Source organism: Dipodomys merriami, unplaced genomic scaffold, assembly GCF_024711535.1.
Source record: "Dipodomys merriami isolate MVZ:Mamm:240054 unplaced genomic scaffold, mDipMer1.0.p SCAF_19, whole genome shotgun sequence".
Lineage (NCBI taxonomy): Eukaryota > Metazoa > Chordata > Mammalia > Rodentia > Heteromyidae > Dipodomys > Dipodomys merriami.
Window position 1 is genome coordinate 30,765,647 of NW_027203270.1, and position 64,086 is coordinate 30,829,732.

Consider the following 64,086-nt stretch of genomic DNA (forward strand, 5'->3'; position numbering starts at 1 on the left):
GCTAGATCTCCAGTCTTACCCCTGGGCAAGTTGAGGATCGCTTCCTTTAGGGCAGTAGATCAGGCTCTCCCCACTCCCTCTGAACTTTTCTTCTCACTAGTCAATGCTGGAAAATGCACCGTTCAGTGCATAGCTCCTCCCGCCGAACGCGCTACCCGTGCGGCTGCGGCTGCGGCTGCGGAGCCCGAGTCCTCCCGCTTTCCGGCCCCGCCTCCGCCCCCGCCCCCGCCCCCGCCCCCGCCCCGGAGGACCGGGTGGACGCTCTGGCACGGCGCCTCTCGCTGGTCCTGGCGGGGTGGGCGGAGCTAGCGCCGCCCGGGCAGGGGAAGCGGAGGGTAGGGACACTCTGGCCCGGCTCTCTGTGGTGCGGGAGTAGCGGCCGCTCTGGTCGGCGGACGTGCTGCCGAGCGGCCCCGGAAGCGAAGCAGCGATGGCGGAGAGTCCGACTGAGGAGGCAGCGACGGCGGGTGCCGGGGCGACAGGCCCCGGAGCGAGCGGCGTCGCTGGTGTGGTCGGCGTTAGCGGCAGCGGCGGCGGGTTCGGGCCCCCTTTCCTGCCGGATGTCTGGGCGGCGGCGGCGGCGGCGGCGGGCGGGGCCGGGGGGCCGGGGAGCGGCCTGGCTCCGCTGCCGGGGCTCCCGCCCTCGGCCGCTGCCCACGGGGCCGCGCTGCTTAGCCACTGGGATCCCACGCTCAGCTCCGACTGGGACGGCGAGAGAACCGCGCCGCAGTGTCTGCTCCGGATCAAGCGGTGAGCCGGGGTTTTCCTCCCCCAGCTGCGAGCTCCGGGGCTCGACCTTCCCCGCCTCCTGCCTTTCCGCACCACAGCTCACTCTGGCCGCCCGGCTCCCCAGGCCCAGATCTCCACAGCCCGGGATGTCCAGAGCCTGGTCCCTTTCCCCCCGCCTCCACCCCAGATCCACGGGCTCCTAACCCCCCCCCTCACGTGCCCAGGTCCGACCCCGCCCCTCGGCGACCTCCCCGGAGCCCTGGCTCCGGACACCCTCCCAACACCCCCCTACCTCCTGACTGAAACCCGACCCTCTGCCACTACGGTACCACCTCCTCCCGCCCTCCGCGCCGCCCTTTTTCCTCACCCCAACCTACCTTGATGCTGCCCGCCCGCCCCACCCGTCGCTTCCCCCCCCCCCCAATCTCTTTGCACTTTTTGTGGCCTATTCTGCTTGCTTGGCCCCTGCCCTCAGACTGAACCAGCTTTCGTTTTTACCCTCAGTTTCCTCAACACCTCCCCCCCCCAAACACATGGTCCCCTCCCTAGGTCTGGATAGCTTCCTTCACTTACCAGATCTTTCCCTCGAACCCATTTTTCTAGTAACCCAGAGCAGTACCACTCTCCCATCTGTTCTAGAAACTGAGGCTCCTCTTCCGCTAGCATTCTGGTTGTAATATCCCATTCAGGATGTTCTTTCTTATATTTTCCTCCCAGCTCCTCTGGTTTACTGTTGTGAGGCAAATATACTTAATTCAGACACAGGAACAAAGACCTGAGTCCTTTCTGTACTTATTTCTTGGGTGACTGATCTTAGATCATATCATTTAATAGATATGTTTTGCAAAAGTACTTGGTGTTAGTACCTGTCGCACAAGAGCAATGTAATACTGTTTATCTATTACTCCCAAAACTTGTTTCTGGATGACCAGATTTCTTCCCATGCCTCCATCACAAGCTTTCTCCTTTAGGTAGTATCACCCCAAGTTTCTTTAGATGGCTGCCTATTCACTTTTCAAGTTTGTAATGAAAGTTAAACAGTATGCAGTGTGTGAAGTACCTGGCACAGTGCCTGAAGGAGGATACCGACTTTGAGATTGCCACCTCTTAACTTAAATTCAGCATGCAACTCTACTCTTTTAGCTGTTTCGGTCTTCCAATTTAGTTACACCTTTGAGTTTGCCAGTATTTCTTTGCTGTCTCCTGTTTACACTTTTTTTTTTTAAATGTTCCTATTACCCTAGCATGTTTCCTACACTTTAACACCAGGCCAATGCTTTTCCTAAGCCTGTTGCTCTCAACTGACCCATTCTGGTTGGCGATATATGACCTAGAAATCATCTCATCTGTAGTAGACACAACACATCATCTTACAGATGTGAGATTTACAGATGTGAGATTGTGTGATTTCAAAGCATTCCCTCTCCCCAGCTGAAGATATCTCTATCCTGTTGCTTCCTGGGCAAGAAGTAGTTTTGCTTCCTATTGGCTTGCACTGAATGGTTTATAGAACGATTTTTTGGGGGGGGAATTATGACTTTCTAGTTACTAAGAAGATCTACACTTGATATTCAGTATAATAACTAGGAATCTCTGAGTTGGGAAGTGAGTTTCCATGTGGGAGGAAGTGAGAGTAACAGGGATGTGGCTTTTTCAGGGTGACATCTGATGCTGTTGGGATCTCTAGTTATTTTTTTCCCTCTCCCTACCCTCCCCCTAAGAAAACAATGCTCCTTTGATAATATGCTCTCTGCCTGCCTGACTACTCAGTTAAGATTTCTCAGTCAGCAAGACAGTGCAAACATTTGTGGTACCAAGCACCACTTTCTCGAACCCTGCCCTCACTGACGTGATAACAACTGTCCTATTTAAGGGATTCCCTTTTTCCCTCCTCCCTCACTGTGTCCCCCACCTCCTCTTGGTGTCATGCAGGGATATCATGTCCATTTATAAGGAGCCTCCTCCAGGAATGTTCGTTGTGCCTGATACTGTTGACATGACTAAGGTATGTAACTTGATGGGAGTTGGTGGGGGTTATTGGGAAATTGGGCCCATAAAGTTGTCTGAAAGATTACTCTGCTTACCTCTCTGGCAATATAGGTGAATAAATCAAGGCCCCCCCCTCCACCCCCCCAAGAGAGTAAGTGGCTTGCCAGGGTCGTACAGTAAGGTAGAGCAGAGCCCTACACAAGTGTCCATTACTTAGGTGCATATAGATCCTGGTTGACATTGCAAATAACAGTTTGTGCCTGTTGCCCCAACTTTGTTATTCATAGGCCAGTCTGGATGAAAAATTATATAGTCAGTCACTCTAGCTACTGCACTGCTTAGCTCTTCCCCTCATCTTGCCACTTTTGATCTTAATAGTGGTACTTTAAGTGGGGACAAGTTGGGGAAAGGGCCAGTGTGGCTGAAGGGTTTATCGTTAAATGGCTTTGTTTAGGCTCTTGTCTTTACTAACTGCTTATGAACATCCCTTCTACTCCAAAGACCATTCCTTTCTTGTCCTCTACCAGAGAAAGCTTACTACATAATATCAAATTTCTCTGACATAAGTAAATACCTTCTCTGGCATTGAGTGTTCTACCCTTGGGAAAGAATATGGGTATAAACAGATATTGGGAAGAAATCAGTTTTCCTAAAAATCTAGTATTGTTTTCAGTAAGAACTGAGAGTTTCAGATTTCTTGAAATAAAAATTTAGCTTTAGTTGGGCGCCGGTGGCTCACTCCTATAATCCTAGCTACTCAAGAGGCTGAGATCTGAGGATCACGGTTCAGAGACAGCCAGGGTAGGAAAGTTTGTGAAACTTTTTATCTCCAGTTAACCACCAGAAAACTGGAAGTGGTGCTATGGCTCAAGTGTTAGAGCGCTTGCCTTGAGCTGAAGAGCTGAGGGACAGCGCTCAGGCCCAGAGTTCAAGCTCCATGACGGACAAAAACAACAACAAAAAAGTATCCTTTTGTTTTGAGTAGTCTTCCCTTTAAATTGATTTTTTTTTTCTTTTTGCAAAAGTTGAAAATGTTTTTCCTGAGACATCTTGTCCCAAAATACTAATGCTAAGCCCATGTCCCAGAATTGACGCCATCTTGAGAGTAGTTGGGCTTGATATGTGTAGGTGGCTAGACTAACCTAGGCTGTTAGCAGGTCAAAGCTGGGACTATAGGTGAGGCAATGTTCTTTTTCTTCTTGCTGTTCAAATTCTAAGCAGATTTAGTACTTAAGAGCCTTTGGAGAAGAAACACAACTGAGTCACCTCAGGTTTTTTCCCTTCAGGAAGGGAAGTCCTGTTCAATAATTATGGCTTGTAGAGGAAGACTATTCAGTGTTCTATGAAATTTTGATTTATTTATGTATTTTTTGGTTAGTCATGGGGCTTGAATTCTGGGCCTGGGCACTGTCCCTGAGTTCGTTAGCTCAAGGCTAGCACTCTACTACTTGAGCCATAGCGCCACTTCTGGTTTTCTGGTGGTTAATAGGACATGAGTCTCAAGGACTATTCCTGCCCCACCTGGCTTTGAACCATGATCCTCAAATCTCAGCTTCTTGAGTAGCTAGGATTAGAGGTGTGAGCTACTGGCGCCTGGCTGATTTTTTATTTTTTTAACCGGTAGTGCTAGGGAAAGTTCTGAGTGGCCCTGAGTGGACTCTGAGATTTGATTTCCCCATTATTTTTTGTACCATTGGCACAGCTAGATGCTGCCTGAGCCATATTCATCATCCATGGAGGAAGCAAGCAGACACTAGGTATTCATCATAACCTTCAGTGCTGCACTGTTAACTGACACTGGTGCTGTGGCCTCCGATCCTTTTCCTCTTTTTCATTTTTACCTCCCCTTTGTGGCATGCATCATGCATGTTTAACCTAGGCAAATTCAAACATACATACTCAGTAAAATACATATTGGTTTCTTAATATTAAAAATACAGGTACAGGAAGTGGCGCTGTAGCGCAAGTGGTAGAGCGCTAGCCTTGAGCTGAAAAGCGCAGGGACAGCGGTCAGACCAGAGTTCAAGCCCCACGACCAAAAAATAAAAATAAAAATACAGGTACATAATACATTTTACACAATAATATTCTGTCCATTTTTATCTGTGTAATGCTGATGAGGGAGGTCTACACAAAAACTATGCTTTAAGGGATGAGTGATTTTTGGTAAGACTTGGTATTCACTTTGAGCTTTAACTTTGGAACATAGCCCCTGAGTATGATGCTACTCCATTGTAACAGGATTTCTTAAATTTCTAAATCCACCTATATGAATGAGTACGGACTGTTCATTCTGTATGGCAAGAACATGGAATTTGGACTCCACAGACAGTGGCCCTATTTCTCACAGGGGTCCAAGAGGGGCTGGGTGGGGCATTACCTCACAATTTTGAGATGGGGTTTTATTTTACAGATTCATGCATTGATCACAGGCCCATTTGACACACCTTATGAAGGAGGTTTCTTCCTGTTCGTGTTTCGATGTCCACCTGACTATCCCATCCACCCACCTCGGGTCAAACTGATGACAACGGGCAATAACACAGTGAGGTTTAACCCCAACTTCTACCGCAATGGGAAAGTCTGCTTGAGTATTCTAGGGTAAGACTTCCTAGTAGCCAAGTTGGTTGTTAGCAAGTGATTGATCTAAACCAGTTTTCAACAACCAGGGTTCCCCATTTGAACTGCAAGGTAAAATATGCTTGACTTTTCTCAGTTTTTCTCAGAAGTATATGATACTTGACTGGTACAATTCTAGATGGAAAAGGAGGGAGATCAAATTATTATATACAAGATATATCTTTTTTGGGGGGAGGAGGGTCTTGGGACTTGAACTGTGGGCTTGGATGTCTGGATGTTATCCCTGAGGTCTTCAGCTTCAAGACAAGCACTTTACCACTTGAGCCACAGCACCAATTCTGGTTTTCTGGTGGTTAATTGGAGATAAGAGTCTCAGGGACGTTTCTGTCCATGCTGGCTTTGAACTGTGATCCTCATATCTTAGCCTCCTGAGTAGCTAGGATTTCCGATGTAAGCCACCAGCGCACGGCATACAAGATATATCTTATGAAGTGGTTCTCAGTGCTTGGTCCCTGAGCTAGCATAGCAGCATCTACAGATTTAGGGGCCCACTCGCTCCAGTTGTAGTATATCAGAAACTCTTGGGTGGGGCCAGCAGTCTGTTTTTTTACAGGTCATCCAAGCATACTCCAGTTTAAGAACTACTCTCTGAGGACATGAAGGGGCTTTAAGCTCCAAAACAGATTGAGAAAAGCTGCAGATCTGTGCCATTCAAGGTTATGGGTATCTTACTGAATCTTTTAGTGAATTACTTTGGAGATGGTGGTAGTGATTGTGGGTATAATTGAACAATTGGATGAAAATGTCTGACACTGAAAGTCAGGTAAACTATGAAATGTAAGTTTCAAGTATATTTTCCTTGGTGCTACTGAAATGTTGCTTCATGAAGTTCCCATTTATTTTGCTAAATTGCTTTCATGGGTTAGTTAAAATCCTCTAGCATTTTGGGGTTGGTCTTTTTTTTTTTTATCATAATCTGAATATCAGTGGAGAGGGAACAGATTATCTTTAAAAGGTAATCTGGTTGGTCGTGGGGCTTGAACTCTGGGCCTGGGCGCCGTCCCTCAGCTCTTCAGCTCAAGGCAAGTGTTCCACTTGAGCTACAGCTCCACTTCCAGTTTTCTGGTGGTTTATTGGAGATAAGAGAATCACGGTCTTTCCTGCCCCGGCTGGCTTTGAACCATGATCCTCAGATCTCGGCCTCCTGAATAGCTAGGATTACAGGCGTGAGCCACCAGTGCTCGCCTCCTGTTTTCCAATTTTGAGGGTGGTGGGGAGGCATCTGAAGTATACTTGAGATGGAATTCATTTCTCTAGAATGCTCAAATCCATATTTTGTTGTGATTACAGCAGTAAGGAAATCCTTTGTAGTAGGTTGTTTTTGAAATCTTTCATCTTAGTAAGGTACCATGATTTTTTTTGTCTGGTAGTGGAATATTATGTGTGTGTGCACGTGTGTGTGCTCATGTACGCACATGCATACATGTATTTCCCATTGTGGTAAAGTCCTTCAATGTGAAATTTGTTCACTAAAGTGGTCTCATTAGGCCAATATAAAGCTGTTTGGAGCATAGACCAGCTCATAGGAGAAACAGGATAGGAAGGTTCTGTGGTAAAGTAGTAGGAAAGGAGAAATTACCCTGGATTAGAAATTTTATGATGAATCACCGTGTAGAAAAAAATTCCACTAGGCACCAGTAGCTCACATATGTAATCTTAGCTACTCAGGAGGCTGAGATCTGAAGGATCACGGTTCAAAGCCAACTCATGTAGGAAAGTTTGTGAGACTCTTATCTCAAATCAACCTCCAGAAAACTGGAAGTGGGGGCTGGGAAGGTGGCTCAGTGGTAGAGTGCTTGCCTTGCATGCATGAGACCCTGGGTTCCATTCCTCAGCACCACATAAGCAGAAAAAACCGGAAGTGGTGCTGTGGCCCAAGTAGTAGCACTAAACTTGAGCTGAAGAGCTCAGGGAAAGTGCCCAGGCCCAGAGATCAGTCCCCACAACTGACAAAAAAACAAAAACAGAAGTGGTAGTGGCTCAAGAGGTAGAACACTTGCATTGAGTTGAAGAGCTGAATGAGGGACAGCACCCAGGCCCAGAGTTCAACCAACAAAAAGAAAAAAATTCCTACTACATTTCTTAAGTTAACTCTGATAGCCACATTAGCCTTTGACCTAGTAAAACATTGGGCTAACTTACTGACAAAAGAGATGGAATGAGAGTTGGTTCTGTTAGCTTGAATTCCTAATTATGTAAAGTTAGGAGTAGCAGGAGACGGGGAGCTCTATCTAGGGGAGCAAAACTGGAAGAGAGGAGCTGCAGGCACATAGGAACAACTGCTCATGGCTGATTTGGATTTTCCCTAGTAGGGAAAGGATAGTGGCCAGTTAAGTCAAACAAGCTTAGTCCTGGCTCAGGTTGTATTTGGCTTATAGCTCTGGTGCCACTCTGTCAATTAAATGAGCTAAAAGTAAATGTCATTGATATCTAAGCTGTCCCCTCCCCTTAATACTTAGTGAGGTTTATGAAAAAAGGGAGCAATTTTGAAATTTCTATTCATGTTCAAGTTGTTTTCCATATGGTATTTTCAGATCTTCCACAGTCTGGAAGTACCCATTACTTTCTTCCTATACTTGAATGGATCACACCTATGGTGTGGTCTTCAGAGGATTTGACACTACTTTGGGCTTGTTAGAGAACTAGCTCCCTGATCATTAGCCTTACCACATGGACTCTAACCAGATGGCTTCAGTCACCTGTGGGCCTCTGCTTAACTGCTCTCCCTCACTAATGTACCACCAACCAATCAATAAATAAAGCTCTGAGGTCTACAGAGGTTAATATTTAGACAACCTTTAGAATTATTTTCTTAGGACTTTTTTTGGGGGGGTCCGGTTGTGGGGCCTGAACTCTAGGCCTGGGCGCTGTCCCTCAGCTCTTCAGCTCAGGGCTAGTACTCTACCACTTGAGCCACAGCACCACTTCCGGCTTTTTTTATTTTTTGCTTATGTGGTGCTGAGGAATTGAACCCAGGGCCTCAGGCATGCAAAGCAAGCACTCTTCCACTGAGCCACCTTCCCAGCCTTTCTTAAGACTTCTATTGTGATACAATTATGCTTGCTGGCTACTGCATCTTTTCTAGCCCAGAGAAAATTCCTTCAGTTACCTTACTTGCTTTCCCCTTTTCTGTCCTATTTGATAGGAAGATTAGACAGTTGACTGATTCTGATGTATGAGGGTGGGACAGAGGCTGGGAATAACCAAAACATTAATCATGAAAGAGAAACTCCTGGTGAGTCATTTGGGGTGGTGCTGCTGCTGCTACTGCTATCTGTATCCCCTCCCAGATCCTTTTCTGCTCAACTTTTTCCCTTTGCTCTGCTGTTTGTAGTACATGGACTGGCCCAGCCTGGAGTCCTGCCCAGAGCATCTCTTCCGTGCTCATCTCCATCCAGTCCCTGATGACTGAGAACCCCTACCACAATGAACCTGGTTTTGAACAGGTAAGGCTCTGACCCCTATAATATTGGGGGGGGGGGCTCTAAGAGATCTGAGATACTTGCCTTCCCTCTAGCTCTTCCCAGCCCCATATATTACATTTCTCACTGTAGGAGAAAAAGTCAGCTGAGTGTATTTTCTGGTTGTTTTGTTTTTGAGGGGTTGTGCTTGTACTGGTGCTTGAACTTGGAGTGTGGTACTCTTGCTCACCTTTTTTTGCTCACAGCAGTTGCTCTACCACTTGAGCTATGCTTCTTCTTTAGGCTTCTTGCTGGTTAATTGGCGATAAGAATCTCAGAGCTCTGAATCACAATCCTCAGAACTCAGCCTTCTGAGTTGCTAGGATTATAGATAGGAGCCACTGGCATCTGGCTGAGTATATGTTCTTTATTTGTAAAAATTAAAGTAACACTATTAAAGTATTTGGCTTGGGTTATTCTACAGAGTGGAAGTCAATGCAGTCATATGGAAATTAATTTTGATTTACAGTGTGAGCATTGGCAGCCATAGATTATTCATTATACCTGCATTTTGCAGCATCCCCTTAAGTAAGCCATTCAGCATTAGGAAGTGCTGTAATGCAGCTGGTGGTGTAGCTCAAGCAGGAGAGTACCTGCTTAACAAGCTTGAGGTCCCTGAGTTCAATCCTCAGTAGTGCCTCCACATTTACAAATTAAGTACTGTTATCCATAGAACCAAAGGATCTGATCATTAGCTAAGGCTAGAATATTCTAGTCAGTACTACCATAGAGAATGTATAGTAAACACACTTTCCCAAAGGTATACCGTATGCCCAATAATGATAGATTTTTTTTTTCAAAAGATTGACAGGAAAGTTTATTGGGGTACACTCCCAGGCTAACTTCCTGGTTGGGATCAGAGATGTCACAATGAGTTTGGTTATAGCAGAGCTTTTATAGGCAGGGTAAAAGCAGCACTTGTAGTGAGCGGGGACTTGTAGCACATAACTTGTTTTGCCCATTTGAATGGTTTTAGGCCAGTGCACAGCATCTTGGATTTGGAAATGGGATGACCACAGTCATCTGGCTACTTCCTCCTGAGAAGGGGCATAAAGGGGCTGTATGCGGGTTGAGTAAACCGGTGGAGGAGAAGCAGCTGGTTAACCGTCCCTCTGGTCATTTTTTGGATGCGGCTCTGAATAGACCCAAGCCAAATGTGGTGGATGCTCAGAAGGCCAGGCTGAGGTCCTGGTGCAATGAAGGAGGAAGGGGGGAGAAGGAAGACAGGGAGAGAGGGAAGGGAGAATGGCAGATTTTTATGTATAATTTCTTATTTAGGTCATTTTGACTATATGAGGTAAATACTGATAGTTTGCTCAGATATTCATGTATTTCCATGATAACACAGATGAATTTAATACTGGAGATTTAACAATAAGCATCCAAGACAAGATTTATCATTGTTTTCAAAGTACCTTCGTGTATGTGTGTGTGTACGTGTGTACGAGTGCGTGTGCTATGCTTGAGGCTTGATCACAGGACCTAGGTGTTGTTCCTCAGCTTTTGAAGAGTCTCGTGGACTTTCCTTCTCAGGCTGGCTTGGAACCATGATCATCCAATCAAATGCTCTACCATTGACTAACACTCCAAATTTACAGTGTTTTTTGGATTTTTTTTTTTTTTTTTTTTTTGGTCAGCTGTGGCACTTGAACTCAGGGCCTGGGAGCTGTCCCTTAGCCTCTTTGTGCTCAAAACTAAGAGCTCTACCACTTGAGCCATAGTGCTACTTCCAGTTTTTGAATGATTAATTGGACATAAGAGCTTCATGGAGACTTTTCTGCCTGGTCTGATTTCAAACTGTGATCCTCAGATCTCAGCCTTCTGAGTAGCTAGGTTTATTTATATTTGTAGCCACCATGCCCAGCTACTTTTTTTTTTTTTTTTGATTGTGGGGCTTGAACTCTAGGCTTGGGCGCTATCCCTCAGGTCTTCAGCTCAGGGTGAGAACTCTTCCACTTGAGCTACAGCACCACTTCCCGTTCCAGTTTTCTAGTGGTCTTTTGGAGATAAGAGTCTCAGGGACTTTCCTGGCCAGACTGGCTTTGAACCGTGATCCTCAGATTTCAGCCTCCTGAGTAGCTAGGATTACAGGCGTGAGCCACTGGCACCCGGCTAGCTACATTTTTTTCTTTTGAAAAATCTCAAGCTCTCCTTCTGATAGATTTAGAATGATTTAGGTTTTCAATGATTCTGGAATCCTAGAGGTATATAAAGGAGTTAACATGAAGCATCTTTTTTTTGTTTTGTTTTTTGGTCGGTCGTGGATCTGGGCCCTGTCCCTCAGCTTTTCAGCTTAAGGCTAGTGCTCTACCACTTGAACTACAGCGCCACTTCCGGTTTTCTGATGTTTTATTAGAGATAGGAGTCTCATGGTCTTTCCTGCCGGGCTGGCTTTGAACCATGATCCTCAGATCTCAGACTCCTCAGTAGCTAGGATTACAGGTGTGAGCCACTGGCGCCCAGCAAAGCATCTTTTTTATTTGTTGTTTTTTTGCCAGTTCTGTAGTTTGAACTTAGGGCCTGGGCTCTGTCCCTGAACCTCTTTGTGCTCAAGGCTAGCACTCCAACATTTGAGCCACAGCACCACTTCTGGCTTTTTCTAAGTTTTTTATTGGAAATAAGAGTCTCACAAACTTCTGCCAGAGCTGGTTTCAAATCATGATCCTCACATGTCAGTCTCCTGAGTAGTTAGGATTACAGATGTAAGCTGCCTGAGCCTGACACCGTGAAGCATCTTTTACTAATTGATGGCATTTTTCATCCCCTTACTCCTCCCTACCAAACCCTCCCCCTCCCCCCCCCCCCCCCATGCTGGTACTAGAGCTTAAACTCAGGGCCTGGGCATTTTCCTTAGCTTTTTTACTCAGAGCTGATGCTGTACCACCTGAACCGTAACTCTGCTTCCAGCTTTTTAGTAGTTAATTGGAGTTAAAGAGTCTCAACCTTCTGAAGGGTGGCTTTGAACCACAGTTCTCAGGTCTTACCCTCCTTGTAACTAGGATTATAGACATGAACCGCAATTGTCCAACTAGTAAGCCTGTTCTATTGTATGTATTATTTTCATTTTTGTTTGTTTTAGCAAGAATTTGTATAGCAAGGTTAAATAGAAAGAAATGGAATTTAGCATAGCAAGGTTAACTAGAAACAAATGGGAAAGAGAGAAACATTCCTGCTCCCATTTAGGAAATAGGAGTTAAAGACTATGTAGCCTTCCTGGCTCCCGTGGCTCATGCCTGTAATCCTACTCAGGAGGCTGAGATCTGAGGATCACAGTTCAAAGCCAGCCTGGGCAGGACAATCTGTGAGACTTTTAGCTCCAATCACAGCAAAAGCGAGAAGTTGAGCTGTGGTAGAATGCTAACCTTGAGCAAAAGTTGCTCAGGAACACACCCAGGCCCAGAGTTCAAGTCCAGAGACCAGCAAAAAAAAAAGAAAAGAGAAAACTATGCACATTAGTTTCACTAAATAGCGCTTTGAATGGTGAAAACACAAATAGAATATTGTCATACTTGAACACTTTATTTATTTATTTTTTTTGGTCTGGTCGTGGGGCCTGAACTCTGGGCCTGGGCACTGTCCCTCAGCTCTTCAGCTCAAGGCTAGCACTCTACCACTTGAACAACAGTGCCACTTCCGGCTTTTTTCTTTTTGCTCATGTGGTGCTGAGGAATCGAACCCAGGGCCTCATGCATGCAAGGCAAGCGCTCTACCACTGAGCCACCTTTCCAGCCCCAACTTGAACACTTTAAAAAACACAATTTTAAACGGTATTGGTGGCTCTTGCCTATAATCCTAACTACTTCGGATGCTAAGATCTGAGGATCACAGTTCAAAGACAGCCTGGGCAGGAAAGTCCATGGCACTCTTATCTCCAATAAACTACTCAGAAAAAGCCAGAAGGGCTGGAAAGGTGGTAGAGCGCTTGCTTTGCATGCGTGAGGCCCTGGGCTCGATTCCTCATCACTATGTAAATAGAAAAAAGCTGGAAGTGGCGCTGTGGCTCAAGTGGTAGAGTGCTAGCCTTGAGCTGAAGAGCTGAGGGACAGCACCTAGGTCCAGAGTTCAGGCCTCACAACCAAAAAAAAAGCCAGATATGGTGCTCTGGCTCAAGTGGTAGAGCTCTAGCCTTGAGCACAAAGAGACTCAGGGACAGTGCCCAGGCCTGAGTTCAGGACCAGAGGAAAAAAAATTAAAAACAGTTTTAGGCACCATATATATTATCAAACAGTCTTTTTTTTTTGGGGGGGGGGGGCGGGTCTGGTCGTGGGGCCTGAACTCTGGGCCTGGTAGCTGTCCCTCAGCTCTTCAGCTCAAGGCTAGCGCTCTACCACTTGAGCCACAGCGCCACTTCCGGCTTTTTTCTTTTTGCTTATGTGGTGCTGAGGAATCGAACCCAGGGCTTCATGCATGCAAGGCAAGCGCTCTACCACTGAGCCACCTTCCCAGCCCTATCAAACAGTCATTTTTTTTTTTTTTTGTCAGTCATGGGGCTTGAACTCTGGGCCTGGGCGCTGTCCCTCAGCTCTTCAGCTCAAGGCGAGCACTCTACCACTTGAGCTACAGCGCCACTTCCGGTTTTCTGGTGATTTATTGGAGATAGGAGTCTCACGGTCTCTCCTGCCCGGCCTGGCTTTGAACCGTGATCCTCAGATCTCAGCCTCCTGAGTAGCTAGGATTACAGGCGTGAGCCACCAGCGCCCGGCTTATCAAACAGTCTTAAAGGAAGAAATGAACTGAATGATTTTCAAAAACAAAACTTGAATTTCCACGCATGATACACAGCTTAGTCGGTCCTCTAGTATTGTGAGTTAAGTCATTGTGTGATCTGCTTCTGAGTGTTTACCTATCCTTAACTTTGTAAAGATATACCTCCCCAAAAGCAAGATAAAAGTTTGAAGCAGGAAGTGGCGCTGTAGCTCAAGTGGTAGAGCGTTCGCCTTGATCTGAAGAGCTGAGGGACAGCGCCCAGGCCCAGAGTTCCAGCCCCACGACCGACAAAAAAAAAAAAAAAAAAGTTTGAAGCAAAAAGTGTGTGTGTGGCAAGGCGGGGGGTGGGGGGGTGGGAGTGGTATGCACAAGCACACGTGTGTACATTGATACTGTAGCTTGAATTTGAGTCCTGGGTGCTGTCCCTTAGCTTTTTTTGGGGGGGGAAGGGGGGTCCAGTCGTGGGGTCTGAACTCTGGGCCTGGGCGCTGTCCCTCAGCTCTAGAACTCAAGGCTAGTGCTCTACCACTTGAGCTACAACGCCACTTCCGGCTTTTTTCTTTTTGCTTATGTGGTGCTGAGGAATGGAGCCCAGGGCCTCAGGCATGCAAGGCAAGCGCTCTACCACTGAGCCACCTTCCCAGCCCCTGTCCCTTAGCTTTTTTGCCCTAGACTAGTGTTCTACCATTTGAGTTACATCTTCATTTCTGGCTTTTTAATAGTTAATTGGACATAAGAGACTCACAGACTTTTTCTGTCTAGGCTGGCTTCAAACTATGATCCTCAAAATTCAGCTTCTTGCATAGCTAGGATTACAGGTGTGAGCCATCAGTACCTGGCTTGAGATTTGTTGAAAGGCAGCATGTATTTAGCAGAAGTTGGGCAGCATTATTGGAGAAGTGAATCAAACATCTGCAGTGTATAATAGTGAGCACTATGAATCTTAAGTATTTTTGGTTTTCTCCGTGGAACTATATACCCGTGCATTGCAAGGGTCTACTGTATGTGGTGGTTTTCCTTTTAATCTTTACCTGATAGGTTCAACAATTTTCATTCTAGAAATAGAGCCTTGCTATATAGTTCAGGCTGGCCTAGGCCTTGAAATCTGCCAGCGCAGCCTCTTTAGGGCTGGGATTCAGGTGTCTGCCACCATGCCCAGCTGATGGAAGAAAATTTGATGGATCTAGTACATTGATTATAGGCCAGAAGATCCTTAATAGAATGAGTGTTTGCATATGTGGGGAAGCCAAGGTTCTCAAAAAATAAAGGCTTAGCTGGTCATCAGTGTCTCGTGCATATAATCCTAGCTACTCAGGAGGCTGAGATCTAAGGAACATGTTTCAAAGCCAGCCTGGGCAGGAAAGTTCATGAGACTCCTATCTCCAATAAACCACCAGAAAACTGGAAGTGGCGGTATGGCTCAAGTGGTAGACTGCTAGCCTTGAGCTGAAGAGCTGAAAGACAGTGCCCAGGCCCAGAGTGCAAGCCCCATGACCAACCAAAAAAAAAAAAAAAAAGAAAAGAAAGCTTAGTTCTTCATGCTGTAGGGGAAAATGTCATAGCTTATATCACATTCCTGGTACTACCTTTGAAGCCTCTTCCCATTGGTGCTTCTTTCTGCATAAATTTTGTTTTTGGATTTTATGGCATCTTCCAAATTACAGGAAAGACATCCAGGAGACAGCAAAAACTACAATGAATGTATCCGGCATGAGACCATCAGAGTTGCAGTCTGTGATATGATGGAAGGAAAATGTCCCTGCCCTGAGCCCCTACGGTATGTGTTAAAAGGGCCTGCTATGACTGAGGGCCTTTGGAGTGGAATCCAGTGTTGAGGGAGATAGAAAAGGAAAAATGTAGTTCATACATTTTTTTACCTCCTTGGTAGTTCAGATCAAACCAAGAGCTTGGCATACTTAGTGTCCTGCCATTTGCTTAAGTGCCCCAGCCCTTGTTTTATTTTTAGACAGGGTCTATGTAGTGCAAGGTTGGCTTCAATCTCAATCCTCCTGCCTCTGCCTCCTGAGTGCTGCCATATTACACGAGTACACCACCATATCTGTCCTGGCTCATGCTTTTAAAGAGATGTGGATTACCCAAGAGGAAGTTCAGAGAGTTTCTCAGTTGTTGAAGAGTCCCAGTGGGAAGAGTGGTGGGAGAGACAGTTCATGCCTTTAGGAAGCCTCCAATTTGATGAAGGCTTCATACTAACTGTTGCATAGACAGTGAGGGAGGGAACATTTCATAATAAACCTATTTCTTAGTGTTGTTTATTTCTGAGTGTTAGACCTCAGTAAACAAAGTTGTAATTAAACTTCCTAGGAGATTTTGAGTAGGATTTAGGCTTGGGAAGACCTTTGGAAACTATAGAGCTGAGCACGGCATGAGTTAGGGTTGGGATTCAATTGATGAGTATTACAGACTTTTCGTTTTGTGATTTCTGAGTTATAAGGGAAATGAGCTATCTCAAACATCTGTTTTTCCATTTAAAGATCTGTGTGGGAAACAAAATCTGGCCTTAGGAACTCTGGCTGTGTAATTTGACATTAAGATTCAGAAGTGAAAGGAAGATTTGCCTCAATGTTTCTAACTTCTCTACTTATTTTTCAGAGGGGTGATGGAAAAGTCCTTCCTGGAATATTATGACTTCTATGAGGTAGCTTGCAAAGATCGCCTGCACCTCCAAGGCCAGACTATGCAGGTAATACAGCCTCTGCTGCTAATTCTAGAAGCCTCACAGAAAATCATGTGAAATCCCCACACCCTAAAGTTAATATCCACATCTTGGAGAATAGCACAGCTTAAAGGAACCTGTGTCATTTGAGGAATTGAAACCCAGAGAAGAGACTGACTGGTTTGAAGTCATGTACAATTGGTTCCTAGTTCGTGGCATAAAGTAGGTACTCAGAGTAATTTGAATCATCCTCTTCTCCAGGAAGTATTCTTTTTTGCTCAATAATCTTCAACCACTCTGAATCTCAGGGATGATGACAGTTACTCCTGAAATTTTTTCCCTATCCCTAAGGGATCACAGAAAGGTAGTTCGAACAAATCATGGATGTTCAGTTCTCTTCTAGAAGTGATAGCCAATTAACAGTTCATTTTGTCTTTACTTGGGAGATGTGATCTTGCTTCCAGTAAGAATGCAGTTGTGGGGAGAGTGTGATGGCACATGCCTGTAAATCTGGTACCTAGGAGGCTGAGTCAAAATTCAGGGTAAGTTCCGGGCTAATTTGGATTAGTTACTCAAAATATAGACAGGTTGGGGCTTCTTTTAATAAAGAGGTTCTTGGGGCTGGGAAGGTGGCTCAGTTGTAGAATGCTTGCCTCACATGCATGAGGCCCTGGGTTTGATTCCTCAGCACCACAGATAAAGCCGGAAGTGATGCTGTGGCTCAAGTGGTAGTGATAGAGCTGAATTGTTCAGGGACAGCATGCAGAGTTCAAGCCTCATGACCACCAAAAAATAAAGAGGTTCTTGTTTTAGAAGTGGTGGCTTGTGCCTATAATCCTATCTACTTGGGAGGCTAAGATCTGAAAGGTCACACAGTTTGAAGTCAGCCTAAGCAGAAAAGCCTGGGAGAATCCTGCAAAATAACCAGCAAGAAGCTGGGCTGGAGGTATGGTTCAAATGGTGGAGTACCATCCCAGCCAGCAGGTTAAGCACATGTGAGGCCCTGAGTTCAAATCCTAGTATAGGAAGAGAAAAAAGTTGTTGTTTTTGTTGTTTGTGGTACTAGGAAGTAGAACCCAGAACCTCAGACATGTCAGACAAATACTCTATCCCTTGAGCCACTCCCAGTTCCCTTTTTTTAATTTTTTGAGCCAGGGTCTTACATTTTTCATGAGCTGGCCTTAAACTTGAAGTACTCCTGCTTCCACTTCCCATATAAATGCCATCACCCATATAAATGCGCCACCACACCTACCTAATTAAGAAGTTCCTTTCTATTATATGGTTGGGAGGTGGACGCAGTACCAGAGTTTAAACATGGCCTCACATTTTCTCTGCTTGCTTGCTTGCTCAGATGACACTCATTACTTGAATCACACTTTCAGCCTGCATTGCATTTGTGTTTGTGTGTTGGTTTGTTTATGTGCTTATGGTGGGGTTTGAACTCTGAGCCTCATGTTCTCAGTGTTGATTGGAATTTTTTGGTTGTTGTTCCTGTCTGGTACTTTACCACTTGATCCAGGCCTCTAGTTTCTGGCTTTTTTGTTGGTTAGCTGGAGAAAAAAGTAGAAGATTTGTCTGCCACCATAGATTCCAAACCCAGATCCTCAGATCTCAGTCTCCTAAGTAGCTAGTTTTATAGGAGTGAGCCAATACAGCCCTGTTTTTTTGCAGGTATTTTTGGAGACAAGAGTCTCACTGATTTGTGCCTGGGCTTGAACCTTAGTTCTCCAGATCTCAGTCACTTGAGAACAAGGATTACAGTCATGTGCCACTGGCACACAGGGAGGGAAGAGATTCTTACTGACCAAATTTCAGATCAGTTCTTCTGTCCAGAGTCACTTCTATGTCTCTGGCTGGGTCCCTCATTGGTGTCTTAGCTAGAAAAGAGATGGTTTGACTTTTATCTCCAATTAACTACCAAAAAAGTCAGAAGTAAGGCTGTGGCACAAGTAGTAAAGCATCTCAGGGATAGTACCCAGGCTCTGAGTTCAAGCCCCAGAACCAGTACAGAAATGCACAAAGCTCTAGGTTCTGTCCTTAGAACTAAAAAAAGAAAAAGTGGAATGCATTTTTTTGTGTGAGCTGCAAAGAGGACAGACTATTGAAAATTGTGTAGCTTTTTGTGACTGTCATGCAAAGAGGTTTTACCTTGAACCCTGCAGTGTGCTGCTGAAGTTCTTATATTGTACTTAAAACTTTTTTTTTTTTTTTTTGGTATTGTGGCTTGAACTCAAGACTGAGTTCTCACTTGGCTTTCTTGCTTAGGGCTGGCACTCTGCCCCCATCTAGTTTTGAGGCTGGGTCTCTTGAGTAGATAGAATTATATAGGCATTAAGCACTGCAGTCCCCAACCCATGGTTCTTTTTTTGGTATGTTTCATTTGTTTTATTTGGTTGTTTGGTTTTTGTTTTGTGCAGTTCCTGGGGCTTGAACTTTGGTCCTAGGGATTATTCCTGAGCTTTTATGCTCAAGGTTAGCACTCTAGAACTTGAGTCACAGCTATACTTCCAGCTTTAGAATCTTTAGAATCATGGACTTTATTGCCTGAACTGTGGATCTTCAGATCTCAGCCTCCTGAGTAGGTAGGATTACATGTGTGAGTCACCAGCATCCAGCTCCCCATATTTTATTGTTTGAGGACAGTTAAACTTTTCCATACTGTTTGATCTCAAATCACAGAGACTAAGAAAGATCAAAGCCAGGTAGCCCTGGAGCAGTGTCCAGAAACCTAGATGAGATTGCCAAGATGTCATGTCATGTCATGACATGAACTCTGGGGAAGAGTTCAGGTGCTTATCTGGAAGTTAGAACTTTTGCTTCTATACCTGCATATAGCAAATAAAGGATGATTATTCCCTTTGGTTTTAGAGATTAGTTGGAAACAGGCATACTTAAATGATTATAGAGTAGGTATTGAACTTTTCTAGCTGTCTCATTGATTTCCAGAAGCCCATGTGAAATCCCCCCACAAATAATGATAGCCCACCTCTCATAGAATGTCTCCGTCTTTCTGTATTATTGGCATTTGGTGTGGGGGGGGGGGAGGCCGCTGGAAGGGTTGTTGGGGGGCGGGGTTCTAGAACTTGAACTCTGCCGGGGTGCTGTCCCCGAGCTTTTGTGCTCAAGGCTAGTGCTCTACCATGTGAGTTATTGCTCCACTTCCAACTTTCTGAAAGTTTATTGGAGATAAGTCTCATGGACTTCCTTGCCCAGGCTGGCTTTAAACTTCATCCTCAGAACTCAGCCTCCTGAGTAAAGTAGCTAGGATTACAGGCATGAGCCACTAGTACCCGGCTGAATGCAAACATTTCAATGTCAGCCCAAGCTGAGGCTGGGGCAGCAAGTGTGCCGCAGCATTTGTAACTGCTCAAGGTTTTTTTTTTTTTTGGTTGGTCATGGGCCTGAACTCTGGGCCTGGGCACTGTCCCTCAGCTCTTCAGCTCAAGGCTAGCACGCTACCACTTGAGCCACAGCGCCACTTCCGGCTTTTTCTGCTTATGTGCTGCTGAGGAATGGAACCCAGGGCCTCATGCATGCAAGGCAAGCACTCCACCACTGAGCCACCTTCCCAGCCCCTGCTCAGGTTTTTTCTTCTCATGGTTTAGAAAGTGAGTTTGTATTTCACTTGGGTCCAAAGCTGTTCTCTCTAGGCTGAGCCACCCATGCTTAAACATTCAATTCCCTTGTCTGCTTTTATTTGCAGGACCCTTTTGGAGAGAAGCGAGGCCACTTTGACTACCAGTCCCTCCTGATGCGGCTGGGACTGATTCGTCAGAAAGTGCTGGAGAGGCTCCACAATGAGAACGCTGAAATGGACTCTGATAGCAGCTCATCTGGGACAGAGACAGACCTGCACGGGAGCCTGAGGGTTTAGACCCCACCCCCCTCTTCCCTCCCCCAACTTGAGAGTCCCAGCAGAGTCCCTTTCCCCCACCCCAGGAATGGAGAGGCACACCGTGTATCTCCCTCCAAACGTGACGTCATCTTGCAAGATGGCAAGAAATGAGCAAGCTCAGATCCCAGAGTGTGGGAATGGGGGGGTTCCCAGTCTGACCTCCTTGGCGCTGGAGCACCTGGGGCTGTGTTCATCCTGAATCAGGGCCAAGGTACCTTTATAGGAGCACCCGGGGTAAAGGCCTCTGGCAAAACAGAACAACCATCACACCTCTCCGCAGGGCCAGCTCCTTAAGGAGAGAAGACAAATTGCAGTTCCAAGAGGGAGTGTGCCCAAGTGACTTACGGGGGTATCTGGAAGGGAACTTGGGGTGGGGGCTGTCTTGTGACATTTAAGCTGTCTGGGTGTTTCTGTTCATATTCAATCTTGAAGCAGGGCTCCCCAATGCCCTTTTCGTCCCTCTCTCCCCTCCCATGTTATTTCCCACAGGCCAGCATAATTTTGTTTTTCCTAATTTATAGTCACTGTTCTAGACAGACCAAAGAGAAGGAACAGTGGTGGAGTCTAGGCTGCTGATCAGTAAGCTTTACCTAGCACCTGAGCACCTTTTTCCCCTCCCTCCATTTCCTCCATTTTAGGTTTCAGACACAAGGTAAAATAGGCCTGGGACTAACCCAGGTCTTGGTGAAGCCTACCCAGGCACCGTAAGAAGCCTGAAAGTACTGTCTGTTCCCACAATCACTGATTTGAAAAGTTCCTGACGCAGGCCGGTGCAGTGTGTATGGTATTAGAGCCACTACATAGAATAGTCCTTACAGATTTTCATGAGTACTAGTCAATGAGGGTATTTCTCGAGGGTGGGACACAGTGGGGAGACTGATGCTAGTCTTTATTGTAATTTGTTTGGCTGTCCTTGTGTATTTTCACCCCAGCCGATAGTCCTCCTCCTCACTTCACCCCTGGGGATTTGTGGGAAGCAATGGTAGCCAGTGGCAGAAGGGGATTGGAGCTGGGACTACTCCCTGATCCCCTCCCGGCTGCTCTTTGTCACTGGCTCTGATTGGGTGTTTGCCTGGCTGTGTTGCTTCTGTGTTTAGCTGCAGTGATGCTTTAGTTGGTTGGCTCAGAAAAATGTGCTTCGGATGCCCTGTAACTTGGACACCAAGGGAGTCCATCCTTCCTGTTTGATTTGTTCTCCCCCAAACTTGCAGATTCTTACCATTGGGATGCCCAGTAGGGAACGGTGATCCATGTGGTGCAGGGCTTTATTCCATCCAGAAACACAGAAGGGAGACTATGATGCCTCCCTGCCTTGCTTACCTGAAGGTCTCTGCCATATGGATCATGGGGATGCTGGGGAAATAAGTAGAAGGAGATAGGGCACAAAGGGCACCATCCTACTTGAGAGGGCAGGAAGCAAAGGAAGTAGACAGTGTGGTGTGCTTGGGGAACTTGTTTATCTTGGATATCTGAAGCCTGAGTTTGTTCACGTAGAGACTCAAAAAGGGACCCTGCTTCCAATTTTCCTCTTCCATTCCCAGAGCTAGTCCAGGGCCGAGAAGAATGCCCTTGGTCTGTGGGTCCAGTATTGTCTGTCATCCACTTAAGTGTTCCCACTTTCAAGTGACAATCTTCTCCTTGGCCCTGCCATGGGGCAGAGCATGTCTGGCATAGCAGCCTGACTTTTATGCCCTAATCTTAAGTTGAGAAAATATATGCACAGGAGTCAAAGAGATGTCTTTATATCTGACTGTACATAAATGAAGTTTTTTTTTTCTTTTTGGTGCAATAAAGTTTGTTTTGGCAGAAGGAGGAAGCGCCTGTGGGTGTGGGAGGGTTTAATGGAAAGGAAGAATGGGATCATCTCACCCACCACACCTCACCTAGGTCTGGGATCTGAAGAGCTGGCTTGTCTGGGGGAGGAGGGAAGGGAGCAGGAATACCAGATTTACTGAAAGCTGGCCCAATTTAGAAGTTATGGCTCTGGGAGTCAGTGAGAGGAAAGCCACTTTGGCCTTGGTGGCTTCCAGAGAAAGGAAGCTCGGGGGGGAGTGAGCAGGTCCTGTGAGAATAGGCAGAGGTAGAGCTATGCCCAGGCATATTTGCTAAGGAAGGTTGTCTTGGTATGGGAAAGCTGCTGAATTTCAGTTATGAAACCAGAATTGCTGAAGCATCAGACCCTGAGGACTAGAAACCATAAACTTCGGCCTCTTCCCTTGTAACCGCCTACTTGCTGTAGGAACCATAACGTTCTGGGGCAGAAATTTTCTCCTCTTGGCTGACCACGTGTAGGAGAAAATATCTACACACATTATGTCTTGCCAGCCTGTACTGTACAAAGCAGTGATGCAGTACAGTATGAGCTTTGGGACCTAGGTCCCAGCCTTGGCACTGCCTAAGCTGGTGGCCCTTGGTAAATCACTTTGGTTTATTATCTATGAAGTTGAGGAAATGTGTAGGGAAAAGCAGTCGATTTACAGTAAGGTTCCTTTTCCACCACTGAGGCTAGATGGGCCTAGTGTGGGAGAGGAGAAAGACTTGAAGGGAGGGAATCTTGAGGAACAAATTTGCTGATTGTTCAGTTCCCTTCAAGTTTCATTGCTTTTTTTTTTTCCTCCAGCCTAGCCACCATTTCAACACCTAGCTTCGGTTTCCTTCACAAAGCCAAGCCCCAGTCAGTCTAAAGCCACGAGCCATACACAGGAAGCTGAAAGAGAGAGACTCAGATCAGAGTGACTGGTTCGTGAGGGCCTGCTAATATGATTAGGAACATGAATTGGAAGTTGGACTTAGAGAGGAAATTGTACCTGCTACAGAAAGACTAGGCCCTGTCTAGCCAAGACACAGCTTGTGTTCCAGGCCCAGTTCCTCCACAAATTTGTAGATGTTCTATGCAAGTATTTCAGATGTGCTTGCTGTTACCTGTGTTACTCAGGTTAGCCTACTGGATAAATGAGGCTTCCTCCAAAAAAAAACCAATGCAATGTGAAGGCACTTTAAAAAAATAAAATACTGGGGGAAGAAAGAAAAACTTGGAACTTTTTTCTTTTATAAACAAAATTGTCCAGGTTTATTCACCATGATTTTCCTCCCTCTTCTAGCTGCTGCTGTGTGTCCCTCCACACTCCATCAAGGGAGGGCTTCTCTGGCCTCCTCTGCAGTAATCTCCTGGGAATAGAGGTCTGTGAAGAGAGCTGGCAGCCAGTAGTGGGCCTCCCCAGGGGCTTGCAAATCCAGCCAGGCCAGCCCTTCCTTCAGCAGGTGTTCCTGAATGGGGAGGAAGAAGAGAAATCTGAGAAAGAAGCTATATCCCCAAACCTATTTTGGCTTCAGTGAGGTTTTCAAACAACCTACATGTGCCTTCATGCATTTGCAACCATACTGGAATAATCTGTTGGCCTCTGTCCTTGGCCTGTAGCGTGGAAAAAACCGAAGCCATTTAACCTTCCGTCTAGGCAGGAGAGAGAAAGCCAAGGCAAAATGGAGGTAGTGGAAACGCAGGGCCACAACTTGAGGAAATCATTGCATCTCCCTGCATCAGAAGGGAGAGTAGTGTTCTGGCTGGCTGTGAGTTAACTTGCTGGGAACAGATGGGAAGGACCTTATTTATACTAGAATGGACTCACGGCTCCTAGGCTGGAAATACACAGGACAAGCTGTTTCTGCCCAATACTGTTGAGAGTGATATTTATGTCCTCCCATTTTACAGATGCCAAATTGCCTGGATAAGGAAAACAGTAACTGAAGCCAGAGCAGCTACATTCTCATACTGCTCCATTTCCACATCAGTCTTCCATCACTGTCATACATATTATGCAATATATTTAATGTATTGTTATAAATGTGTAATCACCACAAGCAGTTATTAATTCCCCTCACTCTGTAATGCTGCTTTCAATACAAATTGTATTAAGCCCCTGACTATCAGTTCCAGGGTCAGAGGACCCTCAAGTAGTCTACCTTCTGAGTGCCATGAAAAATGCCAGCCTTACTCCAAGTGTGGAAACAGCAGAGCAAGACTAAAATGCCTGCCCATGTGCAGCCCACCTCCCAACCAGGGCCCATGTGTTCTGGGCCATTCAGTCACATACCAGCACTTGCCGCGCTCGTTCAGTCTCCCATTTAAGACTGGCTTGGATTTCACTGACCGTCACGTACCCATTTTTCTAAAGGAGAATGGGGACTGAGTTGAGTGCATGTTCCCTCGAGCCCAGCACTAAGAGACAAGTAACTTTCAGGGAGAATAGAGTTTGGTGGGTTGTCTTAAGTAGGTTCCAAGGTGTTAGGCTGGACTTCACACCAATGTGTGTAAGACTGGGAATGATCAATTCATATAGAATGGGGATAAACTATTAATCTAAACTATTTACCCCTGACCCTGCCTTACCCTAACCGTCCACCAATATAAAAGCCTCCTCCCCTTTTAGTTGCATTTTATATTAGAGTTAAGAAAACAGAACATCTTTTACAAATACATAATGGGCTTTTGGAGGAAGCCGCAGGCATGCTGAGGAATGTGGAGATGAGAGGCAAAATTTAGAATTCACAATGTAGTGCTAAGAATGGCTGTCTCCCTAAGACTGCTCCTCGAGAGCAAGGAGTATATCCCACCTCTCTCTGCTCCACAGCCCAGCCCAGTGCTTGGCACTGCAGCTGCTCAATAAATGACTGCCAAATGAGCACACGCCTTAGTTCATCTATAAAACAATCTCTGCGCAAAAGACCTGAGTGACAAGGAGGAGGCCAGATTGCTCCTGACTCCCACCCCAGGATGCCCCCTGCACTGTCTGGAAGCAAGCACACCAGTACCTCTGCCAGCTGCAGCACCACAGTGTGATCCATATTAAGCTCAGCTGGAACAGACTGAATGAGATAAGTGCCGCCCACAGGGATGATGCCGAAGCCAGTGCCCAGTGCCTTTAGTTTCTTGATGGCCCTGATGAGATCGTCCCTGAGGTAAGAAAGAACAGTTTGAAGATGGTTGGTTGGCAGGCCGGATACCACTGGCTCACACCTATAATCCTGGCTACTCAGGAGGCTGGGATCTGAGAATCTCAGTTCAAAGCCAGCCCAGACAGGAAAGTCCATGAGATTCTTATCTGGAAGGGGCACTGTAGCTCAAAGTGGTAGAACAATAGCCTTGAGCAAAAAGAGCTCAAGGTCAGTGCTCAGGCTGTGAGTTCAAGCCCCACAACCTACCAAAAAAAAAAAAGACCCTTGGCAACCCAGTTTCAGCTCTGCCCAGGAAGGATACTTGACGCAAAATAAAGGCTGCACACACTCACCTATATTAGTAAAACAGCAAGTTAAAGCTGGGCACCAGTGTTTCATGCCTGTAATCCTAGCTACTCAGGTTGAGATTTAAGGATCTTGGCTCAAAGCCAGCCTGGGCAGAAAGCCCAATTATCCACCAAAAAGCTGGAAGTGGACATTTGGCTCAAGTGGTAAAGGCACCAGCCTTAAGTGAAAAAGCCAAGCAAGAATAAGTCCTCAGGGCTGGGAACATGGCTTTGTTGTACAGTGCTTGCCTAACATGCATGAAGCCCTGGGTTTGATTCCTCAGCACTACATAAACAGAAACAGCCAGAAGCGGTGCTGTGGCTCAAGTTGTAGAGTGCTAGCTTGAGCTAAAAGAAGCTCAGCCCAGGCCCTGAGTTCAAACCCCAATACAGGCACCAAAAGAAAAAAAGAAAAAAGACCATGGATGGTAGAGGAGTTGGGCTATCCTACTCAGTAGTCAGTGATTCCAACTCCAAACAGGTCAAAATAAACCTACTATAGCCCATCAGGTGAGTGAGCCGAGTATTGTGAACTGTAGCAGACTAAAGAACGTTCATCCATTTCTAAAGGGGTTAATACACCTGATTGCTTGGAAATTCAAGCCAGGACTGCCAACTTTATGGTTAAAGACATTGTTTTGGTAATACTGGAGTCTGAACTCAGGACTTTATGCTTGTTAGACACGTTTTACCACTTCAGCCATACTTTCAGCCTAATTTTTTTTTTTGTCAGATCATCTTTTATTGAAATAGCTTCTCTTATACTACCAGGGCATTCCACTGCATCACTATTAATGTCACATCACTATTAATGTCATCTATGATGTCATGAAGGTGGTGGCCATCAATATCACATGGCACAAACTGGGCACTCCCCATGATCTCCTTAATGGCTCCAGAAAGTTCTCTGGCTAAAGACCCAGCGCTGAGCAATATGACAATCTCATTAAAAGAGATGTTTCAGCAGGATGTTGCTGGTTCTTGCCTATAATCCTAGCTACCCAGGAGGCTGAGATCTGAGGACAGTGGTTCAACACCAGCCTGTGCAGAAAATCTAAAACCCAGAAGTAGTGCTGTGGTCCAAAATGGTAGAGCAAAGTGGCACTGTGGCTCAAGCGGTAGAGTGCTCGCCTTGAGCTGAAGAGCGCAAGGACAGCACCCAAGCCCAGAGTTCAAGCCCCATGACTGACCAAAAAAAAAAAAAAAAAAATTTACTGGGCTGGGAAGGTGGCTCAGTGGTAGAGTGCTTGCCTTGCAAAATGATAAGAGCACTAGCCTTGAGCAAAAGAGCTCTTGAACAGCGTCCAGGTCCTGAGTTCAAGCCCCAGGATGGAGGACTGCACATGTGCGCACACACATACACCACCACCAACAACACCATCACCACCACAACACCCCCCTCTTTCTGTACTCAAAAGGGTTGGAAAACAAGACCTACTGGCTAACATCCTGGGCGAATTTGCCCCTTCCTTTCAACACTTGTTGATGTAGTTCCTCCAGAGTTATCAGACCTGTTGTAGAGGGAACAGAAAGCAAATGAAGATTACCTTTATGACTGCCACTAATTTAAATAAATGCCCAGTTATTTCTTTCCAGTAGTTTTTTACAAGTAGTAAAAATAGCATTCTAGTAAATTTCTTTCCCTTTCTTCTAAAGTAACTGGCAAGCTGGGTATGATGGCACACACCTGTAATCCAGGAACTGGGGAAGCTGAGGGAAGACGATGGTTTTGAGGCCAGCTTGGGCTACATAGTAAGACCCTGACTCAATAAAACTAAAATTAATTATTTACATAAAATAACTGGCCAGAGATGGGGTCTGAGGCCTCATTAGAACTTCAATAGGAGATACTAAAATCTAAAAGCAAAGGTAGCAGTATCTTTGAAAAGCTATACAGGAAATCATTCCAGATTTATTACCTGTGGTTTGGCCAAATGCAGACACAATAATACTAACTTTTAAAAAGAAAAAGAAATTAGAATATGATTCAAGTGGTAAGAGTGGCTACCTACCAAGTGTGAGGTCCTGAGTTCAAACCCCACCATGGTCCAAAAAATTTTTTTTCAAAACAAAATTTTCAATTTCCAGGCCTATGTTACACAGCTTATTGCACGTGAAGCTCTGTTAGATCGTTGTCAGTTTGTTTAAATCATGATGGGAACAGGTGGTGAGACCTTGCTGTGTGGCAGACCAGCTTTTTCTCTGCCTTTCTTGTGTGAACTTCAGCAGAATTCCAAATGGAATTAAAGCTGGGAAGGACTCTGGGAAGGCCAAAATAAAGGCCATTTCCCACTCTCAGCTACTTAACTTGCAGTTCCCTGTTGGACATATTCATCCACAACTGAAATCTAGGACAACCATTGTGGGTGTGCGTGCATGACTGCTGCTATCAACTGCCATCCCAGAGTACTTCACCACAGAGGTGCCTGAACTGGCAGGAAAAGCACGGAAAGATTTAAAGGTAAAGCATATTACCCCTCATCCCTTGCAACTTGCTATTTGTGGAGATGAAGAATCGGACTGTCATCAAGGCTACAACTGCTGGTGGTGATGTCATCCCCCACATTCACAAATCTCTGATTGAGAAGAAAGGACAACAGAAGACTGTCTAGCAGGGTTTGGGAACTTTTCATAGCCAAGGGCTTTATACCATCATTAAGAGCCATACAAAATTATCAATACAGGCAGACAGGCTTCTGGCAGCCAACAAGAACTACATGTCTGCCTCATCATGTACCAAATGACTTTGACTCCCTTACATGGCCTGTGGGCCAGCTGTTCCCCCACCCCTTCATGCCTGGATTCCTTGTTACCTCAGGACCTTAAATACTCTTAACAGCTGTCCAGAGGTGGGATTCCAGTAAACTCTTATCTCCGTGAAAAATCACAATTTTGCCTTTCTGTAGTTCCCCTGGAGCATGTTGGAATTTTTATCAGCTTTCCAACCAGCCAAATTTCTGCATTTGAGTCTTAACCATACTTGTGTTACTGTGGCTTCAAAAAAGCTATTGATTCCCGAGCAGGGTTGTCAATTTTTAAAACACTGGATTGTAATTGCAATGCAGAAATTATAGTTACCACATTTGATTTGGCAGAGACATTATTTCTACTCTGGTGGGTAAGTTCAAGAAAGACCATATTGTGCCCCCAACCTCCCAAAATTAAAACAATAAAACTAAAAATAAAAGCAAATAGTGCCCAACAAACAAGTAGGGTAGGGTCTTCCCAAGTCAAAAATGGTACACAATGTGCTTAAGTGATCAAATTTTAGATTTAAAGGTGCCATGTCTTTAGCAGAAACTGGTGGCTTTATAAACACAATGATCCAAGCATTCTCAGTACAGCACTGAACTCTGCATCCTGAGAAATGGCAGTTTTCCTTCGCAGTCTTTATAACATGCCACCAAGGGGGTCTACTGCATATATTAATATTCATATATTTTCTTTTCTTGCTCAAGACTAGTGTCTACTTACAAGCCAATGATCTGTAACTTGTTTGGAGTTGTCTTTTAACTTGTAGCACTGTCGAAGATCTTTAGAGATAACTACATAATTCTATTTATCTGTGGCCATGAAGACCTGCCATGGATTCAACAGCATGAAACCTGTATTTCAACACACTGAAGTCCTGAAGACTTCAGGATGGTGAAAAGAAAATCTCTCACTATCCCTCCCCACCCTCCCTCCTGGGCCTCAGAAAAGCCCAGAGACCAGACTTGAGGACCCAGCCACCCTCACCTCCATTCCGGTGTTTCAGGGCCAGGCATACTTCGATAATCTGGACGCCAAGTTCATAATAGAAGTCCCCAACGCCCAGCATCTCAGACCAAAATCCTTTTCCAGCTACAAAGAAAAACAGAAGCTAGGTTACTGATGATTTTTTGTCCTTTCTGTTTACTTCATATTGAATTAAAACATCTATCCTAGCAAGTCCTATTGTCTAGTCCTACATCTTGCTCTGCTTGCTACTCAAGATCCTTTGAGAGCTTGGTGTGCACCATACCTGTAATCTGTAACTGAAAGACTATAAAGGCAGAGGGATCTTGTGTGTTGGAGGCCAGCCTGAGCTACACAGGAGAGAGGAGAAAGGAGACAGGAAACGAAGGAAGGAAGGGAAGGAGGGAGGGAGGGAGGGAGGGAAGGCGAGAAGGAAGGGAAGGAAAGAAGGATAGGAGGACAAAGAAAGAGCAAAAAAGGCTAAGGCAAGAGCTTTTTTTTTTTTTATTGTTGTTTTAGAGGTGATATACAACAGGATTACCTTTGCATATGTCAGGTAGTAAGTACATTTCCTTCTTTTTGCATAGTATCATCTGTTCCCTCATTCTCTCCATTCCCCACTCCCCTTCTCTACCCAGGAATTGTGTAGCTCACTTTCATCAATGTCCAGTGCAGCCAGCGAGCTCTGCTGCTGTAATTTTTCATCCATTTTCTCAATTCTGTGCCCTCCCCCCACCTTCCCTGAGAAGTGCACGTGAATACACCATATAAGGGGCAGTCATCAGAAAAAGGAAAAATTAGGAAAAAGGTCCTTTGTTTCCATATTTTTGGAGTTCATTTCAGTATGTATATTTTATATACATATAAAGAGGTGCCTGGGTATTACAACTTGGTGATTTTCTCCTAAAACTATCCTCATTTGATCTCACTGTGAGTGTCTAGAATGCTGTGTAATTTGTCATGTCCCATTGCATTTTAAACCTGACTTCTGCATATCAGGGAGAATATGCGTCATTTATCTCAGCAAGAGGCTACTATATAACTTTCTTTTCTCAAAGCATACAATAAAATATAATAGGAGCTATGTTTTGTTTTGTTGGCCAGTCCTGGGACTTGAACTCAGGCCCTAGGCACTGTCCCTGAGCTTCTTTTACTCAAGACTAGCTCGCTACCACTTGAAGCACAGTGCAAATTTCCAGCTTTTTCTGTTTATGTAGTACTGAGGAATCAAAGCCAGGGCTTCATGCATGCTAGACAAGCACTCTACCAGTAAGCCACATTCTCACCCTTGTAGGAGCTATGGAAAAGATAAAGCTAAGAGAAAAAAAAAAATGCTGACTTGGGGGCTGGGAAGGTGACTAGTGGTAGAGTGCTTGCCTTGCATGCATGAGGCCCTGGGTTGGATTCCTCAGCACCACATAAGCAAAAAGAAAAAAGCTGGAAGTGGCACTGTGGCTCAAATGGTAGAGAGCTAGCCTTGAGCTGAAGAGCTGAGGGACAACACCCAGGCCCAGAGATCAGGCCCCACGACCGGACCCCCCAAAAAAAATGCTGACTTGTAATTCAAAAACAGTATTAAGTGTAAATTGCAGGTTAGGTTATATGGTAATTATAGAACGATTCCAAACATATGAAAACAGTATGAAAGTATAAAAAAAAACTGTCTAGAAACATGTCAAATGTTAAGCTGGGCTCCTGTGGCATATGCTAGCTACTCAGGAGGCTGAGATCTGAGGATCACAGTTCAAAGCCAGCCCATCTATGAGACTCTTATCTCCAATAAACTACTCAAAAAAAGCTGGAAGTGGTGCTGTGGCTCAAGTGGTAGAGTGCTAGCCTGGAGAAAAAGAATCTCAGAGACCATACCCAGGCCCTGAGTTCCAGCCCCAGGACCAATACAATAATAATAATAATAATAAGTCAGATGCTGCAAAACTTACAATGAGATTGCATCCCAATAAACCCCCTGTAAACTTACATCAGAAATGCACTTAAAAGCCAGACACCAGCCAGGCACTGGTGGCTCATGCCTGTAATCCTAGCTACTCAAGAGGCCGAGATCTGAGGATGGCAGTTGAAAGCCAGCCCAGGCAGGAAAGTCCGTGAGACTCTTATCTCCAATTAACCACCAGAAAACAGTAAGTGGCACTGGGCTCATGTGGGAGAGCACTCTCCTTGAGCTGAAGAGCTCAGGGACAGCGCCCAGGCCCAGAGTTCAAGCCCCACGACTAACAAAAAAAAAAAAAAAGCCAGACACCAGTGGTTCACTCTTGTAATTCTAGCTGTGATCTGAAGGATGACAGCTCAAAGCCAGCCTAGGCAGAAATCTGTGAGATTCCATTTCTAATTAACTAGAAAAATGCAGAACTAGAAGCATGGTTCAAGTGGTAGAGTGCCAGCTATTAGCAAGCAAACTGAGCAAGAGGGTGAGAACTTGAGTTCAAGCCTCAGTACCAGCATAAAAAACAAAACAAAACGCATTTAGTCACGCATACTATTGTATGTTTGTAATCCCACAAATGCAAACAAAAGGGTATAGCTCAGGTGTCACAGCCCAAGTGTCCTGTATGTCTAGACCCAGGGATCAATCCGCAGTGTGTGGGGAGGGGATGTAGGGGGAAGCATTAACTTATTCAACATCATAGGTTAATAAAACAGTACAAACCAGGCACTGGTGGCTCATGCCTATAAATCCTAATTACTCAGAAGGCTGAGATCTGAGGATTGTGATTCAAAGCCAGCCCAGACAGAAAAGTCTATGAGGCTCTTGTGTGTGTGTGCGGGGGGGGGGGGGGGGGGGGGGGGGTGCATGCCAGTCTTAGGGCTTGAACTCAGGGCCTAAGCACTGTCCCTGAGCTTTTCTGCTCAAGCCAAGTACTCTACCACTTGAACTACTGCTCCACTTCTGGCTTTTTTACTGCTTAATTGGAGATAATCGTCTCATAGACTTTTCCGTTCCAGATGACTTCAAACCATGATCCTCAGATCTCAGCCTCCTAAGTAGCTAGGATTACAGGTGTGAGTTATTAGCATCCAGTTCAGAAAAAGCCAGTAGTGGCACTATGGCTCAAGTAGTAGAGCAACATCTCTGAGAAAAAGAAACTCAGGGACAACACTCAGAACCTGAGTTCAAGCCCCAGGACCAACACCCAAAAAAAAGTGAAAAGTAAAGTTTCAGTTATTTATGGTCCAGATGCTGCTGCCCAACATCAAAAGAAAGTAACTGATCACAATCACTAAACTGGTAAAAGATCAAAATCTAATGTGTCTATTGTTTCTGCAGCTTATCAAAAATCAAGCCATCATAAGTTAGAGACCTGTATCTTAAATTGCAAGTAGTACTGATCTCTACAATTATGAGACAGGATCAAGAGACTTATACTTCTTTTCATATAGTTTCACTAAATGAATGACCTCATACTACTTTTGTTAATTTTTTTCTTCTTTTAATACTAGGAATTGAACCCAGAGCATCACTTGAGCCATACCCCAGACCTTTTTTCTTCTTAAGTAACTGAGGTTTGAACTCAGGACCTCACAATTGCTAAGCAAGTACCACTTGATCCACATCCCACATGTGCCCTTTCCCTTCTTTGTAAAGAGGGAAAATATTTTAGAAGTCCACTACCAGAGATTATTCAAAGGAGGGTCATGTTCTCAGGTCAGCTTGGGCAATAGTCATCTTGCTAGATATTTTTGAAAGACAACATCCAGAGATCTTCCTGCAGCTCTGCTAGAAGATGTCTCAATAGTAGCGAGAACAAGTGAATTTCTGTCCCTTAAGAGCCCTGTGGGGACACCTGACTCCTACAGATAATTCCTTACAGGCCAGAGGATCCACCCCAATGGTTGCACACATGTCCTGGAACTGCACCCGAAACTCAGGATTCTTCCGGATCTCCTGCTTGTGCTTGCTGGCAAATTCCTCCAGGTTGGTCTTGAACATGTCCAACTGCTTTGACATCTGTTGAATGGACAAGGGAAAGATTAAGGCAGCCCAGATAATAATCAGATACCAAAAGTAGGTCCTTAATAAAGTGGCAGAGGTAGGTCTAATATAAGCTAACTCCTTCAGGTCTACCATTATGCTGCTTATTATCCACTTCCCCTCTATTTTTGGTAATACTGGGATTTGAACTCAGGATTTCATACTTGCTAGATGAGCACTCTACTGCTTGAGCCATTCTTTTCTTCTTGCTCAGGTAGGTGTAGAGGGGTGTATGTGTGTGTGTGTTAGTACTGGTACCAGGATTTTGAGCTGTTTTTTTCACTCACAGCACTCTACCACTTGAGCCATGCCTCCCATTTGTCATTTTATTGATTAATTGGAGAAAAAGTTTCATGGACTTTTCTGCCTGGGCTAGCTTTGAACTGCACTCTTCAGATTACAGGCATGAGCCACCAGAGCCCAGCACCCTGATTTTGTTGTTGTTGTTGGCTGTGGGGCTTAAACTCAGGGCCTGGGCACTGTCTATGAAGCTCAAGCTAGCTCAAGGCTAGCACTCTACCACTTGAGCTACAGTACCACTTCCAGTTTTTGAGTGGTTATTAAAGATAACAGTCTCATGGAACTTTTCTGCCTGGGCCAGCTTCGAACCACAATCCTCAGAACTCAGCCTCCTGAGTAGCTAGGATTACAGGTGTAAGTCATCGGTACCTGGCTCCCTGATTACTTTTGACATAGGGTCTTGCCTTTTGCTTGAGCCAGCCCAGACAATGATCTATCTATTCATACCTCCCACCATAACTGAGATGCCAGGCATATACCACAGTGCCTACCTAAAATGATAGGCACATGCCAAAATACCCAGCTATTAGCTGAAATGTAGTCTCACTAACTTTTCTACACAAGCTAGCCTAGAACCCTAGTCCCCTTAAATCTCAGCGACCTGAGCTAGGATTATGTGTGAGCCACTGTTCATAGCTTGTCTCATCTATTTTTAACCTCTGCTTCTCTTGCACAGTTTTACTGTCAGCAAAAATGAGATACCCCTCAACTCTAAAATAGCTTTTATTTTTGTGCCATTAATGGAGCTTGAACACAGGGCTACTTGCTCTGGCTTAGCTTTTTTTGCTCAAGGCTGGCACTGTAGCTCTTGTGCTTTTTTTTTTTTTTTCTGGTTAATAAGAGTATCACAGACTTTGGTTGGATATTTGCAGGTTTTTCTGCTTGGGCTGGCTTGGAAACTCAATCCTCAGATCTCTGCCTCTCAACAGGCAGGAGCCACCTGGCTTAACAGCTTTCTACATGACTTTGTTCTAAAATCAAGACGTTTGTTTTTTGCCAGTACTGGAGTTGAGAAAGATCATAAATTCATATCCAACCTTGTTAACATAGTGAGGCTAAGGAAGGAGGGAGGAAAGACAGGAGAAAAGCCAGAAACAAAGGAAAGTGGACAAGGGCTAGGAATGCAGATCAATGTTAACAGTGCTCACTTAGCATGCTCCAGGAAGAAAGAAAATAGACAAGTGCCTAGAACCTTAGAAGCATAGCATGGATCAAAAACGTTAGCTACTACTATTAGCAGGTTGTCTAAAAAGGGCACAGCAGCCCAGAAATCCAGACTTGTCAGCCACCTTACTTTAGCCCGAGCTAAATAATCTAGTGTACATCTAAAACTTGCTGCCCAGTCCTGTTCTGTCGATCTTCCTGCCTGGAGCTCTGCCATCACTCACCTGGGCCAACTGGTCCTCAGCCAGGACAGTCCCTCGTTCCTTATACTTGGCCTGTCAGACAAAAAGATGGGCATGAGTTGAGAGAGTGGGCGATGGGATCCTCGGCTGCGTTGCAGACAGAAGTACGAAAGGGAGGGTCTCTCTAAACGCTCTTTTAGGAAGGGCAGATTGAGGAAGGTAGAATCGATGCCTTGCACCTCCAGTCAAGTTTGGGAGAGAAAAAAAAAAAAAAGAGCAGTGGGGCTGGTGGGCCTGCGGAACCTGACACCCCGAAGCAGGGAGCTGATTTCTCCGCGAGTGCCTGGACTCCCGCACACGAGAAGCCCAAGAATCGATCAGGAGGCAACCGAAGGGAACAGAACTCAAGTGTCTCGCGGGTGAGCACGGCCACTCTCCCCCCTCACCTCGGCGAGCTTCTTCTTGGCGATGGCGCCGGCTCCCACCCCGCGGCGGTGCATCCCCGCCTCGGGCCCGTGGGCCGCACGGCTGCCTGGACCCCTGAGCTGGGCGTTCGGGTCTCAGTCGCCAGCTCCAATGCGGAAGTCCGGCCTGCGTCAACTGCGCGCGCCGGAAATCGCGCGCCCACTTCCTTCCGCGGAGTGCAGAGTCTCTCCCGCGGCTGGGCGCAGCGTCTCGCCGCGGGGGCGTCGCCGCCCCGCCTTGTCGCTCCCGTCCGGGAAGGCGCGGGACGTGGGGGGGTGGCCGGCGCGGGGACCTGCGTCCCGCCACCGTCGACGCCTCGGGTTCGGGTCTCCCAACCCGTCTGCTGTGCTGGCCATTGAAGGTTCTAAGGGAGTAAAGTTGGAGTCCCAAGCAGAGATTTCAACGTGTGAGGGCCGGCAGTTAAGAGCTGACTTAGAGGGGTCGGTGGGGAGGGAAGAGTGAGAAGGTGGAGAAGGTGACGTTGATCAAGGCCATTGTATTCAGAAACTGCCTTGTTGAATATATAGCTGCTTAAAGTGTTTTGTTTTTTAAAGAGAGAACTGAGCTGTGGTGTAGATGGTTGCCTGGAAATTCTCCAGATCTCAATTCTACTATAGACAGTCAGTCAGTCATTGCAGGCAGATTCTGTTACCACTTGTGTTCCAGTATCCACAGTTGCAAATACCTACACGTGAACATGAGTGTTGGGAGAAAAGCTTTTAGCTGCACGACGCAAAAATATGGTGCTTATATGGTGTAATCTTCCATCTCTGTGTTTAGAAAGTTCTTCGGTGTGTGTGTGTTCCTGGAGATTGAATTTAGGGACTGGATGAAGTCTCTGAGCTCTTTTGCTCAAGGCTAGAGCTCTACCACTTGAGCCAAAAGGTTATGCTTTCCACTTTTTAATGGTTAATTATGGATAAGAGTCTCAGGGACGTTCCTGCCTGGGATGGCTTTGAACCACAATCCTCAGATTTCAGCTAAGCTAGGATTATAGGCATTGAGGCCACAGTGCTCAGTTTTGGGGGTTTTTTTGTTGTTGTTTTTGTCAGTCATGGAGCTTGAACTCGACCTGAGTACTGTCTCTTCACCTCAAGGCTAGTGCACCACCACTTGAACCACAGCGCCACTTCTGGTTTTCTGGTTACGTGGAGATAAGACTCTCATGGCCTTTCTGCCCGGGTTGGCTTTGAACTGCAATCCTCAGATCTCAGCCTCCTGAATACCTAGGATTACAGGCTTGAGCCACCCACGCCCGGCTAGTGCCCAGTTTTATAAAAGTACTCTTAGTGGCAACTTGGACTTAAGTCAGTTGTAGGAATTAAAATTAGGAATGGTGAGTGGCAGAACTAAGGTAGTGGCAATGGTTCCAGTGGGACAGGTTTGGGAATTATTAAGGGAATAGAATGTTGATGGCTCATGCTTTTTTTTCCGGGGGGGGGGGGAGATGTTTGTGGTGCTTGAACTTAGTGCTTGGGTGCTTACCTGTTGTAAGCTTGCTAGGTGCTGTGAAAATGGACAATTTAATGAAATCTGGGAAAGTGATGCTGGTCCTGGCCAGATGCTACTCTGGATTGAAAGCCATTATCATGAAGAACATTGATGGTGGCACCATCACTTAACCTCTGTCCCCACAGAGTGACAGCCACAATGGGCAAGAAGAAGATAACCAAGAGGCCAGAGATAAAGGCCTTCATGAAAGTTTATAATCATAACTCAATGGACAAAACTCAGCAAGAATGTCTTCAGACATCCAACTCAAATGTAAGGAGATATATGCCAACATCAAGTTTCAGAAGAGATACAAGAAGGGCAAAAACAAGTGGTTATTTTAGAAGCTTTGATTTTAGATGTATTTTGTTCCATTATTAAAATTTTTTTTTATTAAATCTATGACCTTGGGTGGGAAGGTGGCTCAGTGGTAGAGCGCTTGCCTTGCATGCATGAGGCCCTGGGTTCGATTCTTCAGCACCACATAAGCAACAAGAAAAAAAAAGCCGAAAGTGGCGCTGTGGCTCAAGTGGTAGAGTGCTAGCCTTGAGCTGAAGAGCTGAGGGACAGCGCCCAGGCCCAGAGTTCAGGCCCCACAACTGGACCCAAAAAAAATAAAATAAAAATAAAAAATAAGTCTATGACCTGGCGGTGTGTGGCTAGAATCTGGAGAGTAAGATAAGAGAGTTACAAGTTTAAGGCCAGCCTGAATTATATGGTTAAGATCCTGGATATATTATAAGATCCTGTCTCAAAGGGGACTCAGCATGGTGGTTCATGCTTGTAATCCTAGCCTCCCTAGTGAGACTAAGGCCTGAGGATCAAAAGATTGAGCCTAGTGCTGGTGGCTCACATCTGTAATCCTAGCTACTCAGGAAGCTAAGATCTGAGGATTGTGATTCAAGTTAGCCTGGGCAAGAAAGTCTGTGAGATTCTTATCTCCAATTAACCACCAGAAAACCGGAAGTGGCACTGTGACTCAAAGAGGTAGAGCCATAGCCTTGAATGAAAGAATTCAGGACAGCGCCCAGACCCCAGGTTCAAGCCCCATGACCAAAAAAAAAAAAAAAGTTGAGATCAGCCTGCTGCCAGTGTTACAAAATGAGTTCAAGATCAGCCTGGGCTATATAACAAAACCCTTTCTCAAAAAAGAAGGAAGAGATGGGGCTGGGAATGTGGCTTAGTGGTACAGTGCTTGCCTAGCACACATGAAAGCCTGGGTTTGATTCCTCGGTACCACATCAGCAGAAAATGTCAAAAGTGGAGCAGTGGCTCAAGGGGTAGAGTGCTAGCCTTGAGCAAAAGAAGCTCAGGTACAGTGCCCAGGCCCTGAGTTCAAGCTCCAGGACTGGCAAAAAAGAAGGAGAAGGAAGAGGAGGGGGGAAGGAAACAAGGAAGGAAGGGAGGGAAGGAGGGAAAAACCTGATTATTAGGTCAGTTGAAACTAATCTGTTTGGGAATTTTGGCTGTTAATTCTCTAGTATTGATATCTCAGGAAGGAAGCTAGAACATTAGTTTCAGCTTGAGAATATGAAACTTTTATATGAGTGATTCTATTAATTTTTCATCTTGATCTGTTGAGGGCCTGGCATAGAAGTAGTCCAAAACAACCACCTATAATATTTATTTATTTTTTTGTGTGAGTTGTGGGGCTTGAACTCAGGGCTAGGGCACTGTCCCTGAACTCTTGCTCAAGGCTATCACTCTACAACTTTGAGCCACAGCACCACTTCTCTCTCTCTCTCTCTCTCTCTCTCTCTCTCTCTCTCTCTCTCTCTCTCTCTCTCTCTCTCTCTCTCTCCCTCTCCCTCTCCCTCTCCCTCTCTTTCTCTTTCTCTCTCTCTTTTTTGGTGGTTAATTGGAGGTAAGAGTCTCATGGACTTTCCTGCCCAGGTTGGCTTCGAACTATGGTTGATCCTCAGATCTCAGCCTCCTGAATAGCTAGGATTACAGGTGTGAGCCACCAGCGCCCAGCTTTTTTTTTTTTTTTTTTTTTTTTTTTTTTTTTTTTTTGTCAATCCTGGGGCTTGAACTCTGGGCCTGGGCGCTGTCCTTCAGCTTTCAGCTCAAGGCTAGTGCTCTCCCACTTGAGCCACAGAGCCACTTCTGGCTTTTTCTGCTTATGTGGTGCTGAAGAATCGAATCCAGGGCCTCATGCATGCGAAGCAAGCACTCTACCACTGAACTACCTTCCCAGCCCCAGCACCCAGCTTTTACCTTTTATTTAAAACGCTGATGCCAGGCACTGGTGGCTCATACCTGTAATCCTCAGGAGGCTAAAATCTGCAGATCACAGTTCAAGACCAGCCTATGCAGGAAAGTCTGTGGGACTCTTATCTACAATAAACTATTCAGAAAAGACTGGAAGTGGTACGGTGGCTCAACTAGTAGAGCTCTAGCCTTGAGCACAGAGAGGCTCTGGACAGCCCAGGCCCTGAGTTCAAGCCCCAGAACTGGCAAATAAATAAGTAAAACACTGACTTCATATCTTCATTATTTTCTTTGAGGTGGGATCTGTATATGTTGCCCAGGCTTCTCTCATACTCCTGGGCTCAAATGGTCCTCCTACTTCAGCATCCTGAATAGCCAGGACTATAGGCTTGAGGCTTGAGCCACTATATCTGGTCTATATGCTTACATCTTTTTTTTTTTTTTTTTTTTTTTGGTCAGTCAAGGGGCTTGAACTCAGGGCCTGGGCACTATCCCTGAGCTCCTTTGCTCAAGGTTAGTGCTCTACCACTTTGAGCCACTTCCAGTGTTCTAGTGATTAAGAGGAGATAAAAGTGTAACAGAGATTCCTGCCTAGGCTGGCTTTGAACTTCAGCCTTCAGATCTCAGAGTAGCTAGGATTCAGGTGTGAGCCACCAGCGCCCAGCACTACATCACTTCTAAAAACTTTGGTCCCTGAGGTACGGACACCATCTAGTCCCTACTTCCTCCTTTCCTCCAGGACACACTTTTACACTTAATGTTTGTGTACTCATCCTCTCACTCAGGAGCTAATCCAAATGTACATTCACACATCGTCTTCTAAGGATACACTCAAAAGGCCTTCAACAGCCATATTTGCAACCTTGCTTTAATCTTTATTCTTATTAACATGCATTAATGCATTAATTGAATAAGGGGTGCTTTCTTAGGACAATTCCATACATGCATATAGTGTATCCCCACCCCCTCACCCTTTTATCACTCTCCATTACCCCTTGTTCTCCTTGAAATAAATTTTACAGGTTTCCAGAACTTAATTCTGATAAGATTTTGAGGCTAGAAATATGACTCAGTAGTAAAGCATTTGCCTAATATGTTCAAGGCTCTGGGTTCTATCTCCAGCACCACCAAAAAACATGCCCCTCTTCTAATGATCTACTGAGCCTTACTTTACTCTTTTAGATTGCTGGTCTATCCAATTCACCATGCCGATTCTAAAGTAATGCCTTTGTTTTTTCAGATGGGGAAATAGGCTTAGTTGTCAAAAACATCATAACCACAATTGATTTTTATTGACTACTTACTCTGCGCAACACATTACCTGAATATTATCTTCTACCCCATGAGGGAGGTGCTTTGTTGCTGGTATTGTTTTTGCTTCATAATGCTGGTGATAAGCCAAGTGCCAGTAATTTACACCTGAAATCCTACCTTCTCAGGAGACTGAGATCTCAGGATCACAGTTCAAACCCAGCCCTGGCAGGAAATCCTGAGACTCTTATCTCCCAATTAACTACCCAGGCCAGAAGTGGAGCTTTGGCTCCAGTGGTAGAGCACTAGCCTACCTAGCAAAAAAGCTACCATAGGCCGGGCGCTGGTGGCTCACGCCTGTAATCCTAGCTACTCAGAAGGCTGAGATCTGAGGATCACGGTTCAGAGCCAGCCTGGGCAGGAAAGTCCGTGAGACTCTTACCTCCAATAAACCGGAAGTGGCTCTGTGGCTCAAGAGGTAGAGCACTTGCCTTGAGCTGAAGAGCACAGGGACAGCGCCCAAGGCCAGAGTTCAAGCCCCACAACCGATTAAAAAAAAAAAAAAAAAGCTCAGGGATGGCACTCCTGAGTTCAAGCCTAGGACTGGCACACACACAAAAATAACTTGCCTGAGAGACCTGTGGAGTAACTGGGATTTGCTGTGATTAGCTCTAGGCTGCTAAAATGTGACTAAGGGTAGAGCACTAGCCTTGAGCTGAAGAGCTGGGGGACAGCGCCCAGGCCCTGAGTTCAAGCCCCAGGACTGGCAACAGAAAAAAACAAACATTTAAGAACTATGCCTGTGGCGCGTGTGTGTGTGTGTGTGTGTGTGTGTGTGTGTGTGTGTGTGTGTGTGTGTGTGTGTGTGTGTGTGTGTGTGTGTGTGTGTGTGTGTGTGTGTGTGTGTGTGTGTGTGTGTGTGTGTGTGTGTGTGTGTGTGTGTGTGTGTGTGTCTCCTAGGGCTTTAACTCAGGGCTACAAGGCTAGTACTCTACCACTTGAGTCACACACAATGCTCCTGGATCTTAAACTCTGGGCCTGGGTGCTGTCCCTGAGCTACTTTTGCTCAAGGCTAGCACTCTACCACTTTGAGCCACAGCACCACTACTGGCTTTTTCTGAGTAGTTTATTGGAGATAAGAGTGTTCTCTTGAGGCTAGGAAGGTGGCTCAGTGGTAGAGTGCTTGCCTTGAATGCATGAGGCCCTAGGTTCGATTCCTCAGCACCACAGAAGCAGAAAAAGCCAGAAGTGGTACTGTGGCTTAAGTAGTAGAGCTCTAGCCTTGAGCTGAAGAGCTGAGGGACAGCATTCAGGCCTCATGATTAAGAAAAAAAGTGTTCTTATAGACTTTTCTGCCTGGACTGGCTTTAAACTACAATCCTCAAATCTCAGCCTACTAAGTAGCTAGGATTATAAGCATGACCACTTGCACCTGGCTCCACTTCCAGCTTTTTAGGGGCAGTTTCTTAGAGGTTAAAGTCTCATGGACTTTCTGGACCAGGCTGGCTTCAAACCACAATCCTCAGATCTCAGCTTCCTGATTATAGCCTCCTAGGATTACAGGCATGAGCCACTGGCACTCAACTTGTGGCTAAATTTTGAGCTCCTCAGAGGCAAGCCTTGTGTCTTATCTCCTCCTTTGCTACACGCAGTGTTTAGCATGCTTCTTACCTATGTGAAATTTCTAGTTAAGTGTTTGTAGAAAGAATAGACAAATGAATGGCATCCTTTTTATTGGGAAGCACAGTGGCATGCAGAAACCCACAAATGTATCCTGTTAGTGCTCAGCTGACATTACTTTCCACAAGGACACAATGATTTATCTCAGCTTAGACTTTATTGGTTTGGCTTCTTGGAGACTCTAGAGAAGGCAGGAAGTAGGAACTGAGTATGTAAAGGGCAGAGACCAGTCCTGCTCTGGGCTGGAGTCACTGAGACCTAGGAAAGTGGGGGCAGAAAAGGAGGGATGGAGAGAAGGGTCATTACAACTTGACGTTAGTGAAGCAAGTTTATCCTGGCACCCAGCCATAATTATGCCCCTCGTGCCTCCAAGCTTTCATTCTTTCATTTTGTTTTTGATGATACTGGTAGGTACTCTACCACTTGAGCCCAACACTTTTTGCTTTAATAATTTTTCAAAGAGGATCTCTCAGGTCTCAATTTTTGTGGTTGTTTTTGTTGGTCATTAGGGTTGAACTCTGGGTCTGGGCGCTGTCCCTCAGCTCTTCAGCTCAAGGCTAACACTCTAGCACTTGAGCTACAACGCCACTTCCGGTTTTCTAGTGGTTTATTGGAGATAAGAGTTTCACTGTTAGCTGGGCGCTGGTGGCTCACGCCTGTAATCCTAGCTACTCAGGAGGCTGAGATCTGAGGATAGCGGTTCAAAGCCAGCCCGGGCAGGAAAGACCTCGAGACTCCTATCTCCAATAAACCACCAGAAAACCGGAAGTGGCGCTGTAGCTCAAGTGGTAGAGCACTCGCCTTGAGCTGAAGAGCTGAGGGACAGCGTCCAGGCCCAGAGTTCAAGCCCCACGACCGACAAAAAAAAAAAAAAAAGAGTTTCACTGTTTCCTGCTTGGGCTGGCTTTGAACCTCGACCCTCAGATATCCTCCTGAGTAGCTAGGATAACAGGTGTGAGCCACCTGGCTAGGTCTCAGATTTTTGCCCTACATCATAAAGAACCACAATCCTATTTTTTTTTTTTTTTTGGTCAGTCGTGGGGCTTGAACTCTGAGCCTGGGCGCTGTCCCCCAGCTCTTCAGTTCAAGACTAGTGCTCTACCATTTGACCCAGAGCACCACTTCTGGTTTTCTGGTGATTTATTGGAGCCTGCCCGGGCTGGCTTTGAACTGAGATCCTCAAATGTCAGCCTCCGCCGTTGCTAGGATTACAGGTGTGAGCCACTGGCTCCCAGCACAATCCTCTTATATATGCCTCCCAGTAGGTAGGATGACAGATAGGCACGATAGACACACCACCTTGCTGAGGTATTGATTGAGTGGCCATCTTGCTAACTTCTTTCCCAGCATGGTCTCTAATTGCCTTCCTTCCAAGTAGTTGGATTACAGGCCTGTGCTACTCTGACTGGCCCCAAATGGCTTTTTTAATAATAAAAATTCAGAATAATTGATAGTTTCCTACCTTCCTATGTAGACTTTTTCATATCTCTTTCTCTGTGGGTGTTGGCACATTCCTCTCTCTGTCTCTCTGTCTCTGTCTGTCTGTCTGTCTGTCTGTCTCTCTCTCTCTCTCTCTCACACACACACACACACACACACACACACACACACACAAACAAACACATACAGTATGTGATCCAGAGCTGAAGCTTCTACCTCCTGTTCAACATGCCAAAGCCACCATATTCCCTTACCTGAGGCCACAGAGTTCTGTTTGGTCCACCATCCAGGCCAGCAGTTCTTGAATCAGTAGCTTCTTCATCAGATCTTCATCACTGGAGTCCTTGGGCAGGGAGCTGAAAAGGAGAGAGAGGGAAGGGGCCTGTTTCAGCCTGGGATTCACTTAAAGAGAGCAAATACAGCTAGTGCTTGGACACCAAGGGGCCAGTGGATGGGGAAAGAAGCCAGCACAGCTGCCTCTGTCATCTGGGCCCGCAGATGAAAATCTGGTTTTTGCCTTGTCCCACCTAGATCTGACACTTTAGTACAGTCAAAAACCAGACAGCGGGGCTGGGAAGGTGGCTCAGTGGTAGAGTGCTTGCCTTGCATGCATGAGGCCCTGGGTTCGATTCCTCAGTACCACATAAGCAAAAAGAAAAAAGCCAGAAGTGGCACTGTGGCTCAAGTGGTAGAGCGCTAGCCTTGAGCTGAAGAGCTGAGGGACAGCGCCCAGGCCCAGAGTTCAGGCCCCACGACCGGACCCAAAAGAAAAAAAAACAAAAACAAACAACAACAACAAAAAAACCAGACAGCATTCTGCTGTGAGGCTACCCACCCATCTTTAAAAGTTTCCTAGAATAAATTCCAAAGACCCTAGAGGGAACTTGGGGGATATTTGCCGGTTGGAACAATCTATGCCACACATCCCTCCCTTCCTTAGAGAGGGGAAGCTGATATTAGAGGGCTGGCCTTGGAGAATCCTGATTCACACACAGCCTTGATTCTGAGGTTTCTTCCTCACGCCTCCCTTACTCAATAGATCCACTTGTGCACTAAGGCATGGGAACTTTGAGACCCTTCCCCATATCCTCCCTGCAGCCTGGGGGGTACTCCAGGAGTTTGTTCATGGAGACCCCATTCTGAACTGTAAGAAGAAAAGGATGCCCTTCCTTGCAATCTGGAAGGGGAGCTGGAAACTGCCCCTGCCTTTCCCTGTGGGGACTCACCTCTGCTGCTCCCTGGTGGCCTCCTCATCCCTCTGAGGTCGCCTGGCTAGCTCCAGGGCTCGGGCCTCCCTCTGGGTGATGTTGTGTTTCCAGCTGGTAAGAGGAAGACTTGAGAGTGGGTGGGGGAGACACTGCTCCCCCTAAGGACACTTGAACTTTCCAGTACCTTCACCCCAGGAACTATGGAATCTCTTTCTCCCCTAACCCTTCCACTGCTGGGACAACTGCTCAGGCTGTCAGCTATCTACCAGGCTGCCCAAACAGCAAGGGCAGCACATGAGAATGAGGATAGATTGTTTCCAAACAGTCACACGAAGCAGCCCGACACTTCCTGCCTTCATCCCCAGCCCTCTAAGGATCTCCCTCTGGACTCAATTTCCTGGTCTTCTCCCTAGTAGCAAAGGAGAGGAGACTAGTCCTCATCGCACCCCCAGACTGGGTTGCTGCCCCAGTCAGTCCTGGCCACACCTACTATGTCCAACTCCTTGTTTTTTAGTAAGAGGTGCCACTGGAGTTGCACACACCTGGCCCTTGTGATCACATTTGGCGAACTGGCCTGAATGGAGGAGAGATGGCTATACGTGATGGGAGGGACTACATGAAATCACTCACTCGTTCTTCCTCCCCTTCTGGGCCAGCAGCCAGTTCACAAAGTCCTGCTGGCGGATCTTGTCCATGGCGATACTGTAGTCACTGATGAAAGTTCCTTCTGCATACCTTGCACTTCGGGGGCCACCATACTTAGCATGAGATCTGAGGGGTGATAGACACAAGAATGGCAGAAGGAGGGACAGAGAAGGGGGAAATGACAGTGCTGAAGAAGTGATTATCACTAATGGAAGACACACATCTGAAAGTGAGCCCAGCAGGTTCTCAGGATCATTTCCACAGACAACCTGTCACTCCACTGATCCCCCTGGGACTTCATCCTCAGCTCAAGAGGCCACTTTCCACATCTATGTGTGTATATGTCTCTGTGCCTGGGAGTGATTCTGGATTCTGCACAAAGCCATAAAGTGTTCATCCTAAAAGCTGGCATCACCATAGTGCCTTGCTTTCTCCCCCTTTTCCTGGCCTTTCCTGATTCAGCTCTTGGATTCACATTCAATAGAGACAATAATAATAGAGGGCTGGGAATGTGGCTTAGTGGTAGAATGCTTGCCTAGCATGCATGAAGCCCTGGGTTCCATTCCTCAGTACCAAATAAACAGAGCCAGAAATGGTGTTGTTCAAGTGGTAGAGTGCTAGGCTTGAGCAAAAGAAGCTCAGGGACAGTGTCCAGGCCCTGAGTTCAAGCCCCAGGACTAGTCAAAAAAAAAAAAAAAAAGAAAGAAAGAAAAGAAATAATAATCGTGAACTCAGAGCCAAATGTGGAGGTACACCCCTATAATCCTGATACATAGAAGCTGAGGCAGGAAGATCATGAGTTCAAGGCCAGCCTGCACTACATAGCTAGACCATCTCAATAATAAAAATACTAATAATACTGAGCTCATAGAAAAGCATTTACTATGACTCTGACAATCCTATAAGCCTAACATCCTCACAGCTTCCCTGAGAGGTGGGTCCTATTTTCCTTGTGCTTGTGTGTACTAGGGTTTGAACTTGGCCTTTTCCCTCAAGGCTAGTTATCACCCATACCTCCGAGCTCTGGTTTTTTGCTAGTTAATTGGAAATGAGTATCTCCTAGATTTTTCTATCTGGGATGGCTTTGAAATGTTATCTTCCTATTTCAGCCTCCCAAGTAGCTACGATTAAGGGTATAAGCCACCAACTCCCAGTGGTGAGTATAGGTTCTTAATGGTCACATAATGCTGTCTCTCCATGTGTTTCTGACAGCTATCCTGCACACTTATAATTTTACATTGCCAAATGGGACTGTCCTTGAATCTGAGAAGATCCAGCTTTACTGAGACAAGCATCTCTGGGTTCCTGGACACCCTAAAAGAGCTGCTGTCTTCAACCACTATATTTGATTTGCTCACAGTACTTAGGACTGACTGGTCTGTGTGCTCCCTGACAGCAGATGTTCATAGATCACCAGTCCTATGAATCCCAGTCCCATGTCTAGTGCCCAGGAGGGGCATACAATAGAAAACGGTTTGAACGCCAGGCGCCGGTGGCTCATGCCTGTAACCCTAACTACTCAGGAGGCTGAGATCGGAGGATCCCAGTTCAAAACCAGCCTGGGCAGGAAAGTCCGTGAGACTCTTATCTCCAATAAACCACTCGAAAACCGGAAGTGGCGCTGTGGCTCAAGGAGTAGAGCGCTCGCCTTGAGCTGAAGAATCCAGGGACAGCGCCCAGGCCCAGAGTTCAAGCCCCACGACAGACAAAAAAAAAAAAAAAAGAAAGAAAGAAAGAAAAGAAAAAGAAAAAAAACAGTTTGAACTTCCACTAGGAAGGGAGATCTTCCTTAGGTTCTCAGCCACTGAGAAGTTTGTTCACAGATCTAACTAGTCTCCACTACTGAAACAATAGCACCTTAGAAATACTCTTGAGGCTGGGAAGGTGGCTCAGTGGTAGAGCACTTGCCTTGCATGCAAGAGGCCCTGGGTTCGATTCCTCAGCACCACATAAGCAAAAAGCCGGAAGTGGCGCTGTGGCTCAAATGGTAGAGCGCTAGCCTTGAGCTGAAGAACTGAGGGACAGCGCCCAGGCCCAGAGTTCAGGCCCCATGACCAGACCCCCCAAAAAAAAAAAAAAAAAAAGGAAATACTCTTGATTCTCAGCTAGGTACTGGTGGTTCATGCTTGTAATCCTAGCAACAAAAGAGGCTGAGATCCAAGGATCACAGTTCCAAGCTAGCCCAGGCAGGAAAGTCAATTAACCACCAGAAAACCAGATGTGACACTGTAACACAAAGTGGTAGAGCACTGGTCTTGAGCAAAAAAGCTTGGGGACAGTGCCCAGGCCCTGAGTTCAAGCCCCATGACTGGTACCAAAAAGAAAGAAAGAAAGAAAGAGAGAAAGAAAGAAAGAAAGAAAGAAAGAAAGAAAGAAAGAAAGAAAGAAAGGAAGGAAGGAAGGAAGGAAGGAAGGAAGGAAGGAAGAAAGAGAGAAAGAAAGAGAGAAAGAAAGAAAGAAAGAAAGAGAGAGAGAAAGAAAGAAAGAAAGAAAGAAAGAAAGGAAGGAAGGAAGGAAGGAAGGAAGGAAGGAAGGAAGGAAAGAAGGAAAGAAAGAAAGAGAGAAAGAGAGAGAGAGAGGGAGGGAGGGAGGGAGGAAGGAAGGAAGGAAGGAAGGAAGGACAAGAAAGAAGGAAAGAAAGAAAAAGAAATTCTCTCTTACTGTTCAGTAGCTAGCTGGCTTCTCTTCCCAACTTCTTTTTTCTTATTTTACTTATTTATTTATTTATTTTGGTCAGTCGTGAGGCTTGAACTCTGGGCTTGGATGCTGTCCCTCAGCTCTTCAGCTCAAGGCGAGCACTCTACTGCTTGAGCCACAGCGCCACTTCTGGTTTTCTAGTGGTTTTTATTGGAGATGAGAGTCTCATGGACTTTCCTGCTCAGGCTAGCTTTGAACCGTGATCCTCAGATCTCAGCCTCCTGAGTAGCTAGGATTACAGGCGTGAGTCACTGGCGCCCGGCTCTTATTTTCTTTTTTTTTTTTCTTTTTTCTTTTTTTTTGTGCCACCAGTGCCTATCTCTAATTTACTCTTAGTCTAGTCTAGGGTTCATCACTCCCTCTTACCCCCAGTGAACCAACTCATCCCCAGCCCCCTGCCTTCCTGTATCCTTACCTGGACTGAGCCTCTTCCTCTTCTCCCAGCCCCACTGCCAGGAACAGGAGCACCAGCAACAGCGAGCAGGTCTTTGCAGCCACCATCTTCCACGGCTTATTTCCTGACCTGAGAGAAAAAGAGACCAGAATGAGGGGCTGCAATGAGGGAGGCTGTGCAATGCTGGGGCCTGAGCCGGTGCTGATAGCTGGGGAAGGATGGATTCTAGGAGGCTGGGACAGGTATGCTCACTATAAGGGACATAAGCCTGACCAAGAGAGGAACTTGTCTTATTCCTTGTTTCATTTTAAGTGGATTCTGAGTAGATTGGGAGGTTGGTGATGAGGGAGATATCTAGGAAGAATAAATCAGTAAAGGTCTATGCTGGACACTCCCCTTCTCTGGATCCAATTTGTAGCAGCCAGCCTCCTTCCTTTTTATTGGGCTGTAAGCTAAATTATTGTAACCCTCTTTCCCTACATGAGAACTACGTGCAGAAGCTGGACATGCAGATTTATACCTGTAATCTCAGCACTTAGGAGGGTAAGGCTTGAGGATGGTGAATTTGAGGTCAGCCTGGGCTATGCAATACCCTACCTCAAAAAAAGAAAAAGAAAAGAAAAGAAATAAATAGAAGGAAGAAAAGAGAGGGCTGGGAAGGTGGCTCAGTGGTAGAGTGCTTGCCTTGCATGCCTGAGGCCCTGGGTACAATTCCTCAGCACCACATAAGAAAAAAGAAAAAAAAAGCCAGAAGTGGTGCTGTGGCTCAAATGGTAGAGCACTGGCCTTGAGCTGAAGAGCTGAGGGACAGCGCCCAGGCCCAGAGTTCAGGCCCAAGACCGGACCCAAAAAAAAAAGAAGGAAGAAAAGAGAAAAAAAGCCAGGCACTAGTAGCTCATGCCTATAATCCTATCTACTAAAGAAACTGAGATCTGAAGATCAAGGTTCAAAGCCAGCACAGGCAGGAGCCTGTAGACTCTTCAATTAACCACATAAAACCAGACATGTGTTGTGGCTCAAAGTGATAAGAGTACTAGTCCTGAGTGAAAAAGCTCAGAGACAGCAACCAGGCCCTGAGTTCAAGCCCCACAACTACCAAAAATTAAAAAAAAAAAAAACAAACCACACACACACACAGAAAGCAAGAAAGAAAAACAGAACCATCCTATTCTTCCCCTTCTCAGACTTAACTCAGGAGAGTTCTTCCTAAAGTCTGACCTGTATTTTTCTTTTGGGGGCTTGATCTATTTCAGTCTTCAATAAAGATGAAGATCAATAAGGAACCTTCCACCAAACTCTGCAGACCAGAACTAGACTGAGAGTCATGCAACTAAAAAACCTTCAGAACCACCTTCCACAGAAGAGATGCCAGAGTTGAGCATCTCAGGCTGCCAAGATTCACCTCCACCCTCTCCCTGGTCATCCCAACCATCCCTGACCCAGCCTTTCTCTTACCAGACTTGCTTTCTGACTTCCTGAAGGGCAGGATGGGGTTCCTTCTTCCTCCTTGCCAGCTCTTGGAAGCCTGCCTCAAGAAAGCTCCTTTATATCTAGGCCTCATAGACCGGCTGATTAGCCTAAAAGCATCTTATCTCAGGAAATTAAGCCCACAGCTCCTGCCACATTAAGTCCATTTCACACATAATGAAGTTTGCCCTGTCTACCTACGCTGAGCTAATTGGTGATTAACATTTGTATATCTTTAGCTGCTATCTGGGGCCTGCCCATTGTCAGGGTACCCTAAGTCCTCCCTTTTTCTCTTTTCTGCTTCTCTAGGTATAATTGTCTACCTACTTCTAGTCAGAGTGCCTCAGTTGTAAAGGGTTAGCTTCATGGATATGTGGCAATCCCTGGTGGGACAGAGGCCCCTTCCATAAAGCAACAGTTAGTTAACTTTGGGAGAAGAGGAGCATCCCTAAGTCATCTGAACCCCATTTCTGCAGAGTGCCCCCATGGTTTGGTCACTGTGGCAGTGCTAAGCAGGAGACTGTCCCAGCAAGCCAGAGAATGGAGAGGTTTCCTAATGATGGCTTAGGTCAGCTGAGAATGCACACTATCTACTTAGGGCCACAACAGAACAGGGAAGCAAAGAGTGTCCCTTCTTCCAGGAAGGTCCAGTACCTGTGTCTCTCTGTAAAGACATGGGACATGTGCCTCCTCCTCAAATGCCTACTCCCTAGAGTCTGTCATCTGTCTTCATCAGTGTGGGAGCCTTGATATCACACTGCACGTGCTTGTCACACCAAGGGCTGAGCGGTGCCGTGTCTTCTCAGTACAGTGAGGCTTCCTGGGTGGAAGGCTGTGCCCCTTGGATCTCTCCCTGTCTCTGTCCAAGTACTTAGGACATGGCTCTGCCCACAAAGGCTGTCAGTGTAGATGGGTAGGGTATAGGCTATAATTTTGGCAGACTCCCGAGGCTTCCTTCTGGGCCTCTCCACTCACCCTGATCCTTGGAATCATAAATGGCCAAGCTCATGCTCTGCCTTATCAGCTAATCAAGGCCACTTTGCTTCCCAGGTGAGCTCACGGGCCTGGGAGCAGATCCAAGGTTAAGTGCTTATGTGGGTTGAGAGGCCTGCACAAGGAAGGCTGCTGATTTCTGCATCCTAGGAACCTAAGCTGCCTACTCACTCATTGTTCACCTTGGAGAAAATCCTCTCTCCAGGTGAGTGCTCCACACTCCAATCTCTCAGCTGCCACTGAGCAGAAATTGGACATCACCCTGGATTCCATATCCAGGGGCTGCAAGCTGTTTTCTGCTAAGCAACATAGATAGTGGACTTTGGAGGGTTTGTATCCAAACCTGGTTGTTCCTGCTTGAAGGCAGAGGGTAGCCAAGAAAGTGAACAATTTTCCTGGGACCCCTCACTCCAAGTTTCCTTCCAAATCAGAGTCAATAAAAAAAAAAAAAAAAAAGAAGCTTCTGGTGGTGCATATCTTTAATCCCAGCACTTGGGATTCTGAAGCAGGAGGATTGTGAATTCAAGGCCAACCTGGGCTCCATAGCAAGTTCTAGTTCAGCTTAAGCTATTAGTGATACTCTCTCTCTCTCCCTCCCTCTAAAAAAAAAAAGCCAACCACCAATGCCTTAGATCTATAATCCTAGTTATTTAGGATGTTGAGAATGACAGGATTGCATTTAGAAAAGAATCAGAACAGAAAAGTTCATGAGGGGGCTGGGAAGGTGGCTCAGTGGTAGAGCACTCGTCTTGCATGCTCAAGGCCCTGGGTTCAATTCCTCAGCACCACATAAGCAAAAAGAAAAAAGCCGGAAGTGGCGCTGTGGCTCAAGTGGTAGAGTGCTGGCCTTGAGCTGAAGAGCTGAGGGACAGCGCCCAGGCCCAGAGTTCAGGCCCCATGACCGGACCCAAAAAAAAAAAAAAAAGAAAAGTTCATGAGGCTCCTGAATTCATAGCTGGCTGCAGTGGTACATGCCTGTCATCCCAAGATACTTACGAGATTGAGAATGGAAGAATCAGGGTGCCAGGCTAGCCCAGGCAGAAATGCCCATAAGACTTGATCTCTATGAAGAGAAGCAGGACGAGGCATCACGCTCCTGTCATCCCTGCAATGACAGAAAGCCTGAATTAGGAGGATCCTGGATAAGGGCATGCCTGGGTGGAAAGCAAGACATAATCTCAACAAGCAAAAGCTGGGTGTGGTGGCTCACACCTGTAATCCTAACTACTTAGGAGGCTAAGATTTTTCAGAGCCAGCCACAGGCAGGAAAATCTGTGAGACTCATCTCCAATTAACCACCAGAAAACCAGATGGCACTGTAGCTTAAGGGGTAGAGTGCTCACCTTGAGCTGAAGAGCTCAAGGACAGTACCCAGGCCCAGAGTTCAAGAACCACAACCAAAAAACAAACAAAAAACTCAGCAAAAGTCAAGATTAGGGAACTGATTCAGGTGGTAGAGGACCTGCCTAACAAGCATGAAGACTTTTATTGTCAATAAGTATAAGAAAGTAAGGAAGCCGGGCTTTGGTGGCTCACGCCTGTAATCCTAGCTGCTCACGAGGTTGAGATCTGAGGATCAAGGTTCAAAACCAGCCAGGGCAGGAAAGTCCATGGGACTCTTATCTCCAATTAACCACCAGAAAACTGGAAGTGGTATTGTGGCTCAAGTGGTAGAGCACTAGCCTTGAGCTGAAGAGCTGATGGACAGCACCCAGGCCCAGAATTCAAGCCCCACAACCAACCAACCAAAAAAAGAAGAAGAAAAAAAGAGAAAAAGAAAGCAGGGAGACAGAAAAAAAGAAGTGAAGAGGGTGGAGGAGGAAGAGAAGGGTTCTATAGTAGGTTCCAGCAGTGGAGAGGCCCATTTGGTCTTCTGCACTTGGGGTAGGCAGCTTTGAAGGCCAATGGTGCCTGAAGTCCCCATTCCAATCCCCTCTGCAACCACCTCCCTGGCCACATCTCTCTTTGATCATGAAGTGGGTCTCTTGCCCTGACCTGGAACAGGCAAGAGAGGATGTGGCCTGGCCCCTGGGAGGGGAATGATAGTCAGGGAGGGTTACCAGAGCTGCTGCTCAAGTCTACAAGCTCCACATTTCCCAGGAGCCACATTGCAGTGTGATGTGTAGAGGCCCAGAGATCAGAGAAGTCTAACTCCCAAGCAGTGCCTGCAAGACCCACAGGGTATGCTGGGAGGCAGGAAAGGGGAAAAGATGACCTTGAGAGGTTTATAGTATAGTTTACTGGTGATTAGAAGGGCTTGTTGGACATGTGTGGGTGAATGAGTATGCACGCACATGTGTGGTGTGTGGTTTTGGAGATCAAACCTCCTGAATGCTAAATATGCTTTCTACCACTGAGCTACACTCCAGCCCAGCCTGGTGGACTTGACCAAAATAGTTCAATAAATCTACCGAACAACCCAGTCTTAGCCACACCAACAGGCACAGTGCCCTAAGGTGCCTGGAGTCCTGTGTGGTTTGAGGGTAAGTCAGGGAGGGTAAAGCTCAGGATGGAGCAGAGCTCTCCCACCTTGATCTGTTCTGCAGCAGGAAAATTTCCAGGATGTGTGAGGTCAGAGAAGACACAGGATGAGATAGATAGGAGACAACCTTAATAGGCCCCTAACCCAGTCAGGGAGGGAGTGCATTTGGTTTGGGAGTCCTGGAGTAAGATAGGAAAGGAAGGGTGATAAGTGGTACTTTGATCCGAGAACCCAGGCTCCCTCTTCCAAGCTCTTCTTGTATTCTTAGTCTTGGCCCAGGAATGAGAACTGGAGCCACTGAAGAACTTTCAGGGTTTGCTGGTTCTTCCAGCATTCCCCCCTCCCCTTCCCGTGACTCACTCCCATCACCTCCCCCCAAGGCACTGCAGACATTCCAGGCCTAACTCTCACAGCCACAGCCAGGCTGACTCAGCTGGCCCCAGCCTCCCTGAAGTGGACTCTGCTTTTGAAGTTCCCCTGGTCTTCAAACTCACTGGCTGACTCAGAAAGCCAGCGAGATCCCACTTCCCTCTGATCTCTCTTTTTATCTCCTGCAGAGCAGGAGGCCAGAGGTGACAAGATGCTTGAAATTAGTCAGCCAGTCACCCAGATGCCTAGAACTACCTTCTGCTTTACTCCACAGTCACACCATAACCATCACATTAGCCTAACACTATCAGCCAACACCACTGAACTCAAGATAGATACTTTCAAGAAGGATCTTCAAGAAACTTAAAAGAAAAAAGAAATACATCATGGTACAAAGATTAGTTATAAATTGGGCTGGAAAGGTGGCTCAGTGGTAGAGTGCTTGCCTTGCATGCATGAGGCCCTGGGTTTGATTCCTCAGCACTACATAAACAGAAAAAGCCAGAAGTAGAGTTGTGGTTCAAGTGGTAGAGTACTAGCCTAGAGCTGAAGAGCTGAGGGACAGTGCCCAGGCCCTGAGTTCAAGCCCTACAACCAACAACAACAACAACAACAAAAAGATTAGTTATAAATTAATGATAATGAGCAAAAAGCCAGAAGGAGAGCTGTTGCCCAAGTGGTAGCGTGCTAACCTTGGGCACAAAAAATTCAGGGACAGCACCCAGGCCCTGAGTTCAAGCTCCAGAACCAGCACAAAAATAAATAAAAATAAAAAATAATCCAGGCTCTGGTGGCTCATGCATGTAATTCTAGCTATTCAGGAGGCTGAGATCTGAGGATCCAGATTTGAAGTCAGTCTGGGAGGAAAGTCTGAGAGGCTCTTATCTGCAATTAAACACCAAAACAGCAAGAAGTACAGCTGTAGATTAGTGGTAGAGCAAAAGAAACTTAAAAGCCTTGAGCAAAAGGAACTCAGAGACAGTGTCCAACTCTTTAGATTAAGCGCTACAACCAGCACACACATACAAAACAAAATAAACCTTTGGTCTCATAAAGAAATAAAAATGGAGGGCGGTGGTGGTAAAAAATAATGGAAACCACTTAAATACAGAAAGGAAGCAATATGAATCTTGCCTTGCAGTAGAATCTCCTAGACTGATGAGGGAGATGTGGGCTTCACCCCTCGAGGATTCTAGGGAATGCAAATCACATAGCTCTTGCCTGGGAGTTGAAAGGGACAATGTGTCTATAGGATCCAGGACCCACCAGGGCTAGGTGTGAATGAATCTCAGTGCTCATTCGTTCTTGTTGGTCTTGCTGGACCTAAGTTTGAACACATACTGCCTCCATTTTTTATGAACACATGTATAAATAACCAGACTTTTAGCTTTAAGTGGTTGTACAAGGAAGTTCCCATTCTACAACAGTATATGAATACAAAATGTCTGATAACATTGTCACCCATTGCTCCTACCCATCTGGAAGGGGAATTTTTGTTGGTATCAAATCTTGGGACAACAAATGATCCCAAAGGGTTCTGATTTGTCTTGTATAGGTATTCTGGAATGATTTAATTGAATATTTATTTAACATTTTAACAGTTTCTGTTAAAATATAATAGTCTCAGTATGGCAAATTTGCAAAATTAAAGATACAGAATAAGAGGGAGAGGGGATGAGAGGTGGCTCAAGTGGGAGAGAGTGCTAGCCTTTAGCCGAAGAGCTTACTGACAAAAAAAAAAAAAGAGGGAGAAGCCAAGCACCAGTGGCTCATGCCTGTAATCCTAGCTACTCAAGAGGCTGAGATCTGAGGATCACAGTTCAAAGCCAGCCAGGGCAGGAAAGTCCATGAGACACTGATCTCCAATTAACCACCAGAAAACTGGATGTGGTGCTGTGGCTCAAAAGCTAGAGCTCTTGCCTTGAGCTGAAGAGCTGAGGGACAGGGTCCAGGCCCAGAGTTCAAGCTCCACAATGGACAAAAAAAAAAAAGAAGAAGAAGAAAAAGAAAAAAAGAGGGGCTGGGAAGGTGGCTCAGTGGTAGAGTGCTTGCCTTGCATGCATGAGGCCCTGGGTTCGATGCCTCAGCACCACATAAGCAGGAAAAAAAAAAAAAGGCCGGAAGAATGCCGGGCGCTGGTGGCTCACGCCTGTAATCCTAGCTACTCAGGAGGCTGAGATCTGAGGATCGCGGTTCAAAGCCAGCCCGGGCAGGAGAGACAGTGAGACTCCTATCTCCAATAAACCACCAGAAAACCGGAAGTGGCGCTGTAGCTCAAGTGGTAGAGCGCTAGCCTTGAGCTGAAGAGCTGAGGGACAGCGCCCAGGCCCAGAGTTCAAGCCCCATGACTAGACCAAAAAAAAAAAAAAAAAGAAAAAGAAAAAGAAAAGAAAAGAAAAAGAAAAAAAAGAGAGAAGGAGGGAAAGAGAGAGAGATTCAAACTAAAAAGAATCACTGTTAACTTTGCAGATTTTTATTTCAATCAGTTTTTATTCTGAAATATTTATACTTAACAGATAATAAAAGTTTATGGGTACAATTTCTTGATTAGTAAGGCAAGCACCTACCATTCAGAGTAAAAACTAGAACAACTCCAATATCTTTGAAGTGCCCTGTGTCCCATCTCTGGTAAGCTTTATGTTTTCCTAGAATTAAGCATATTCTAGAACTACGTATTTATCAGTCTCCTTATTTTCTTTACATTGCTAAGCACTTTTTAGTTTTGAGCATTTTTAGACTTATAGAAATAGAACTATAATGTATATAATGCTTCACTTAGTTTTTTTTTTTTGTTGTTGTTGTTGTTGTTTGGTTGTGGGGCTTGAACTCTGGGCCTGGGCACTGTCCCTTAGCTCTTCAGCTCAAGGTGAGCACTCTACCACTTGAGCCACAGCGCCACTTCCAGTTTTCTGGTGCTTAATTGGAGATTAGAGTCTCATGGACTTTCCTGCCCAGGCTGGCTTTGAACTGTGATCCTCAGATCTCAGCCTCCTGAATAGCTAGGATTACAGGCGTGAGCCACTGGCGCCCGGCTTAGTGTTTTTTTTTAATATCAATGTTGAGATTCATCAAATGTTGTCATTGTCCTTAATATCTGCAGTGGTGATAGCCAGCTCTCCTTGAACCTGCTCAGGATGACAAACACTTGCAGGGTCTCTAGTTCTGTTGTTAATTTCTTGTACATGTCCTTCAGGTACCACTATGCAAGGGTTTCTGTGGGTTAATTTCTAGTCTTCCACACCAATGTCTTTTTTTTTTTCCCTGATCTTGGGGCTTGAACTCAGGGTGCTGTCCCTGAGCCTCTTTGTACCCAAAGCTAATGCTCTTCCACTTGAGCCACAGCTACAATTTGTGTGTGTGTGTGTGTGTGTGTGTGTGTGTGTGTGTGCGCGTGCGCCCGCACTCACTTTGAAGATATGAGTCTCATGGACTTTCCAGGCCAGTCTGACTTCAAACTTGATCTTCAGATCTCAGCATCCTGAGTAGCTAGGATTACAGGAGGCATGAACCATGGGTTCCCAGCTTTGTTTTGTTTTTTAGTTTCTAATGACATAAACACAAAACAATTATTTTGCTTTGTGCTTTTGGGATAACCATTTTTTTTAAAGCCTTTGGGAACAGGGTTATTTGAATGTTCCTCTATTTTGAGTATTTATGTCAGTACCATTTTTTGACAGTTACATATTTTTGTGCATTTTATTTTAAAGATTTCAAACATAGTTTGTTTTTGTTTTTCTTTTTTTTGTTGTTTGTTTTTTTTGTCGGTTGTGAGGCTTGAACTCTGGGCCTGGGCGCTGTCTCTTAGCTTTTCAGCTCAAGGCGAGCGCTCTACCACTTGAGCTACAGCGCCACTTCCGGTTTTCTGGTAGTTTATTGGAGATAGGAGTCTCACGGTCTCTCCTGATCAGGCTGGCTTTGAACCTCGATCCTCAGATCTCAGCCTCCTGAGTAGCTAGGATTACAGGCGTGAGCCACCAGCGCCCGGCTTCAAACATAGTTTTTTTTTTTTTTCTCTCTCTCTCTTTTAAAAAATGGTAAAGGCTGGGTGCCCAGAAGTGGTGCTGTGGCTCAAGTGGTAGAGTGCTAGCCTTGAGCTGAAGAGCTGAGAGACAATGCCCAGAGTTCAAGTCCCACGACTGCCCCCGCTCCCCAAATGTGGTAAAATATACACAATGAAATTTCAGGTTTTAAGTATTTTAAGGGTAAAATTCAGTGTCATTAAGTGAATTGTTTTGCCAACACCACGCGTATAACTCATGAACTCTTTTTTCCTCAATCCACATTGATATTCTGTAACCATTAAGAACCATGAGAGCCTGGTGCTGGGGACCGATACCTGTAATCCTAGCTATTCAGGAGGCTGAGATCTGATAATCACAGATTGAAGCCAGCCCCTACAGGAAAATCTGTGCGACCATTATCTACAGTTAGCCACCAGGAAAAAAAAAAAAAAGGAAAGTGGAGCTGTGGCTCAAAGAGGTAGAGCACTAGCCTTGGGCAAAAAGAACTCAAGGATGGGCTGGGAAGGTGGTTCAGTGATAGAGTACCTGCCTTGCATGCATGAGGCCCTGGGTTCAATTCCTCAGCACCACATAAGTAGAAAAAAAAAAGCCAGAAGTGTTGCTGTGGCTCAAGTGGTAGAGCGCTAGCCTTGAGCTGAAGAGCTGAGGGACAGCGCCTAGGCCCAAAGTTCAGGCCTACAACTGGACCCCTCCCCCCCAAAATAAAAAACCTCAAGGAAAAAAAATTAAAAAAATTAAAAGTGCTGGGAATGTGGCTTAGTAGCAGAGTGCTTACTTAGCAGCATAAAGCCCTGGGTTCAATTCCTCAGTAACACATACACAGAAAAAGCCAGAGGCCAGGCGCTGGTGGCTCACTCCTATAATCCTAGCTATTCAGGAGCCTGAGATCTGAGGATGGCAGTTCAAAGCCAGCCTGGGCAGGAAAGTCCGTGAGACTCTCATCTCCAATAAATAACCAGAAAGCCAGAAGTGGCACTGTAGCTCAAGTGAGCAAAACAAGCTCAGGACAGTGCCCTGAGTTCAAGCCCCATAACAAATCAAAAAAAAAAAAAGTTCATATAAACTTGCCTTTGTGTCTGGCTTATTTTATTTAACATAATATTTTCAAGATTTGTTCATGTTATAGCAGGTATTGGATTTTATTGACTTTTTTTTAAGGCTGAATGAATTTTGTTGTTGTTGTTGCTTTTTTCCCTGCCTGGTCCTGGGGCTTGAATTCAAGGCCTGGGTGTTATCCTTGAACTTTTTTTTTTTTTTTTTTTGCTAAGCCACGTGTGCCTGGGAGCTGAATGATTTTTAATAATTTTTTTATTGAGATAAGTGATTACATAAATTTCACAATTTTCACAGTATTGTAGGATAATGATACTTAGTTAAAGTCACCAACACATTTTAACCTTCACAAGGCAAATTGTCATTATCTTGGTCTATAAAGTTCATGAATTCTATAAGCTTTGACAATACAAATATTTTTTCTGCATTGGGTGATATGTACATTTCTTTCCTTTTGCTTAGTGTTAGCTTTTCCCTCTATCCCTCTCATTCCCTCCCTCCCATTGCTGCCCTGAATGATTTTTTTACATACCTTCTTTCGGGTTTGAGGGCATTTTTATTGTTATTGTTTAGTTTTGTTGTTTTGACAGGGATAGCCTTGACTTCTTGGTCCTTCTAACTCAGCCTTCCAAGTGCTGGAATTGTAGATGGTACCAGAAGACCTGCTTTTAAAGAATTTTTTTTTTTGTCTTAACATTGTTCTCCCTTTCCCATCCCTTGGACAAGTTTTTTGTTTTTTGTTTTTTTTTAAGTTCTCCCCCAGAGCCACAAGGAATGCTTTCTTTTTCTATATTCTTTTAAAGCCCAACTCTATTTCTATGACCTGCCTAATTTTCCATTTTAGTCCCCTGTTAAAATTGGTTTTGCCTTCTCCTTGATGCAGCTGTATTGAGTAAGTGTCTAAGGTTGACAAGTGACTACATCAAAGGGCTGGGAATTATCAAGAAGGAAAGCTGTTTTGAGGTGACAGTTTTTACTCTGGGCAAGGTAACAAGAGTAACAAATATTCCCATGGCTAAGGGGCAGAAGGGGGGGGCTACATATGCAAGAGGAAAACCCTAAGATAGCACTTCCCAGCAAAGTACGTGGGGATTCCCCTTTGAGGCTGCAACCTGGCTGACCTGAAGAAAGAACAGAAAGGCAAAGGGGCTTGGCATGTAATTCTGATAGTGGCCAACAACTACCAGGAGTTCTGAGCTGAGGACTCTCAGCTGCCTGCCCAAACCCGGGACAAAAAGGGTGCTTATCAATTGACACTGAGCACCACAAGACTGTCATGAACCCAGAATTAAGGAGCCAAAACAACCCCTTTGGTTGTTCATTCTTGTGGACCAACTATCTTAAAGGAAGTAAATTCCAGAGACTCCCTTTATGATCATTGAACTGATGATTGTATCATATTCATTAAAAAACAGAGAAAGGCTTGAACATTGCATTTTATTTAGTCACAATGGCTATCTCTTCTCAGATACTATCCAGAAATATTTACTCAGTGATTGTTGAACATTTGTGAGCACTGTTAAGACTGTGGGGGGGATACCTAGTCTTGGATCTCAAGGATTCCACACGTGAAATTCTAAAAACCAAAGTGAGGTTTTTAAGACTCAGAAAAATTGACAGATAGAAATCTAACAAACTGTTCCACCAGTGAATGCTGGAAGTGAAGGGCTGAAGGAGCCCTGAAGTCTGAATTACTCTCTGCTTCTCTTAAAACCAAACAAAAAAGTAACACATTTGTTCTTTTGGTGGAAAAAAAAAGAATTCAAGTATCTTTGCATCTTTCTCCTCACTCAAAACAAGTTTGAAATGCTTACAAATTAGGGATAGAGGGAAAGGAAAGGGGAAGAGGGAAGAAGAGAAGAGGGGATAAGCATAGTGATTAAAAAGAGGGAAGAAAGGAGGTTCAGGGTGGAGGAGCAGGAGAATGCTAAGAGGGTGAAGAGAGGCAACAAAGAAAAAAGAAAAATTGAAAAGAGGGTAAAGGTAAGGGGGAGGAGGAAAGGAATTGACAATGTCGGGAGCAGGAAGAAAAATGGAGGAACAAAAGGAAGGAGGAGGGAGAGAGAGAGAGGAGGGGGGGAGAGGTGCAGGGGAGGGGGAGGGGCTGTGAGGAAGAGGAAGGAGAAGAGATAGGATTGGGAACTTCATTTGAAAGCCATTTAGAAATAACTCCTAATATATGTTGCCTAGACACTTATAAACACGTTTTTAGAAATGAAATGGAAAACCCCCAAACATTCAATAATTTATCATAGAAACGCTGTTCAAATATTTTCCAGGTAATGTTTCAGAGTGGAAATTTAGTTGTCATAATGATTTCTAAAAATGTTGGAGTTTTTGTGAGAGAGGCTGATGAATCCAAACTCACTCTAGATTAACTCATGGAAAACAGAAATCACTTCAAGAGCTGTATTCTAATGCAGTCAAACAACCAGTGTAAAAGGAAAAAAGTTTTTTAAACTAGATCCCTTTTGTTTGTAAAATTGATTTGTAGATGAAGAAAGGTCGAAATGTTTTTAAGGATTCTTTCACTTTTTTGGTGATGAAGTACTAGTGAAATCATAATAATATGTATTAATTTTTAGCTTAAAAACATAGCAACATTTTTCCTTAAGAATTTGAAATGTTTGAAGCAACTTCTGAAAAAAATCCTCATTAGGAATAGGAGTAAAATCAATTAATCAGGAGTCAAAATTTTAAAATCAAGCAATAAATAATTTGGCTTTCAGCCTGAAAAATCCTTTCAGTCTTAAAAAAGCATAGATATTTTATAGCTAAAACTTGAAATAACCTCATGCTGTTTGACACTGGAACAGATGCATCTTGAATTCAAATAATTTAAATAATTAGATTGATCTCAAACACAAAATTAGCTTAGTACTATTTCCATCTTAAATAATATTTAGGTATAGATTTTCTCTCTTTTCTTGCCTTTCACAATTTTTTTAAAATGAATTTTGTCTTTTCATGAATTGCACAATTTTCCTCCAAATGAATCAGGGATTCATTTTGCATTTTGTGTTACAGGGAATAAATAAAATTGTTCATTATCTTTCAACCAAATGATTTTGGGCCAAAACAAAAAATGCAAAATAGTATAGAAGGAAGCATGGTTTTGGCTATTTTTATACACATCATCAGAAGTGAGCAAAATAGTTTAATTTACTAACAAAATGAATCTGGAAAGATCTACTTAAAAAACCTGATAGACTAAGTTACACCCTTCTTTGCCTTAAAGTTTCTGCATTGTAAACCTGAGCCAAAACAACAAAAAGTGAGTTTCCATGGTCTTATACACAGTATGTCCCACAAGAAAACAAATGAAGTTCTTTTTCCCCCTTTGAGTCCTTCTAGCTGAGATACACATTTTTTTAAAAAAGTGCAACACATTGAACACTTCAATGAATGTTAATTTGGAGGAGGAGAATATCATTTTCTGGTTATAGTTCTCTTATGTTTTATGAGATATCCTAAACACATAATTATCCTTATTTATTTGACAGGAGAAAATCTTGCATGTGCTTTTAAACTGGGACTAATTTACACTTTCTCAAAGTTTATAGGCATTTAAAAGAACCACACTTCAAATTGCAGGAAGGAACAGACAGACCATCCCAAGGCAGTAACAATGAAAATAGTAACAACAAAAAACCAAAACCAAACAAACAAAACCCCCCAAATCCAAACAACAACAAAAAAAGCAAAACCCTAAATTCCTCCAAAAGCTTTGAAGTCAGAAAATGGGACTTTTTCTTTTTCTCTATTTCATGCAACCATAATGAGTTCAGAATTATTAGAAAACACAAAACTAAAAAAAAATTCTATTGAATGTATTTTCCCCCTGCTTTTGAATTTTGTGTCCTTTCTTTTATAAAACATGCTAAAATTTTGAGACAGAAATTTCACTGACAAAGGTTATATTTAAAATGGAATATACTGGTGATTTATCCAAAGGAATTATTCCAAAAAAGGGGAAAAATGAATCCTCAAATTTATGTCCTATGTCTCCTGCACTGTTTACAAAAGGAAGAAAAATTTAAAAAGTTAGTGTAACACAGAGACTTAAATCTTTTAGCCTGAATAAAAATAATGGTAGAAAAATTTGGAGGCAGCAAGTAAAAAACTAAAAGAATTTAAAAGGATATAAAAGGATGACAAAATGTAAAAGCATTACAAATGCTGGGAAGAAACATTTTAAAAACAAAACTAATTTTGTATGACAATGGTGGAATTGATTTTTTTTGTTGTTGATTGTTCTCATATACTTCCATTAAAAAAAAGTTGTTTTATTCTCTTGCAATTTTTTCTCTCTCTGCATTTATTTCAATGGACATCAGAATCCTATCTTTAAAATAAAGTCTGGTGTCACATTTTCTAAGTGTAGAGGGGGATTGAATTCCACAAGGAGACCAAACACTTCACTTAGGAAAAAGCAAGGAGATGAAAGGGAGGAAGAGAACAAGAAAAGAAAAAAAAAAAAGGAAGTTTAACAATTATAATATATACATTATTTCTTAGCTCTGATACTAAACCAAACAAAAGAAAACCAAGAACACAAGAAGGGGAAGATGAAAACTTTTGGTACTCCACATCTTCCCCTTCCTATCCTTAACCTAGGGGTGTGAGTCTTGACAAGAAATAACCCTTCTCTGCCTGAGATATCCTCTATCCCAGCCTAAGATAGCCAGGTCACTGAGGCAAACTGAAGCGGGCCACATTCACCCAGCTGTATTCGGTAGGACAGCTTGTGCAGCCTCTGATTATACACACAGAAGCCCTTGGGGGGGTGGGGTGGGGTGGGGGTGGGAATGGACAGGATTAGAATTCAGTTAAACAGTTGATCTTTCAAAAAAGAATGTTTCAATGGGGCAACAATTGGTACATTGTTAATTAAACAATTTAATTGTCATTTCAAATATATTATTTTAAAAAGTCTAGTTTAATTATTTAGAGTTCCATTATATTCATAAAAGGTTGAATTCAAGGATTGCTTTAAAATTTCTCTTGGAGTCACAGGGAGAAGTCTAGACCTAGTTTTTGTAGGCTGTAACTTGCTTTTGTTTTAGGAAGAGATATAGTGGGTATGTTCTCCAGGGAGATAATTATTATCAATACCTAAAGATTTAAACTAAATCAAGTAAACAGCCCTGAACCTTCCTAGGAGCTGGGAAGCCCTGCCTACTTAGCCTGTTCCTTGTTCCCTAATAAAACAGAAAAGATTAAGAGATGAGGGCTACCATTTAGAAAAAGGCCAGGGGCCACAACAGCCTTTTTAGGAACATTTTTTTTTTTAGCTCTTTCAAACAAACAAAAACAACCCTACAAAATCACCAAGAAAAAGTCCCCATGTAATCGATCCACACACTCTAGCTAACACAGATTTTCTTCTTCTTTTTCTTTTCCCCGACTGTAATTTTCCTGAATGGTCTTCGCTCTTGAAGATGATCTGGTGTTTCATTCAAAAGATGTCTGCGTGCCTACTATGTGGCA

General features: G+C 44.9%; 3 protein-coding genes and 1 pseudogene across 3 annotated transcripts; 2 read left to right on the forward strand and 2 right to left on the reverse strand.

Annotated features, from left to right (window-relative positions):
• Window positions 1–333: 333 nt before the first annotated feature.
• Ube2z (ubiquitin conjugating enzyme E2 Z) lies at window positions 334–21,910 on the forward strand. The gene is made up of 7 exons (XM_070028286.1): window positions 334–750; window positions 2,662–2,734; window positions 5,132–5,319; window positions 8,693–8,804; window positions 15,191–15,303; window positions 16,137–16,227; window positions 19,907–21,910. Exons 1-7 carry the CDS (start codon window positions 431–433, stop codon window positions 20,075–20,077), a joined length of 1,068 nt encoding a protein of 355 aa, XP_069884387.1. The 5' UTR covers window positions 334–430; the 3' UTR covers window positions 20,078–21,910.
• A 1,227-nt stretch (window positions 21,911–23,137) lies between these two features.
• Snf8 (SNF8 subunit of ESCRT-II) lies at window positions 23,138–35,350 on the reverse strand. Its single transcript, XM_070028287.1, has 8 exons — window positions 35,175–35,350; window positions 34,771–34,821; window positions 32,920–33,058; window positions 29,116–29,220; window positions 26,816–26,888; window positions 24,908–25,049; window positions 24,190–24,264; window positions 23,138–23,365 (listed from the first exon to the last, which is right to left on the reverse strand). The coding sequence occupies exons 1-8, from the start codon at window positions 35,226–35,228 to the stop codon at window positions 23,228–23,230; spliced, it is 777 nt and encodes a 258-aa protein (XP_069884388.1). The 5' UTR covers window positions 35,229–35,350; the 3' UTR covers window positions 23,138–23,227.
• On the forward strand, window positions 27,054–29,120 carry LOC138830502 (histone H2A.Z pseudogene; annotated as a pseudogene).
• An 8,166-nt stretch (window positions 35,351–43,516) lies between the features above and the next one.
• Gip (gastric inhibitory polypeptide) lies at window positions 43,517–48,317 on the reverse strand. Its single transcript, XM_070028288.1, has 4 exons — window positions 48,232–48,317; window positions 45,105–45,245; window positions 44,493–44,585; window positions 43,517–43,622 (listed from the first exon to the last, which is right to left on the reverse strand). Exons 1-4 carry the CDS (start codon window positions 48,315–48,317, stop codon window positions 43,517–43,519), a joined length of 426 nt encoding a protein of 141 aa, XP_069884389.1.
• Between the last annotated feature and the right edge of the window lie 15,769 nt (window positions 48,318–64,086).

Coding starts and splice junctions, on each gene's coding strand:
- Ube2z (XM_070028286.1), top strand. CDS start 431: ATGGCGGAGAGTCCGACTGAGGAGGCAGCGACGGCGGGTGCCGGGGCG. Junction 5,320..8,692: donor GTCTGCTTGAGTATTCTAGG/GTAAGACTTCCT, acceptor TGCTGTTTGTAG/TACATGGACTGGCCCAGCCT. Junction 15,304..16,136: donor CCCTGCCCTGAGCCCCTACG/GTATGTGTTAAA, acceptor CTTATTTTTCAG/AGGGGTGATGGAAAAGTCCT.
- Gip (XM_070028288.1), bottom strand. CDS start 48,317: ATGGTGGCTGCAAAGACCTGCTCGCTGTTGCTGGTGCTCCTGTTCCTG. Junction 45,246..48,231: donor GAGGAAGAGGCTCAGTCCAG/GTAAGGATACAG, acceptor ATCACCCCTCAG/ATCTCATGCTAAGTATGGTG. Junction 43,623..44,492: donor GCCACCAGGGAGCAGCAGAG/GTGAGTCCCCAC, acceptor TCTCCTTTTCAG/CTCCCTGCCCAAGGACTCCA.
- Snf8 (XM_070028287.1), bottom strand. CDS start 35,228: ATGCACCGCCGCGGGGTGGGAGCCGGCGCCATCGCCAAGAAGAAGCTC. Junction 34,822..35,174: donor CCAAGAAGAAGCTCGCCGAG/GTGAGGGGGGAG, acceptor TTTGTCTGACAG/GCCAAGTATAAGGAACGAGG. Junction 23,366..24,189: donor AACGAGCGCGGCAAGTGCTG/GTATGTGACTGA, acceptor CTCCCCATTCAG/GAACACCTGCTGAAGGAAGG.